The sequence below is a fragment of the Barbus barbus genome (genome assembly GCF_936440315.1).
Source record: "Barbus barbus genome assembly, chromosome: 28".
Lineage (NCBI taxonomy): Eukaryota > Metazoa > Chordata > Actinopteri > Cypriniformes > Cyprinidae > Barbus > Barbus barbus.
In genome coordinates, this window is record NC_136756.1 from 5,606,462 (window position 1) to 5,678,550 (window position 72,089).

At 40.9% G+C, this 72,089-nt stretch overlaps 4 protein-coding genes across 7 annotated transcripts; 1 reads left to right on the plus strand and 3 right to left on the minus strand.

Moving 5' to 3' along the window:
• Positions 1 to 1,790: 1,790 nt before the first annotated feature.
• On the plus strand, positions 1,791 to 25,822 carry LOC306848119 (H(+)/Cl(-) exchange transporter 6-like). The gene is made up of 23 exons (XM_079382481.1): positions 1,791 to 1,875; positions 2,453 to 2,512; positions 2,613 to 2,678; positions 2,764 to 2,829; positions 3,337 to 3,403; positions 3,489 to 3,595; positions 4,126 to 4,252; positions 4,490 to 4,557; positions 4,771 to 4,829; positions 7,599 to 7,731; positions 7,834 to 7,947; positions 8,613 to 8,779; positions 9,465 to 9,579; positions 13,070 to 13,199; positions 13,391 to 13,544; positions 13,685 to 13,841; positions 14,089 to 14,195; positions 14,418 to 14,604; positions 15,484 to 15,641; positions 17,375 to 17,531; positions 22,631 to 22,738; positions 22,965 to 23,090; positions 23,766 to 25,822. The coding sequence occupies exons 1-23, from the start codon at positions 1,801 to 1,803 to the stop codon at positions 23,844 to 23,846; spliced, it is 2,589 nt and encodes an 862-aa protein (XP_079238607.1). The 5' UTR covers positions 1,791 to 1,800; the 3' UTR covers positions 23,847 to 25,822.
• A 1,477-nt stretch (positions 25,823 to 27,299) lies between these two features.
• LOC306847907 (natriuretic peptides A-like) lies at positions 27,300 to 32,248 on the minus strand (the record flags this gene model as incomplete). Of its 3 annotated transcripts, XR_013782192.1 has the most annotated exons (4): positions 27,300 to 27,420; positions 28,410 to 29,291; positions 31,318 to 31,612; positions 32,116 to 32,248. XR_013782192.1 is itself a non-coding variant. In XM_079382142.1 (3 exons), the coding sequence occupies 3 exons, from the start codon at positions 32,227 to 32,229 to the stop codon at positions 29,236 to 29,238; spliced, it is 465 nt and encodes a 154-aa protein (XP_079238268.1). In that variant the 3' UTR covers positions 28,204 to 29,235. The 3 variants fall into 3 exon arrangements, 2 of the variants coding, with proteins under 2 accessions (XP_079238268.1, XP_079238269.1); XM_079382142.1 differs by lacking the exon at positions 27,300 to 27,420 and having other exon boundaries at positions 28,204 to 29,291; XM_079382143.1 differs by lacking the exons at positions 27,300 to 27,420; positions 28,410 to 29,291 and having other exon boundaries at positions 30,246 to 31,612; positions 32,116 to 32,229.
• A 2,263-nt stretch (positions 32,249 to 34,511) lies between these two features.
• Positions 34,512 to 35,817, minus strand: nppb (natriuretic peptide B). 2 transcript variants are annotated; one of them, XM_079383122.1, is made up of 3 exons: positions 35,555 to 35,817; positions 35,052 to 35,310; positions 34,512 to 34,884 (listed from the first exon to the last, which is right to left on the minus strand). In XM_079383122.1, the coding sequence occupies exons 1-3, from the start codon at positions 35,669 to 35,671 to the stop codon at positions 34,868 to 34,870; spliced, it is 393 nt and encodes a 130-aa protein (XP_079239248.1). In that variant the 5' UTR covers positions 35,672 to 35,817; the 3' UTR covers positions 34,512 to 34,867. The 2 variants fall into 2 exon arrangements, with proteins under 2 accessions (XP_079239248.1, XP_079239247.1); XM_079383121.1 differs by having other exon boundaries at positions 34,531 to 34,884; positions 35,034 to 35,310; positions 35,555 to 35,715.
• A 2,154-nt stretch (positions 35,818 to 37,971) lies between these two features.
• On the minus strand, positions 37,972 to 38,723 carry LOC306848187 (C-type natriuretic peptide 3-like; the record flags this gene model as incomplete). The annotated part of the gene is made up of 2 exons (XM_079382576.1): positions 37,972 to 38,540; positions 38,637 to 38,723. 2 exons carry the CDS (start codon positions 38,721 to 38,723, stop codon positions 38,247 to 38,249), a joined length of 381 nt encoding a protein of 126 aa, XP_079238702.1. The 3' UTR covers positions 37,972 to 38,246.
• Positions 38,724 to 72,089: the final 33,366 nt, after the last annotated feature.

The window sequence follows — 72,089 nt, forward strand, 5'->3', positions numbered from 1 at the left end:
GTTTAATCTCACATGATACACACATATCTGGAGACTCTTAGCACCCCCCCCCCCCCTCATTGTAAATACATAATTATAAAATAGTCGAAATTATTACATAAAACGTCGAAATGAGATGTCAACTCATAATTATGAAATAAAAGTCACAGTTATGGCGTAAAAAATTGAAATTATGACAAAATGTAGAAACAATTAGATAAAGTCATAATTATAAAATATTATAATATAGATCAAATAAAATATTAGGCATATAGATAAAAAATTAAATATTAGATAAGTTGGCATACCAACTAATTATGATTAGTCTCATATTGTGTACTTTTCTGTCATATTATGTCATAATTAATAGTTTTGTCTTATACAGTACCTCTGAGTTAAATTTCATCGTACTTTTTAATCTCAGAAGTGTTTACTTAACTGCGGTGGGCCTCTGTACGTCACTGAACGATAAGCCGCCCCGCCCCCTGATCAACATATAATTTGCATACAAGTTGACTGAAAATGAAAATGAAAACTGAAATAAGAGACAATAAAACGAAAACAAACTTTACATTTTAATTTGAATTGTGTCACTATTATTGCGTGAGCAAGATTTGCATTTTCTTTTTCACGTTTGCCTTTTCATTATAAGATTGGCAGCTTTGCCTCGAGATTGCAGTGTAAATGAAATCAAATCACCAACTGCATTTTATTTTTCAATTTGTCATGGAACATGCCTTGTCACAGTGAAAATGAAAATGAAATAATTTCATTTAATTAGCTTTATCACTAATATGCATATCATAGATTAGTGATTAGTCATAGCATACAGGTATGGTACTACATACACAATCTGCGTTAAAGCTGCGCAGCTGGTGCGCGCTTGAATACCTCAGCTGGTCTGTGTGATGTGCTGCGTGCCAATTCGCATACTATCCGTCCTAAATAGTATTCGAAAATAGAAATAGTATGTGCCAAATCATAGTATCCCTGCGTCCCAATGTGCATACTATCCACCCTGTTTTTATGTATTATGTATAAAATATTTTCGTCAGTGAAAGAAATATGATTTAAGACTTTATTGTTAGCAAGTTTAGTTCGAAAAAGTTTAATAGCAAATAAGACACAATTAGACAGTATTTGAATAACATAATAACAGTAAGAAGAAATATTTATTTGCAACAACTTTTGGAGCGCTGTAATTTTGCCCGTTCCAAACGCGTATACGAGACATGCCCTACATCCTACAAAGAACTCACTTCACGGGCTCTGCCCTTCACACATTGCGCTGTGGACGAGGATTCGATTAGAACTACAAACATGCATAAAAATGTTACAAAACTACAAACATGGCGGATAAGCGCGACCGACGGACAAGTAGAGAAAGGGAGTGATAAATAATCAATGTCTAACCTGATTAAAAATATTAATTTAATGTTATCCACATTATATTTCATCTGCAGCAACACTGCGAACCTTTATACTGATACGTTTGGTCATTAACTTTTAAATGTATCATGATGCAAACACACGAGCAGAGTTCTCACCCGCGATGTGCTTCTTTATTTCTCTCCAATACGGTAGGAAATCAAATTAGAGAAATGTGGATGATGTTAACTGTGATAAGATGATAGTACGTAACTAAGCAACAGAGCGTCCGTTAAAGACGCAGCTATGACCAAATAAGCGTGCCTACGATTCTGCTACATACTCATTAGTATGTACTTATTCTTCACAAAAAGAGTACATACTTTTAGGGCATAGTGTGAGTAGGCGAATTGGGACGCAGCAATGGTCACGTGATCAGGCGTGCTGCTGAAGATGGCGTGCTGTGGAGGGTGTTTGTGTTGTCAGTGCTGCTGCAATGAAGGCGAAACAAGAACACCAGAGGAGCTGGTATACAATATTTTATTTGTCTTATCTGTTGAATGAAACGTGAGTTCATTCTGATGCTGTAAACTATGCTTCATCTGTTGGTCTCCACCCAAACTGACTGTAAACAGCCTGATGTGAATCAAGTGTACATTAACAGTGAGTTTAGCTATCAAACCAAGTCTATACTTTTTAATTGAACATGAAAGTGTAACTGTTTCTGAATCTAGTGTGCTCCCTATCTAGACGGCATTGTTGGTCAGCTCTGGACAATATATCATTAGGTTTAGCTGACCAGGTTATGAGAGACACAACCTGTATTTCTCGATATGATGATCAACCTGATGTAATGCTGTCAATGTGTTGTAAAGTAATGCTAATATTGTAGACCAATCTTTTGCATCAGTCATTATTCTTGGTATAATAAAGAGAAATGTGCTCAGAAATAGTCAATCCATTGTTTAGAGTCAATACAGGCCATCTGTTCATTTTAAGGACTGGGGTCCCAGCCTGGGAAAACACCAATAATAAACCATTAGATAAGGGTTTTACTTTTTCTGAACATCTTAACCTGATTTTATTGCTGCCTTTTGCTTGTTAGACAATACTGGGTGAAACCAGAGAAGATGAGGATGAAATACTGCCCAGAAAAGACTATGAGGTTCGTGAATAATGGACAGATTAGACTTCCAATAACAATTATTATAATGGATATGTTTAAAAAGCATGCATGCTGCATGTCTTTATGTCTGGCGTTTTAGAGTTTGGATTATGACCGGTGCATTAATGAGCCATTCCTGGAGGTTTTGGAGGGGTTGGATAATAAGGTAAAATGTGTAATGTCTTCATTTATTATATTCATATGATGCCAAGTCCCTGTTTACCAAGTGTCTTATCTCATTTCTCGTACAGAAAGCCAGAAAGTATGAAGCGATAAAGTGGATTTTGGTTTTTGCAATTGGAGTATCAACAGGACTGGTAAGTTTTGGGGTGGTTTATAGAAAATTATAGATTTCATTACTTGATTTGGCTAAAATCAAATGTCACTGGGATATAATAAAGAATAATATGAGTATGTCTGTGTTTTCAGATCTTAAAGGTAACAATAAATTGATCAGTTTGAAGTCACTTCTATCGATTCTCGATGTCTGATGGAAACATTTTGTGTCCGCAGTATTAACATTAGTATTCTTTGATATTATTTAGTGTTTACATTTAGTACATACAAATGCCTACAGATATATTTAAACTTTATTTTTAAAATGTTTACAATTTAAACACATCTCATCCTCCCCAAAATAATTAATTAAATTATTATTTTTTTTTTATTAAATAAATATTTATATTATATTAAATATTTTTATTTATTTAATTGTTGTGTGTGTGTGGGGGGGGGGGGGGGTAGTTTCACCTCCCTAAAAATTTCTGTGGTCTGATAAAATGGTGATTTTTGAATTTTATTTTACTTCATTTTTTTTATTTCAGACTGGTCTGTTTGTTGATTTCTTCGTGCGGCTCTTCACTCAGCTCAAGTTCAGCTTGGTTGGACAATGTATCCTTTCTTCTCAGTTCCTCTTTGTTGTGGTTTGTGTAATTTTGCACTATTTGCTGAGTGGCGTCCTTGACGTGTGCGTCAGCCGTGGAGGAATGCAGTGCAAATGGCTGTCTAGCTCTCTCATTACTGGAGCTGCTGGCTCTCAATATGATGTTCATATTCATCTCCAGCGTTCTGGTGCTCATTGAGGTAAGAACATCTCAGGCTCATGTTCAAGAATAAAGTCATTACACACAACACCAGAGGGAAGAACCTCTTATACATTACAAATCTTATGCTCACCAATGCAGCATATATTTAATATAAATACAGTAAAATAATATTAAAATGTTTCTTGAGCAGCAAATCAGTATATTAGAATGATTTCTGAAGGATCATGTGACACTGAAGACTGGAGTAATGATGCTGAAAATACAGCTTTGATCACAGGAAGAAATTACATTTTAATATATATATTCAAATAAAAAGCAGTTCATTTTAAATTGTAAATAATGTTTTACAATATTACAGTTTTAATCAAATAGGAAAAGAACATCAATAAATCTTAATTATGCCACACTTTTAACTGCCAGTATATGTAAAATAATATATGTGTATGTATGTCTGAGATAATTTTAACATAAAATCAAAAATGCGGGTTAAACAAAGCCAAATTAATAATTGTACAGTGGTTTGTGGTGTGTGTGTGTAGTATACAATCATTTTTTTCTGTGTTATAGCCTGTTGCAGCTGGGTCTGGTATCCCAGAAATTAAAAGTTACCTGAACGGAGTAAAGATTCCCGGCATTGTGCGACTGCGAACCTTCATATGTAAGGTCACAGGAGTCCTGTTCGCTGTTGCTGGAGGTAACGATGAGGAGAATGGTCTATATCAGCACAGACAAAGATTAGAATACAATCTGTCTCTTTGCTGTATTAGACTAATGGTGGTGATTGCCGCTTTTTGATTCAGATTTTTAAGAATAATCTGTGTAAACTGGCCTTATTCTGGTAATGTCAAGAAACTGCATGGTGTTGATCAGAGCTATGAAGCCAAATGACAGTGGTATGTTCCATGCTGATTCAGTATTGTTTTTGTTTCAGGGTTGTTTGTGGGTAAAGAGGGACCAATGATTCACAGCGGAGCGATAGTAGGAGCAGGTCTTCCTCAGGTACTCCTCCACATGCTCATGTATCCAAATAATAAACTAAGCACTGATTTGACTAATCTTTAACCATTCTCCTATTCAAGATTGTTGAGGTTGAGAATACTTTACTTTAGATGGTTAATGATTATGTGTTCTGATGTAACCGGGTGATTCATTTATGCATTATATTTCTTGTCAGTCATACACTAATGAAAGCATGCTTGTCTCTATGGTTAGTTTCAGAGCATCACCTTCAAGAATATCCACTTTCACTTTCCCTATTTCCGCAGTGACAGGTGAGCACTACAACGCAACAATCACTAAATCATTCATTACTTTGCACAAAATAAATGTAAATCATTAAGTGGCATTCAAACCTATTATAACAGCTCATTTTTATCAGTTCTTTGGGTCGTTATATTTCTCACAGATTACTCATTCTAAATCAGATACAGATGCGTTAGTGTGAGAGCGATTGCGTTTTACAACTAATAGTGAAACTGTGGGATTTAGTTAAGAAATAGATGCTAGAACGTTTCCTATTCTAAGCTATATTATTGAGAAATCATGGAACTGTGTTGACGATACATTTCTGCGAGTCGCTATGTGTGTGCGTTATAATGCATCAGCGCATTAGATTAGAACGGCGATTAACTTACCTGCACAATAAGCTGTTTTAAACATGCATCCTCCCGTTCAGTTTCGAGCGTCCAGATGTTATAATCACACATGTCTTGTGGAGCGCTTTTTGAGTATGCATTTATTTGTCTGGAAATGGAACGCAAATGTTGACCACAAGCTTAAAGCGTCATGGCAGAGCATTAAAGTCGACTAGTCGACACAACCCCTAATATGTGCACACTGTCTGAGAGAAGGTTTGAGCGCATGCACATGAAACACGCGAGTATCCTTGTAAAATCAACCATTTATGTCTTAAGTGAACAGTTGAGAAAGAAAATGCATGTGTATCAGTATTTCATTTGCATGCATGTGTATCCGTTCTTTCAGTCTTAAAGTGACAGCAGCCTAATAAACCTGGTGCTATCTGTGTCATTAAAGGGGTGGTTGACTTTTTTTTTTTTTTTTTTCCTACGCTTGATTGTGTTTATGGGGTGCAGTCAAACATGTTCAAGCATCGTTTTATAAAAAACACATTTTTCACACATTCATCAAACACATTGGGCCTCATTCGTGAAACATTCATAAATATAGGAGTAAATTCGGAGTAATTTGCGCGTAAAACGGACCTTCCCAAAAACTCTCCTCCGGATTGACAAACGCTTCGTAAACGTCCGATTTGATAGTTAAACATGCGGATGTTAATGAATTCCAATCATTCGTAAATAGGGTGCTCGTGCACGCTCATTCATAATTAGCATAACGAATTACAGCTATGCAAATTGCGTGTCCAGGAACGCAGTGGAATATTCTGGTCTACTTTCTCAGGTTTGGCTCCAGTATATTGCATATATGCAACAAAGATTAAGTGAAGTGACATTCAGCCAAGTATGGTGACCCATACTCGGAATTCGTGCTCTGCATTTAACCCATCCAACGTGCACACACACACACACAGCAGTGAACACACACACACCGTGAACACACACCCGGAGCAGTGGGCAGCCATTATGCAACAAAGATTAATAGTCCATATCAATAAATATTCAATAACATGTGTCCACCAAAGCGTTTATGGCCAGCTGAAAAATGCCAGGTGCTCTTCTGAAAACGGCCGGCTGGCGGCGCTTGAACACTTTGGTTTTTTCCAGATGAGATGCATTGGTTGCTGTGATAAGGAATATCCACGGCAGTAACGTATTACTAGTATCTCATTTGGAAGAATAATACTGAATATAAAAATGCAGTAACCAGTAATATTAACTTCTGTTGTTCAGTTGTTGTACAAGTAGGATGATTGGTTGGTGTAGTATTTGTCCCGCCCCTCCTCCCTTGATTGGACAGCTGGGTAAAAATTGACAGTGACGAGCGCTGCGTTCTACCCAAAGCAAAACAGTTTATCAACTCTCAGCTACAAAAAAATAAAGAGCAAACGAACTTGTAAAATATTATAATGGCAGTGCATCAAAATTCAGTGCCATCAGTTTGCCAAAAAGAACACAGAACGTTTTACGCACATTTACACCTGGTAGGGAGCAAGTGTACATTTGTGTTGTGATTGGCTAAACCGCCTCTAGTGTGCGTCTAAACATCGCCCCTCAGCTCAGCATCATGTGCTCCGGGAAGTAGGCATGTGATGTCACAAACCCAGGAAGTAACTCGTTGTAGTCCCTAGAGCCGTTTATGTAGGCATTAAACTGCCAGAATTTTAAAAGACATCTGCGTTTGCATTGAACTTTCAGTGCCGCAACTTTGCAGATATTGTTTATGCTCAAACAGCAACATTACATACTAACTAACGTTAAAAAAGTGAAATTGCAATCAACCACCCCTTTAATGTTTATCAAACAACAAACGAGAGAAAATCTCTTGCTGAATCACTTGTGTTAATAGGAATAAATCTGTAGTTATTTTACGCAGTGAAGACTATGCGGGGTTTCTTTTGTGCATAACATACAATTCCAGAAGCATTTTGAATTTCTAGTTCTTGAAGTTTTTCACGTAGGTCTGATTCATTTGTGTCCGTAGATTTTTGTAGATTTTTGTCCCGTTGCTTGTAATTGTTTTCTTAGTTCTTTTACTTGTCTTCAGTAAGCTTGGGTGTTTTTTTAACACTTGTGTGTGATATTGAAATTGATGAGAATTGTGAAATTTTTGGTATCAAATTGATATCATAAAAACCTTATGCAAAAATAAATATTTTGATTATATATAATTATCGGGAAAAAACAAACAAAAAACCCTCATACTGTGTTAAGATTGTGCTCATATTGCCCATCCCTATTGTATCCTACACTATTTATTGTAAATATTAAATAATTATTTCATAAATAATATTAAAAATATTATTGAAACATGCACAATATGACCAGGAAGTGGTATAAATAAACTAAACGAGGTCAGTTGGGATTTTATCAATTATGTTTTTGTTTACTTTATGTGTTCAGGGACAAGAGGGATTTCGTGTCGGCGGGTGCAGCGGCTGGAGTTGCGGCTGCCTTCGGGGCACCCATAGGGGGCACACTCTTCAGTCTGGAGGAGGGGTCGTCCTTCTGGAACCAGGCCCTCACATGGAAAGTGGTATGTGGATATATTATGTAGGGTTTTGGTCATGTATTTTTGGTATGTGCTGAGAAAGTTCAGTTTATAATTCTCTCTCTCTGTCTCTCTTCTATATTAAAGTTGTTCTGCTCCATGTCTGCCACTTTTACACTCAACTTCTTTCGTTCTGGGATCAACTTCAATAAATGGGGATCATTCCAGCTGCCTGGCCTGCTCAACTTTGGAGAGTTTAAGGTAAAAAAAGCTACAGAAATACATCAAAGCCCTTTATTATATGCATTCACATTGTGCTGATATGTCAATTAGATGATAATATGGAAATAATCCTGTCATGTCCTCTTACATCATTTCATGACCTCTTCATTTTTCATTTAATCATTTACATTTTAGCAGATGCTTTTATTTATTTTTTAAATAGAAAAATAATAGAATAAAGTTAGAACAGAAAGTCCTAGCACTAGTTATTTTCTACACTTAAATATTTAAATGCCATATTTTGTACTCTTATTGTAAATGACTCATTATCAATGTATGCTATTCTAAAAAAAAAAAAAAAAAAAAAAAACTTAATCGTTCATCAAATTGTATGAAATTCTAATTGAAGGATTTTTTTCTTTTATATTATTTAAATATACTTGGGCAGGAAAAAAAAAGTTTACCGATGCCAAAATGCAGTTTATTCATCATTATTTTAGCCTTCTATTATAGGTACATTACAGTGATAATAAAAATTAATGAAAACTATTGGGGTAAATGAACATGATCTTGTTGGTGAACTTCACATTCGGTCACTTGTGAATGGATTTTGTGTGGACTTCTAAGTAATCCAGGAATTATTGGAAAAACAAATCAATCAGATGTGTGGTGTTAACTTATCTATTTTTCTTTGCTTTCTGCAGTGTGTAGACGGAGATAAGACGTGTCATTTGTGGACGGCAGTAGATTTGGCGTTTTTTGTGTTGATGGGGGTGGCAGGAGGTTTGCTCGGCGCTCTCTTCAACTGCTTCAACAAACGTCTTGCAAAATACCGCATGAGAAACGTTCACCCCAAAGCAAGATTCATCAGGTACCCGAGAGAGATCCAGGGGTGCAAACTTGTCACCTTTCGGCGAAATTCACCGTTTTCACCTTGAAATAGGTCATTCACGTGAATCGTGTAGATGTGTAAAAAAAAGAGGGAGGGGATCGGGGTCATAGTTGTCGTCGTCGTATCTGCGAGTCATCTGTGTCACGTCACCTGTAGCGTTTTTTCCCCCTGTTGGCAAAGGAATGGACCCGCCCTACTCTGCCTCTGATTGGCTTATCTTAATGTTGTTTCCCTCATCCAACCAATCTCACTCCTGAAGCCTAACTTTTAGACGCTGCAGGCAACTGTCCATATTTCGGACGGAATGCTTTTGTATCTGCTGCAAATTATGGTGTTCCAGTTTAAATGGTGATTGCCGTGTGAGGCTGCTGCTTTCTTTTGTTTGTTAAAAAATTCGACTTAAGAGTTATTAGATATTTGGACTGGAAACAAGACAGAAAATGTAAGTGAAGCATTTTTTGCAGTGTGTAACATTTTCTCCCTATACGGCAGTTTGACTTGCCATTGAGTGAAATGTGAATTAACTTGACTCCTGATGAGTTTGCACCCCTGGAGATCTCAGTTATGAATTTGTATTGAACAAAACTACTCAAACCAACTGGAGAATTGACTGCTCAGATAACATGAGAGTAGTTGTCTGACGCTGTATTGGTTTGATTGGCAGGGTGCTGGAGAGTCTGCTGGTGTGTATGGTGACCACACTAGTGATCTTCGGGGCATCAGTGACTCTGGGGGAGTGTCGAGATTTAGTTTCCACCAATAACAATATATCAACACAGGTCAGTCTCAAACCAGCTTCCTTTCTCTCTTTTAATTTCAGTCTTTCATTCCTTCTTTTACCGCTATTTTTCTGTGTCTCTCTCTTTTGCTGGGTTTTTCTTATATATGATTTGATGTGATGATAGTCAGGAGTTTGACTGTGAGGCTACAGCAGTACAGTCTGGTCCTCTTCGTAGCTCAATATGGCCTTACCATATTGTGATGCCGTGTCCTGGTGCGACGAGACAAAAACAATAAAACCCATTATAATTTTGTATATTAATTTGTTGCATCCAGTGGGGACATAATTACTGATTATAATGACTTATTTTTATGCGTCACGTTACGTAAACGTTACCATGTCTGCATTTGTGATCGGAGAAACGAGAAACATCAAGCACTACTCTACACTGCTCAAAACTCGCATTTGAATAGTCAGTGGCAAATTCTTTAAATATGAAAACATACTTACAGGCTGAGAGTCAGAAGCGCCAGACTGTCCTTGCAAAGTTTGAATTGCCCCACTTTATAGTGTGCACAGCTACTCTTCCAGGTTCAGGAAACAGTCCTCCGTAAAATGTGCTGCACACACTCTAATATTTGGGTTGAACTGTTCTGGAACAGTGTTGTAAATACAAATTAACCACTGATTTATAGTTGTGCTCTCTTTTGGAAGCCCAAACAAAGTACTTTCACAACGAAACACACAGCGTCTACAGGACATGGTGCCGGCGGCAGCAACAATACTACAGCGAGAATAATAGTTCTGCCGCCTTTCATTGCGTATAAGTTTGCGCGGTGTTTTGCAAATCTTCCCACACCGTGACGTTGACGTGGGGGCGTGTTTGAATGAGCCGTTTTAGGAGGGTGTGGTAGAGTCTTATCTTTTATAAAGAACATCTGTTTGGGTTTGAGACTTTAATCTTTGCAACTTTACAGATGTTATATATGCACACAGCTTGTAACACTCCAAAGACAAAGGAAAACATGAAATTGCATCATATGACCCCTTTAAGGTGGGTAAAACAAATATAAACAATCAGTCAGCTATGATACTGATTTAAGTTTCGCAAACATTTAGTGCTTTAAGTACAGATGAAGGCATTGTAAGTGAGCAGCCATATCACCCTGCAGCCCAAGACTGGTTGCCCACTGAAGCTAAGCAGGGTTGAGCCTGGTCAGTACCTGGATGGGAGACCTCCATGGAAAACCAGGTGCTGCTGGAAGAGGTGTTAGTGAGGCCAGCAGGGGGTGCTCACCCTGTGGTTTGTGTGGGTCCCAGCACCCCAGTATAGTGATGGGGACACTATTCTGTAAAAAAGCACCGTCTTTCAGATGAGACGTTAAACCGAGGTCCTGAGTCTCTGCGGTCATAAAAAAAATACCCGGATGTCCTTCGAAAAAGAGTCTGGGTGTAACCCTGGCATCCTGGCCAAATTTGCCCATTGGCCTCTGAACATCATGGACTCCATACACTGATTGGGTTCATCACTCGGTCTCCTCTCCACCAATAAGCTGATGTGTGTGGTGGGCGTTCTGACACACTATGACTGCCGTCGCATCATCCAGATGGATGCTGCACACTAGTGGTGGATGAGGAGAACCCCCCCCCCCCCTCCTTCTATGTAAAACGCTTTGAGTGCCCAGAAAAGCACAATATAAATGTAAGGAATTATTATTAAGTAAATATAACTTGCTGAGATGAAATAACAGGATCAAGCATTTCAACTGCTGATATATAGGATATACACATGTAAATCATGTCTGATTCTGATTCTGAAATAGGTTGCTATATAGATACATCCTGGTCCACATACATCCTGGTCCACACTGCAGCTTGTTCTTACACTGAACAAAATTATAAACGCAACATTTTTGTTTTTGCCCCCATTTTTCATGAGCTGAACTCAAAGATCTCAGTCTTTGTCTATGTTTAAAAAAGGCCTATTTCTCTCGAATATTGTTCACAAGTCTAAATCTGTGTTAGTGAGCACTTCTCCTTTGCCGAGATAATCCATCCACCTCACAGGTGTGGCATATCAAGATGCTGACTAGACAGCATGATTATTGCACAGGTGTGCCTTAGGCTGGCCACAATAAAAGGCCACTCTAAAATGTGACGTTTTATCACACAGCACAATGCCACAGATGTCGCAAGTTTTGAGGGAGCGTGCAACTGGCATGCTGACTGCAGGAATGTCCACCAGAGCTGTTGCCCGTGAATTGCATGTTCATTTCTCTATCATAAGCCATCTCCAAAGGAGTTTCAGAGAATTTGGCAGTACAAATCCAACCGGCCTCACAACCGCAGACCATGTGTAACCACACCAACCCAGGACCTCCACATCCAGCATCTTCACCTCCAAGATCGTCTGAGACCAGCCACCCGGACAGCTGCTGCAACAATCGGTTTGCATAACCAAAGAATTTCTGCATAAACTGTCAGAAACCGTCTCAAGGAAGCTCATCTGCATGATCGTCGTCCTCTACGGGTCTCGACCTGACTGCAGTTTGTCGTCATCACCGACTTGAGTGGACAAATGCTCACATTGGAGAGGTGTTCTCTTCACGGATGAATCCCGGTTTTCACTGTACAGGGCAGATGGCAGACAGGGTGTATGGCGTTGTGTGGGTGAGCAGTTTGCTGATGTCAACGTTGTGGATCGAGTGGCCCATGGTTGCGGTGGGGATATGGTATGGGCAGGCGTATGTTATGGACAACGAACACAGGTGCATTTTATTCATGGCATTTTGAATGCACAGAGATACCGTGACTAGATCCCGAGGCCCATTGTTGTGCCATTCATCCACGACCATCACCTCATGTTACAGCATGATAATGCTCAGCCCCATGTTGCAAGGATCTGTACACAATTCCTGGAAGCTGAAAACATCCCAGTTCCTTCATGGCCAGCATACTCACCGGACATGTCACCCATTGAGCATGTTTGTGATGCTCTGGATCAGCCTATACGACAGCGTGTTCCAGTTCCTGCCAATATCCAGCAACTTCGCACTGCCATTGAAGAGGAGTGGACAACCTGATCAACTCAATGCGAAGGAGATGTGTTGCACTGCGTGAGGAAAATGATGGTCACACCAGATACTGACTGGTTTTCGGACCCCCCTGGACCCCCCCCAATACAGTAAAACTGCACATTTTAGAGTGGCCTTTTATTGTGGCCAGCCTAAGGCACACCTGTGCAATAATCATGCTGTCCAATCAGCATTTTTATATGCCACACCTGTGAGGTGGATGGATTATCTCGGCAAAGAAGCGCTCACTAACACAGATTTAGACAGATTTGTGAACCATATTTGAGCAAAATAGGCCTTTTGTTTACATAGAAAAAGTTTTAGATCTTTGAGTTCAGCTCATGAAAAATGGGGGCAAAAACAAAAGTGTTGCGTTTATAATTTTGTTCAGTGTATAAAATTAGAACTTGCCATCCCTGAGAAAGTTGTAGTTTTTTGTGCAGTCCGTAAGTGCAGTAATGGTTTGTTGTGTAGGGGTCTGTAAATGAGGAGGTGAACTCAACCATACGACGCTTCTTCTGCTACAACAACACATACAATGACATGGCAACCCTGTTCTTCAACCCTCAAGAGGTGGCAATCCACCAGCTCTTCCACCAGAATGGTAATAAAATGACATGCAGTCATATACTGTTTATGATTAATTCACACATCACAGCATATTTTGCTTTTGTTGATTGTACTGCCCCCTTTTCTCCTGCAACTTAGGTTCTTCAAGTGCATATCACTTGTACCTCTTTATTTTCTAATCTTTTTCTGTCTCTTTCTCCCTACTTTGTCTGGTTGTGTTGACAGCTACTTTCAGTCCCGTCACCCTCTCGCTGTTCTTTGTGCTGTATTTTTTTCTGAGCTGTTGGACATACGGTGTGTCCGTCCCCAGTGGTCTATTTGTCCCATCTCTTCTCTGTGGAGCTTCACTTGGACGCTTAGTGGCCAACGTCCTCAAGATGTAAGATTTATTCCTGTTTACAGTCTCTTAAGAACTACCTTTGGGCATCCGTTGGAACAGGACACACATTTATTGTGTCTTGTGCATCATAATTTCTTAGCCTACACTTATAATATTGTTTTCAATGTGTGTAATTGCAGTAATTTCCACATGCAAATATATTCGGGGACCTTTGCCTTGATTGGAGCAGCTGCCTTTCTAGGAGGTGTGGTCAGAATGACCATCAGCCTGACAGTCATCTTAATTGAATCCACCAATGAGATCACATACGGACTTCCCATTATGATAACACTGATGGTAGGAATACAAAAAATGTTATGACTTGATATCTAAAATCTGCTTTTGTTGTTGTATGGGAAATCATAATCTGGGTTGTTTGCGTGACTAATAAATAAAACTATATAAATTATATCAGATCACACCCTTTATGAATTTCTTCCTAAAGGCTTTTAAACACTGAGCGTGAAAAAGCAAAACGAATTTCGCACGTGATAACGCGCTGGAATAAAACAACACTACTAACTGGCATTGTGTGTTTTGTCAGGTGGCCAAGTGGACAGGAGATTTCTTTAATAAGGGAATATATGATATTCATATTCACCTAAAGGGAGTCCCGCTGCTGGAGTGGGAAACAGAGGTCGAGATGGACAAGTGAGGACACATTATTTCACGTGCCACAGTTTGTGGCTCAGAAGTGTTTAAATATTAAGCTACACTTAAAAATGTCTCTGTTTCATAGCATTATTTGTCATCTAATGCATGTTCTTTGAAAAGAAATTGATATCTAATGCAATGATATCCATACATTAAATGTCCAAATACTGTAGTTCTTTATTTTTTTCTACCTCTAATTTCTCTTAATCTGTCTTTCAGATTAACGGCCAGTGACATCATGGAGCCCAACCTGACATACGTGTATCCTCACACCCGTATCCAGTCTCTGGTCAGCATCCTGAGGACCACAGTCTATCACGCTTTCCCCGTGGTCACCGAGAACAGAGATAACGAGAAGGAGTTTATGAAGGGCAATATCCTCATAAGCAACAATATCAAATTTAAGGTACAACATGACGTCACCAATTGGGGCAGTATTGAACTACAGCATTTTGACCACAAGATGGTGCAAATGGTCTTCTGTTTTTAAATGTTTCACTCAATAGCACAGAATTGATTTCATTAGCTTTATTTGAAACTCGGATCATATACTTTAAGGAGGGGTGTAATATCACTTCTGAGTGATCAAACGTTTTTTTGTATGGTTGATGGATGATAAAAAGGACTACGCTAAAGTAAGGAACTGAGCCATAATTAGAGATCAGATTATCATAGAAAATTGGAGGGTGCATGTTTTTACTTCAACTAGTGCGGTTTTTCACATTCGCTATAAGTTTGTTCTCAAAACAGATTCTTTAAAAAGGTTTTTCATAAATTCATCATTAATACGTAATAACTTTCGCTACCTCTAAAATAATGTTTTCAAAATCCAACCTAATCCAAATGGGTTGATCGAGTCCTACATTATTTTAGTAGGAATCTTCAGTTTGACTTTGGAAATTTTCACATTATACGAAAGGTTCACATTATTGAGGAGAAATACTGTTTCATGTTGTCTTTAAAATGACTAGGAACTCACAGATTAAGTGACAAATAGACTTAGTAAACCCTCCATGTATTAATTGATATTTGTTTGTAATACATGAACTGTTCATTTAACTTTAAAATGTAAAGTTTAATGTACTGTAAAAATAAACTAATGTTAACCTATTGGTATTCAAATTCAGCAATTAACATCAACCGGGATTCATATTTCTGCAAAATGATTGTGCATTGTTAGTTCATGGTACTTGCAATAATGTTAAAAAATTTAACTTCATTGTATGGCTTTTGTTTCCATGTCTAAAAACCCCAGTTCTTCTCTCTGACGTTTCTTCTTCTTCAGAAAAGCAGCGTGTTGACGCGTGCGGGGGAGCAGAGGCGGAGGTGTCAGTCCATGAAATCATACCCGTCAAGTGAGCTGCGCAACGTGTGTGACGAGCAGACTGCTGTGGAGCCGGCGGAGGAAGGGCAGGACATCCTTCAGCAGATGCTGGAGAGGAGGTCAGTCGGCCAACTTTGACCTCCAGAACTATTAGCACCCTGTTCCTGCTGAAAAGCATTGATCGTCTGATATAACACAAGATGGATTTGTATGTAGTGTATATTATCACTCAAATATTTACTCCACATTCTGTACTTTTGAAGCATTTGTAGCTCCTGGAAGTCCACTTATAATTTTATTCAAGGTTTCTTACAACAAAAACAGTGTTTAGTGGCACACTTTGAATTTAACAGGCTTTTTACTCCTTTCCCTTTAAGATTTCCATATGTGACCCAGGACCACAGTCATAAGGGGAAATTTTTTGAAATTGAGATTTTTACATTATCTGAAAGCTGAATAAATAAGCTGTTAGGGTAGGACAATATTTTGGCCGAGATGCAACTGTTTGAAAATCTGGAATTTGAGGGTGCAAAAAAATCAAAATATTGAGAAAATCACCTTTAAAGTTGTCCAAATCAAGTCCTTAGCAATACATATTACTAATCATAAATTAAGTTTTGGGATATTAATGGTAGGAAATTTACAAAATATCTTCATTGAACATGATCTTTACTTAACATCCTAATGATTTTTTGGCATAAAAGAAAAATCGATCATTTTGACCCATACAATGTATTGTTGGCTATTGCTACAAGTGTACCTGTGCTACTTGTGACTGGTTTTGTGGTCCAGGTTCATATATATTAGTGCTGTCAATCGATTTAAAAAATTAATAGCGTTAATAAATCGCAAATTGAAAATACTAGGATTGACCTGTAAATGTGTTGAAATAAAGGAATGCATGAAAACAGAACCTTTCACACCTCCGCCAGGTATGAGACATAATCCTTATTATTCTTTTGTTTTTATTCAGCCGTTATCAGCCTTTATTCAAGCCACATCGCTTCAATCCCAGTACACATTTACCCAACTATTATCAAAAGTATTTCTAAATAAACGCAACAAAACATTTTCTTGCGACCTTACATGAAGTATTATGATAAAATGCACTATGAAGAAGAATTGGACCTGTTCTGCAGGTGCATTAGTGCTAACATTAGCATCATGCTACATAAGACACTTTTACTCAGAACTCACTTTAAACCACCGAGTGCTTGTAATAACTTCCTTTTGAGATCACATGTGTATACTTTGGGCGGCCGCGGTACATTATAAAAGTAGCCCAAAAAAACGCAACCCACGGCTCTGTCATTTTTCCCGCGACTGTATTTTTAAAATAACCCAATTGGGCGGTAAAACCGCAACCCTGGCAACACTGGTTCACTGTACCCTTATCACGGATCTGTGTCTCACTGTTCTCAAGAAGTTGGGTCAAACCTTATCGAACGATTAATTTGTGTTAAAATATTAAAGCGTTAATTTTTAGAGTAATCACATGCGTTAATGCGTTAACGTTGACAAAGACTTTTGAAGATTTATTTTCTTGCAAGAAAAGGTTAGTAGTCTGGCTGCAGAGTGTGACATTGAGAGATACATTGCCTCAGCATTTATAGCCTAATCAAATCCTGTTGCTTCTCTCATCCGATCATACTGTATATTCAACAAATGTGTCCATTTAAGGTATCTAACTATGCAAATTTTGATTTAATTTGTAATGCAAATTATTCTTTAAGAAGCTAGGTCCAGTTAGCCGAATATTAAATATTGTAAATCTAGATCATATGTCATATGTTAACGCGCTGACATTTTTTGCTTTTTTAAATGAGTGTCTGCTATCTGTTGTTGTTGGTAGACACGTGCCGTACCCAAACCTGTACCCGGACCAGTCTCCCAGTGAGGAGTGGACCATGGAGGAGAGGTTCCGGTCGCTCACCTTTCACGGGCTCATCCTGCGCTCACAGCTCGTCAACTTGCTGATCCGCGGTGTCTGCTACGCTGAAAACCAGTCGGTCAGACCCCTCCTCTTTGATTCTTCTCTCTTCCTTTTGTTTGTTCTCTTCCTGTCTCATCACCTTTTCTCTTGCCTTTATTTCCCATCTCGATTTTCCTAATCTTACTCTATTAGTCTTTTCAAAGGCGGTCAGTTCATCCCTGTAATCATCCCTTATGGTTATGCCCTATACTTTCTCACTATTACTTGAAAGTGAATGACATACTGAATCAATTTACTTTATTAAGAACTGTTTCTGGTTTTATGTGTTTCATAGTATTTTATTAAAATGTAATCTCCACCATGTTGCAAATTTAATCAAGAGAGTGTGGGCATGGATTAAGAATATTATTAATGTTCTAACACATTTCGACCAATCAAATCCCATCAAGTAAAATCAAGTCCTGTACACTACATTATTTCTTGCTTGATATTCTGCTTCACTCAGAAATATGTTACATTGCAATATGAACTTAATACAAGAAATGTATTTGATTCCAGAGAGAGTCTTCATAATCGTTCATAAAAAAAATGGAATGGGTTTTTTTTTTTTTTCTATTGAATGTGCATATATAGTGTGCTTTAAATCTTAAAAGTATATGTTCAAAAACTGTACTTGCAGGTAATATAATATTACTAAAATATAAGACAACTTATTAAGTGTACTTAGGGTGTACATTCATGGCTGTTTGTTAACACACTTAAGTACACTGTTATAAATTTGAATTTGACATTACACATTACAACAAAGTGCATTTGTTAAATAAAAAAGTATTTAAATTGTTTTACATTTTTGTCATGCTTTAAAGAACCCTTGATGTGCTGACTGAATACTAAAGCACATGTTAAGTACTTGATTATAATTTTAAATATTTTGCTATTCGGTATTACATTCAGTATATTTTAATTTTGTAATAAATTACAACTTAATCATATTTAAAAATGACATGACATAAGTTTCATTAGAACTTTTATTTATCATAAATGCTTGTCAGTATATTCTGCTGTCAGCTTATTTTAAGACCTACTTAAAATTGGGTCAAAAAAGCAATCAAAAGTTCATCTAATTGCATGTAATATAAATTTAAACTATATTATTTGTTAATTTATACAACAGTTCTTTCTGCTCCTCGAATCTGATTGGCTGAGAGCCTTTTCCAGCAGTGCAATGTTTTAGTGATAACAGAAAACTGTATCACCCCGCTTGCAGTATTTCTCACAGAGAGTGTCATGGTGGATGCCCAAATCTACTACGGTTTTACTGTTTTTGTGTCACGGAATGTGGTTTAAAAGTTTTTTTTTTAGGTGCTCAGTCCATCTCTCTCATAATAATTTACAGCAGGGGTGCCCAATAGGTCGATTGCGAAGGCAAATCTGGTAGATTGCACATTTAAATATGCTTTAGGTCAGTGGTTCTCAACCGGGGGAGCGCAAGATAACTTTCTCTAGCCACACCCAGGCCTGATTACTGCCACACCTGTTCACAATCAAGAAATCACTTAAATAGGACTCGCCTGACAAAGTGAAGTAGACCAAAAGATCCTCAAAAGCTACACATCATGTTGAGATCCAAAGAAATTCAGGAACAAATGAGAAAGAACGTAATTGAGATCTATCAGTCTGGAAAAGGTTATATAGCCATTTCTAAAGCTTTGGGACTCCAGCGAACCACAGTGAGAGCCATTATCCACAAATGGAGAAAACATGGAACAGTGGTGAACCTTTCCAGGAGTGGCCGACCGACCAAAATTACCCCAAGAGCACAGCGACGACTCATCCAAGAGGTCACAAAAGACCCCACAACAACATCTAAAGAACTGCAGGCCTCACTTGCCTCAGTTAAGGTCAGTGTTCATGACTCCACCATAAGAAAGAGACTGGGCAAAAATGGCCTGCATGGCAGAGTTCTAAGACGAAAACCGCTGCAGAGCAAAAAGAACATAAAGGCTTGTCTCAGTTTTGCCAGAAAACATCTTGATGATCCCCAAGACTTTTGGGAAAATACTCTGTGGACTGACGAGACAAAAGTTGAACTTTTTGGAAGGTGTGTGTCCCATTACATCTGGCGTAAAAGTAACACAGCATTTCAGAAAAAGAGCATCATACCAACAGTAAAATATGGTGGTGGTAGTGTGATGGTCTGGGGCTGTTTTGCTGCTTCAGGACCTGGAAGACTTGCTGTGATAAATGAACCATGAATTCAGCTGTCTACCAAAAAATCCTGAAGGACAATGTCCGGCCATCTGTTCGTGACCTCAAGCTGAAGCGAACTTGGGTTCTGCAGCAGGACAATGATCCAAAACACACCAGCAAATCCACCTCTGAATGGCTGAAGAAAAACAAAATGAAGACTTTGGAGTGGCCTAGTCAAAGTCCTGACCTGAATCTGTGGCATGACCTTAAAAAGGCGGTTCATGTTCGAAAACCCTCCAAAGTGGCTGAATTACAACAATTCTGCCAAGATGAGTGGGCCATTCCTCCACAGCGCTGTAACAGACTCGTTGCAAGTTATCACAAACGCTTGATTGCAGTTGTTGCTGCTAAGGGTGGCCCAACCAGTTATTAGGTTTAGGGGGCAAGCACTTTTTCACTCAGGGCCATGTGGGTTTGGATTTTGTTTTCCCTTCATAATAAAAAACTTCAATAAAAACTGCATGTTGTGTTTACTTGTGTTATCTTTGATTAATATTTAAATTAGTTTGATCTGAAACATTAAAGTGTGACAAACAGGCAAAAAAAATTAAAATCAGGAAGGGGGCCAACACTTTTTCACACCACTGTATTCTGTGATATTCTGTTTCGGAGCAGCTCAAGCAGTTTCTCATCGCGCAGTGTGAAAAACAGACTGAATGGTGGCTCAAAACCGCTGCATGAGCATATGATACGCAAACTACAGCTCTCGGTTAGATAAAAGAAGCCATTGTCACACTAGTAGCTTAAAGTTTTAATGGATGACGATTGTAATCAAGGTAAAGATGATTGCAGTGACATACAGGGGTCATGCATTAGGTGTGCATGTGTCCGTTATTATTAGGGATGCACAATATTGGATTTTGCCGATATGCCAATATTTTTCAAATAATTTTGCCCAATACCGATATATTTCCTTTTTGTTTGGAGACAAAACCAAGTATCTCCTGTGCAGAAACAATGAGCAAAATATTTTTAATTTTGGTTAGTTTTTAACAAGAATATTGTTAAAATATTGTTTATTTGTTAGAATTAAATAAGCCATAATGAAGTTTTTTTTGACAGCACATTGAAGCTTTGAAAATAACTATAAATAAACAATATATCTATCGCTACATTTTTTTCCCCCCAGAAAGATGCAGTGTTAATCCTAACATTTTATTTTATTTATAAGATTTAACATTTGTAGATGGTCTAAAGCAAAAGAATTTTAGAGCTTAAGATTTGTTTAAAAAATAAAACATTATACATGAATTAATAAATCAGTATATATAAAATAATTTTATTTACAAGGGTCATGTTTGTTTGTTTGTTTTTTTTCCCATGCAAACTATAGCTTCTGACCTTTTAAATCAAAACATACTCATTATTTTATGACATCGATTACTGCTTTATTTAATCAGAAACAGTCTAAATGTTATTTGTGTAGGCTATTTTACTTTTAATTTAATTAGAAGTAGGCCAACAGCGCCCCCCCACAGATCAAAACTCCTTACCGTACGGGCATTAGGACCTGGGGGAGGCTGCCGCTGCAAGTGCTATTACTGTTTACTCTATCACACACTGAACGGTCATTCTGTACGTGCTTTCACAGATTAAATGCAGAGATCCAAAACATTCAATCTAATCATCATTTAGGCAAAACTTTGCTTCAAGAATGAGCCATACTGCTGTTGTGATCTAATTGCTAGCACACCCTTAGCATATGTGAGTTAACATTCCTCTTATCGGCAAGACATAACTGCTTAATTGTTCATATCGGGCCGATGACGATATTTACATTTTAAAGCCATTATCGGCCAATTTTGATATCAGTCCGATAATACCGTGCATCCCTAATTATTATTGATGCGCAAACAAACTGGGTACACTCTCAGCGCACTGATCACATATTTCAGCTTGAACACAGTTCAGTATATTCACGTAGCTGTATACAACGACCTTCAGATCGCTGAGTTTCTACACATTCAGAATGGTTTAATTTTTGTGTTTAGTGATTATGCATGGATCCATAGCATTATATGCAGTCCTTTGGCATCTCCCTGTGGTCTTGTTTGGTATTGCATTTGGTATTGACTTGGTGCTTATTTGTTAAAATTACTGTATTGAGCTTTAATATGTTTGCAAAAAAGAACACGGAATGTTTGAATTTCTCTTTATATTTGTTTTGTTTAAAAATAATTACATGTAATTGAAACGTAATAACACTAGAGGTTTTTTAGTGAATAGAAAAGGCTGGGCTTGCTGATTTGGAGAGGAGGGGGTCTTGGAGTAAAGAGAGAACCACTGCTTTATGTAAATACAGGCACAGTTCTTGTACAGAAAATTAAACATTATCTTTTAAATTATTATTTAAAATAATAATAATAATTAAATTAAAGCAATATAAAGATGCATCGTTTTTTGTTTGTTTTTTATGTATTTATTTTTCACTTGGTAGATCTCTGAGAGTTTCTCATCTGAAAAGTAGATCCCCAGACAAAAAAGTGTGGACCCCCCTGCTCTACAGTAAGCTTTTAATACAGGAAGCTTTCAATGAAGCAACTCAAAAAAAAAGACATACTTGTGCCGTCGAACTGTTGTATAAATGCAATATCACACAAGTAGCCGTAAGATGATATGGTTGTATATCAGCACGCTGTGATTACCTACTGCTGAATCACAGCCGTGCCGATATACAGCCATAGCTACTCGTGATATTTCTCTTTTAATTCCAAATAAAATGCAATTAAGACTCTGCTTGTTTGCATGCAAGAATATTCTTTTATTATTTCTATAAGTACTTTTTAAAGAATGTTAAAGTGTAGTATTTTTTCACAAGGGTCTGTTTAGTGGTTATCGGAGTAAGACACATTGATCTGTTTGAACTGTAGATGCAACCAAATACATTTGAGAGCAGCCTCTCTCTCTTTCCTCTGCCCTTTGTAGAGCGCCTCACAGCCACGGCTCTCTCATTCAGAGATGACTGAGGATTACCCACGATTCCCTGACATCCACGATCTCGACCTGGCCCTTCTCAATCCACGCATGATTGTGGTAAAGTCTCTTCAGGGGAATGTCGTGACGCTCACAGCAGCTCATAAACTAGTGCTCTATATCCAGTTATCTAGGATGTGTGTGTAATGGCTGTTAATTGGTGTTAATTGAAAGTGTGTAAGTGCTCTTGTTGTAAAGTGAGCCTTGCAGTGATGACAGTTTGTTCAGCGGTCTCTCTCAGACATAATTATACTCATTTGTCTTTGTGTTTTTTTTTCTTAAACAGGATGTGACTCCTTACATGAACCCCTGTCCATATACAGTCTCTCCAAATACACGCATCTCCCAAGTATTCAATCTGTTCAGGACCATGGGACTTCGACACTTACCTGTAGTCAATGCGGTGGGAGAGGTACGTCTGAGACACAAACATCTAAACACGTTGTTAGAAACACAGTGACAAAGAAATATAGAAGCAACTTTCTCTCTTCAATTTTTTTGTCTTCATTTATAAATTCATTAAACAAAATTACTAAAACTTGAAATAAAATTAAAAAATAATAAAGATAAAATCATTCAACATTTTTATAAAAACTTGAATTGTATCTAAGTGATGCTAAAGTAGCCCTGCTTTGTGTGTGCAAGCAATTTAATGTTAAAATATTCAATTAGATTTGACACGATTGCAAATAATTTTTTTAGCATTGTACATTCTTAACTGAAACAAACAATTCACGATTCAATATTGAGGCATATGCATTGGCAGAATTTGTAATTGACGCATCTAAGTTTATTTGTATAGCGTTTTCATGATGCAAATCGTTGCAAAGCAGCTTTACAGAAAAGTTTCTACATTATATTTAGTAATAGCTTATCAGTGGTGATCTCAAGTTGATGTCCATATGGCAGAAATGTACAGTAAAAATCAAGCAGTTAATGGCATGTAATCAAACAGAAGGTGAGCATTATTAACAGCAATGATTATATGTTGCGGTCAAACTTATAGCAAAATCTGTCTGTCGCAGCTTCGCACGTTGTGCAAGAATTTTCATAAAGTGGTGTTTTGTCATCTGTGTGTCTCTTTCAGATCGTGGGAATAATCACCAGACATAATCTTACCCATGAGTTTTTAGTTGCTAAACTCCGACAGCATTACATCACAATCTAAGACTCCGTCTGCGATCAAGCAGCCAAGCTTGAGTGATGGCGTCCTCGAGGGGAGAAGAGCCTGAACCCCGCTTCAGGTCGCACCCTAAAGCCATTCCTAATATCTGCGTGGACCGCTAGAGTTTGGTACCTGACCCGTCCTGACACACACACACACACACACACACACACACACACACACACACACGCGCCTTATGCTAGCACTGATGCAGGCGAGATCCCATTTATCAGCGCCGCCTGTGCTTTACCAATCTCACTCTAGCACTTTTCATTTTGTCTCCGAGTTCTGAATGTTTTAATAGTGCTCACCATTTCTGTGTAATTCTGAACGTTTGCTTTTGCACAAAGGCTGATATAAACCTCAGTCCCTGGTTGAAAGGGTAAATGTCATGAAAACTGTCAAGAACTGTCCATCACCCTAAAATCAAAAGGAAGAAATATTTTTGCTTAGTTTTAGGACCTTTAAGATTTTATGCATGTCATTTTTTTTCATTGCAGTTAAACATTTTCTCCAAATTACTGTACTGCCAAAATAAATTAAAATTGTATTGCCATAATTAATGCTGATTTAAATCAAATCGGCGCATTATTGTAATTCAAATATTTTATTTTAAAAAATGACCATTTATAGAGTAATCAATGAAAAGAAAGTCACCAATATATATATCATTTAAATTATGGGGCATAACTGTAAAAGGCAATAAAATGTTTTGTTAAATTAGGCTTCATTTACTAAACACAAATAAACAGAATAGTTTTCTTTTCTTTGATTTTGGGTGAAATATATGGAATTTCGACTATTTATCTGACAATTGTTTTTTTTTTTTCTCGCAATTCTGCCTTTTTTCTCAGATTACAAGTTTATATCTTGCGATTCTGATTTTATAACATGCAATTGTGAGTTTATATCACACGATTCTGAGAAAAGAAGGCAGAAATTAGATGTTAACTCTCAATTGCAAGAGAAAAAAAGTCTGAATTGCGAGATAAAGTCATAATTATCTTTATTTTTTATTCCGTGGTGGAAATGGGCTTCCATAGAAGTGACCTATTTTCATAAGATCTTCAATGCAAAGAAAAACCATTGAGCATGTGGCATTAAAGAAATATTGGTAGACCCTTTCTAAGACTCAAAAATCAGATGTATATCTCATATAGTCGTGCCATTATTTCAATAATGCCTTTTTCTAGTGACACATTTACTCTGTTTCTGTAAAGTTATTCAGTTCCAGTGTTTTGGCATTTATTCCAAGTGAACAATGTTTTAGTTGTAATCGTGGCATTAATATTTTAATATTAATTATTTTTCCCATTCCATCATGATGTTGTTTTGTCAGGGAAGAAAGATCTCAGGGTGTGTTTGTAATAATGAACTAATCAAACCACCATAAAATCACTGAATTACAGGGATTTTTGTAATGCATATGCTTGTTTTCATAACATACAGTCATGATATTAGTATATCGTAATTTGACTGTGGTTTGATTTCAAGGGACTTACAAGAACAGACTAAATAGTATTAGAAGAAATGATGGCATATTTGTATACTACACATTCCTGACATTTTTGTTTACTGTAATTTTCTTTTTTGATTTAAGATGAAAGACATTTTGTCTCATATGCTGCAAAAAGTTTTAATTTATGCTTTAAAATGTTGTTTATCTATTGCAGTTTTTTTTATTGTGATGTTGAGCTATCAGAGTTTTATTTGATGTGTCTTTTTAATGTATGTATTATAACATACCGTTTAATTTCTTTGACTAAAAATGTGCTGCAGGTTTGGAGAGCCGACTAAACACCATATAAATCTAAACACTATAAATCTGTTATAAAAGCTTCATAAACGATATGCAAATGTTGCGTGGAAATCATTTGTGATCTCAATATTTCATTGTGATATCGTACACTATCATTATGTTTTTTTCAGGTGATTAATTTAATGCAGTAGTCAAAATAAAATGTACACCCTTGCCTTGTAAGACTTGTGTTCAGTGGTTTTGGTCAGAATTCATACAGCAGGCCTTACAGCATTTATAAAACTGCTTTTTGGAAATTAATTTTAATAGTACTTTGTTGAACTGCATTCTTCCACTAGCAGATATATTTTCATTCATGCTCAGATGCTGCTTATGATCATAAAATAAACTCTTGTATCACGCTGAAAGGTGGACCTTACATAAAGTCACTGTAGAAAACGTATTATTCACGCAAAATATAGAGCTTTCAAAAATATGCTCTGGTCAAACTCAAGTATTTCAGCTTTATTATCTGTAACTGATTGGCAGTCAGTTTAGTGTTCACACTGACAATTCATTTTCAATGGAAGTTGGCAATTTCCAGAGACGGGGCCATTTGTGATGCAACAATTTGAGCAGAGTACAGCTTAGTTTTATGCAAATGAGCATCAACACAATGTGACAACAACCAATGTGAGCGCAGACCAATAACAGGCTGCTCTCTTCCACGCAATAGACTGAAGTTGTAACTCTTAAAGGAGCGAAGATATTTTACTCTGTCACACATGACAATGCAATGGTCATGTAGAATTTGTGCTAATAAACAGCCAGTATGCTAATAATATGCATTGTAGTTAAGAGTGAGAAGTGCCCCCTTAAATAAAGTGTTATGGATTGACATGTATATGCACTGTTTTATATTGTTTTCCCCAGCGTTAAGAGATATCAGTAGGAACGAGTCGTGTGTGATGAATAAAGAGCGTGTGCACCTGCTGCTCAGTCAGTCATATTCACAGCAGAGCTCTGAGTCGGATTCATTAAGCTCTTCACTAAACTCACTCTGACACATGCATACAGACCTCCTAATGTAGGCTGATGTGTCGGACATGGACCGTTTCAGCACAGATCTGATTTCCACAAGGAAACAGGGCTCATAATAGAGCTAATCGTGGCATTCCTCAATGGCAAATTAGGACGCTGTCATTTTTTCCTTTCCAGTTCATCTGTGGTTTTGTGCAAAGGATGCATGTCGTAGTGAATGAGAGAGGCAACACGTTCATGGACTATTGCTGGTCTCCCATCAGATTCATCGACTGTCACTCACAGACACAGGCCTTTCTTGACAAGAAGCGCTGTGATGTAATACTAGTTCAGATTTCAGCAGCTGCTTTGTCTAGATTACAAATTCAAATACATATTTATTTTGATACTTTACACTTCAATTATTAAAAAATATGTTTAAACCATGATGAGCTAAGCAAAACATATCCTTTCAATATTAATTATATGAAACAATGCAAAAAAAGATCTAATATTAGTTTAGTTTTTATATAATGTAATAGTATAATGTTTAGTTTTTATATAGTTTTTAATAATTTAAAAATATAAATATATATCCTTGCAAATATTATTTATTAGTAAAACAATATATATTAATATTACATTTTCAGTTGTGGTATCATTTCCATCACAATGAATAATACTGCCACAACAATTTTCAAAAGTTAGTGTATTTCTTTATTACGGGGACAACAGTGTCTGTGAAATTATAAATCAGATGTGATTTGTGAAGTAGAGAGACAAAAATCATCACTTGAGTTAATCACGGAGAATATACCTCTTGAGAATAACTTCTGTGTGGGGTTTTCACTAAAGCTTCTCAAATGATATAAAAAGTGTGAAAATGTCTAATAATGTAATGTGTAAGGAATGTGGGATACGTAAAATTCTAGCTATATTTTTTGGTTCCAGATATTTTAAAATTGTCATTTCCGTCACTGCTATTAACATAATCGAAGAATATAATGCAATATATAATTTTGTATATATTGTATATATAATTCTGACTTTCAGGCAGAATTCTCCCATGATGCATGCGGTGTCTGCTGGGTGTGGGGGGAAAAAGTGTTTTATTTTATAAAAGTCAACAGAACAAAACGTGTCTATATTGACTACAGTATGTGGTGATATTCACTCAAATTATTTATAATTTCGGCAGGGATTGTAGGTGGGGGAGTGAGTAAGCAATGCTCTCTCCACTCTCAATACCACGACTGAGGTGAGACCCTTGAGCAAGGCACCGGACCCCCAACTGCTCCCCGGGCGCCGCAGCATTGGCTGCCCACTGCTCCGGGTGTGTGTTCACTACTGTGTGTGCACTTGGATGGGTTGCACAAATTCTGAGTATGGGTCACCATACTTGGCCACACACCACTTCCCTTCCCCTTCCCCCTTCAAATTGAGTCACTTTCTGAGAGCCGTCTCAATTTACCCGAATTGACCATATACGTTTTTTCACATTTTGTTATATTGCGTTCTTATGTTAAACTGCTTTAAAGTACTTTGTTTCCCACATAAATCTACACCCCAATCACCATAATGATAAAGCAAAAACCGGATTTATCATAACTTTGCAAATTTATTAAAAAGGAAACACTGAAAAAATGACATTGCACAAGTCTTCATGCCCTTTTATTTGACACTTGAAATTTAGATCAGGAGCATTTCAGTTTTACTGGATCGTCTTTGAGATGTTTCTATACTCCGACTGGAGTTATCCTGTGGCAAATTCAGTTGATTGGACATGATTTAGAAAGGCACACGGACACCTGTCTATACAAAGTTTAACAGCTGAAATGGATGTCAGAGCAAAAACTAAGCCGTGAGGTCAAAGGAATGGCCTGCAGAGCTGAGAGACAAGATTGTGTTGAGACAGATCTGGGGAAGTCTACACACACAAAAAAAATCAACTGTGTTGAAGGTTCACAGGAGCATTTGGCCTCCATAATCTTTAATGGATGAAGTTTGAAACAATCAGGACTTGTCCTAGATCTAGCGTCCTGGCCAAACTGAGCCATCGAAGGAGAAGGGTCTTGGTTAGAGAGGTGATCAAGACATTGATGTTCACTCTGGTTGAGCTCCATGATCTTCTATGGAGATGGGAGAAACTTACAGAAGGAAAAACATCACTGTGACACTCCACCAATGTGGGCTTGATGGCAAAGTGACTAAACTCAAGCTTCTCCTCAGTAAAGATACATGAAACCCTGAATGGAATTTACAAAAATACACCCAAATAACTCTCAGAGTATGAAAAAAAAAGATTCTCTGGTCTGATGAACCTCAATTCCTTTGTCTGAGGGAAACCAAGCACCGCTTATCACCTGCATAATACCATCCCAACGGTGAAGCATGGTGGTGGCAGCATCATGCAGCGGGGGTGTTTGTCAGTGGACGGACTGGGGAAGTGATCGGAGAAGACTGAAAGCTGAATGCAGCTAAATACAAAGATATCCATAATGAAAACCTGGTCTCAGACTGGGCTGAAAGTTCATGACAATCACCCTCCGCACACAGCCAAGACAATGCTTAGGGACCACTCTATGAACGTCCCAGAGCTGGGACTTGGAGCCAATCGGACATCTTTGGAGAAACCTATAAATGGCTGTCCACCAATGGTCCCCAGCCAACCTGACAGAGCTTGAGATGATCTAAAGAGAAGAAAGGCAAACAAACAAAACAAATGCAGATGTGCAAAGCTTGTTGCATGAGGCTGTAATTGTTACCCAAGTGCTTTAACTAAGTTTTGAGTTAAGGGTATGAAGACTTGTGCAATGTCATTTTTTCAGTGTTTCCTTTTTAATATATTTGCAAAGTTTTTGCTTTGTAGTTATGGTGAGTGGGGTGTAGATTTATGTGGGGAAAAAAAGTAATTTAAAGCAGTTTAACATAACAAAATGTGAAAATATGAAGGGGTATGAAGACTTTCTATAGGCACTGTACATACTCTGTTATTTCTGTCAGTCCTTTCAAGATTCAGATTAATGGATGAAAAACCCTGTCCTTACAGAGATGTACCCGACTGTCTGCCACCTGGAGGGCGTTTTGCCTATGGTCATACATCAAATCTGCCACTTTATCTCTCAGTGCAGTGAATGAACCCTCAGACTAACACCAGTCCTCTCCCTCACCTCTGACACGCTCGCAGGCTGCTCGTCTAATTGGAGGAGATGTAGTCCCCGCTCGTTCTCCTGTCACTGCCATCTCACTGGATTCACACCAGACCCAAGCCATCAGTCTCTAACAGTCTGTTGGTGTGTGACACGAAGTTTCTAATAAGAGCAGCGGTCTGAGCGGAGGCATTATTCATGCAATCAGGAGCGAGCCCGCTGAGCTTGTGTAATAGGATTAAGCCTGACATGGCTGGAGTTTTTTAAGGTTAGGGCAGGTGTTGATAAGCTCCTGCAGCTGTTGGACTCATTATAGTGCAGTGCTGATGTGTGCTGTAATGAGTCTGATAATGGCCATTAGAAGAGATGGCGTGGGTGGTAAACGAGTAGATTCCTCATGAATGGGAGAACGGGGCTCAATAGTGAGCTTATGCATTTCTGTGTTAGTTGAGTTTCGTTTTTTGAAAATCTAAAAATGATTCAAAAACCAGGATTTTGTTATCATTTTATTATCACTTTCTGCAACGAATCCCCCTTAACATCTGTCCATACTGTTCTTGAAACAAAATGGTGTTTTACATTTTATTTCTAAGAACAGAAATGTAACAAAAAAGAAATAGCACAAACAAATAGCAATTCATGTTTATCTGGGTCTGTTATTCTTCATTAAAAGCAGAATTGCACACCAATATCATAAATAAATGCAGAATAAGTAAAACATTATTAATGCACATCATTATCGTGATTTTTGCCATATATTGTAACATACTTATTAGCACTCAACTACTTGTACATAATAAATATATCAAACAAATATCAGATAATATAAAGCACAACAGGCATGGCAAAATATAGACACATTTCTAACAGTCTTGTTGGTTTAATTTCCATGTTACATTCGTTTCCAAGACTTGAACAGGTGAACAGATTATTTTGCACAGGTGTTTTTTCCCCCACATATTTTAAATTACAGATTGCATTGTGTTTTATAGGCAACACTTTAAAATAAGGTTCCATTAACATGATATTAATGTTAATTTTTACAATATTAAAATCAAAAGTTGTATCTGTTAATATAATCTAATGGACCTGAGCCAACAAGAACTAACAATGAACATTTGTATTTTTATTAACTTAACTAAACTAAAAAAAAACATGAATAAATGCTGCAATAAATGCATTGCTCATTGTTAGTTAAGGTTAGTTCATGCATTACAAAAGGTCTCATTAGCTAACATTAGTTAGAGTTAACAGACAGAAAATTACCAGTATCTTTTGTTTTTCTACATTTTTAGTTATCATGAGAGACTTTTAAGTTCATTTGACACACAGGACCATGTAAAATTACTTATTAAAGATAAAGGTAATTAAAAATTGGGGGGAAAATGATGAAAGTTACAGGACCTGACCTCAGATTTACTTTTATTTAGATTTACTAAGATTTTTTTCCCTCTCTTAAATACATGCAAATTTTAACCTAAAAAGTTCATGGACAACCGCCCACATGTAAAATTATTTATATATCATAAATATATATTGTAATCTATATGTCATCATCATAGCTAACCTTTTTTAGAGTTGCACCCAAGGGTGCTGGAGGACCCTATGCGATCCAGCCGTCCCCCGAAACAGCCAGACAGGCTTTTGCTCCGGGTTGACATGAGGAGATCTATGAGGCGGTTTCTCTGCGTATCAAACCCATCCGAGGGCTTGGTGTCCTCCGCCGGAGCTGCTTCTTCCTCTCTGTCCCAGGACGTGGAGGCCAGGCTCTGCTCCAGCGCCGTGTTGCTGTCCTCATAATCGACGGCTCTCTCAGGAGCCTCTTCTGCGGCCAGGGCCTCTTCAAGCTGCTGCAGCAAGCTCTGGAGAGCAGAAAAGAGTCAACCTAGCCATTCTGTGGAAATGGTTTCTTTAATTGAACTCAATATTCTTTGCATGATCAAGATGCTATCCTGTTTGGATCACATTAAATCTCATGTAAATCTCATTCTGTTGAAAATAAAAATAGAATTTGAAAACAGTTTCTGGTCCCCATTGACTTAAAAAATACTATGGAAGTCAATGGGTGCCGTCAAGTGTTTGGCTCCCCACATTCTTCGAAATATCTCTTTTTGTGTTCAGCAGAAGAAAGAAACTCATATAGGTTTGTAACAACTAAGTTTTAATTTTTGGGTAGACCATCCCTTTAAAGTTCAGTCAACCAACATACATCCATTTATACCAAAAAAAAACATACTTTTCTGCATTAAGTGCTTGCAAAATACTACTTTTTATCATAGTTACTAGAGTAAATAGATCCAAACATTCTAATGTCACTGCAAGTCCATATTTATTTATTTATTTGAAGGTTTGAAAGCAGAAATACCTTCAGCTTGGCCATGTTGCTGGCGGGACTGTGTCTGCTCAACATGTGCGCTTGTACATCCATCTGATGCCAAAGCAGGACCAGTAGTCCTGTGAGAATAAGTCCTCTGATCATCTCTGGGTGCTGGCTCTTTGTCTCTGAACTGGCCGTCTGCCTGCTTGGCTCTTATATAGGGACAGTTGACTGTCAGGAGCTCATCCTCTGCAAACTGTGTGAAGTGCATTCCGACACCTCGTCTGTGATAACGCTCCTGGAGCAGATTTCCTTTTAAGTGGCTGTTTGGGGCAGTGAGAGGTGGCTCGCTGGAGAACTCCTGATGTGTGGTGCTGGGACACAAACAGTGACCTCAGGCATCATGGGGAATGCATCCGCTGCACGAGTGGCTCACATGGTTCCGGCATCACCTCACAACTGATACAAACTACAACTAACTATACCATAAGGGGTTAAAACAGATCATGGTCTATATATAGGCCAGTGATAATGACCGAAATTATGACTTTATGGAAAAACAGTAAAAGTAACAAACCAGAACCTTTACCCATGTGCATGTTAACGATAACTGAACTCATTTCTGTAAACAGGTTAATAGATTTTAATACCATTGGCGATCTAAAATCTTGAGTGAAAATACGTTTCTTTGGCAAAGAAAATTTGTGAAGTGTAGATATTTGTCCGTCAAATGGCTGAATCTACAATAATGCGGTTACTGTTTTGTTGCAGAATAAATGATGTAGCTGATAGGGGAGAATGAAACTTGGGTTAGGGTTAGTTTTACTCCAGTGCATATTATATACTGTATGTAAAATACCATCAAAAGTAAAACAAGCCATCTTCCATATCAGTATTGATAATTTATTAAACAGTAAACAACTATGAAACAGGGTTGTTACTATAAATATAGTTACTATAGTAACATAATTATATATATTTCATTTCTGCTTAAAAACATAATGTGCTCATTTTATTCTAGTTTAACGTAATGTGCTAAAATATTTAAAACTGTAGTAAAATAACTAAAAAACTGAAAATGTAATACAAACTATATAGAAAATAACATTTAGAAATGAAAAAAAGACAAATACAGACCAAAAATCACCAAAACTTTAACTAAACTTTATTATTATTATTATTATTGTACATCATATTTGCTTAGCGCAAGCTTTTGAAAATACATATTCCATATTCATTTGCAGAGTACAGAAGTTTAATTTTTTTAAGTTTATCAGTTTTAAAGTTTAAATCTGTTTTAATCATTTATTTTGCTATCATTAAGTCCAATTTTACATTTTTGACTTCATTACATGGTTATTATTATTGTAGCTACCAGAAATCTGACATTTTTGTAATACATTTGTTTAAATAGTATATCATTTCTTTGTTATATAGTTGTATTTAACATTCCACACGTTAACATATATCAAAATGTAGGCCTACTAAATGAATTAACCCCACAACGTTAGGCACATTTAACCAGGAGTGTTAAATCAAGTTTGCTTTGTAGAAATCTACACCCAAATTTCTAACCCAAAACACAGTGTCCCATATTTGAGCACGAGCTGTCCCACATTAGAAAATCCACAAATTCTTAAACAATTTGGGAGCACTGATATATGTGAAATTTCACCTTCAAGTACAATATATGAAAAATGTCTTCTGATTTAATAAGGGAACACATTGGGGATTTTATAACGATAAAAGATTTTGATTTATCGTTTTGGCTTCATATATGAGACACAATTCAAAATTGCAAAAAGTGTCCCTTATCCATTACCCAAATCCACCCTATTATTATTATTATTACTACTACTACTACTAAGAATTAATCCCCCAAAATATTAAACTGTTTTAGCCAACACCAATTTTAAATAATAATTTGATATATACAAAACATGTGCCAAATATCTGACAACTTGCCAATTTTAGTTTGGAGCTAATTAACTACCCCTGGCTTCCCCTATTTATTAACAACTTAAAAGCATTTTGTTCTAAATGTCACCACCAAACCTTGTGAAACAGAGGCCTGAATTATACTGAATGTCACTGAAATGTCGTATCTAACTCGGGATAGTGACCTTGAGTTCCCTTGAGTAATGTGAAGCACTGCTGCTCTCCATGGTGCTGAAACAGGTTCAGCTGATAATGATGCCCTGAGGAGGGACCGAGGAATTTCTACGTCTCCAAGGGACAGTTTGATCAATGCAACCATGTTGTTGTTGTCGGGCAAACAGTGCATGAACTTTATTCTTCGTCCTAAACTATACTTCAATATTCCAGAGCTCAATATAACCTTATCACATCATGATTTAAAACAGCTTATTATGTATTCAGTGAAAACTCATGGTGCATGTGTTCAGGTAAATTTTGCAGAAAAAAACCCCAAACAAACGAGAAATAAAGATTTCTGAAACAATGGCACGTGTAAACATTTATTACAACTGATCTGAATGACAATTAAATTAAATATGCATATAAATATATAACTGGACTATTTAAACAATTTAATAAATATCTAAATAAATATGCATGTTTAAGAACAATTTCTGCAGTCATAAATAATAACAGTAAAATAATAATAATAAAAAAATGTCAGGTAACCTAAAAATGTGCTTTGATGGTTTGTTGATGTCACAAATATACACCAAGAAAAGTCATTGTAAGGTCAGATCAAGTAGAAATAACTCTTTAAAGTAATACCAGCACTAAAAGTTGAACTTTTTTTGCAGTGTAGAAGCTCCTAATCATTAAGACTTCACCACTTCTTCGAACCTGAAAAACAGGAATAAAGAGAATGTGTAAGTTAGTGAACCCTAAACCTGTGTCTGTAAATTAAGGGGTGGAGAAAGCAAACCATTATAAATTGTTGTCCAGTAACAGTTCTTTATTTTTTATTAAAAGTATGTTATGTCCATATTAACCATAAATGAAGTGGTTACCGGAGCGTCCGGAGGTGTTACAGCCCAGGGACGACATGGAGCCGATTCTGTCCAGTTTGCTCCCGAAACACCCGGAATATCTCTTGGAGTCGTGCCTGACTGTCCTCAAGTCCCGAGAAGACAGATAGTCCCTCGTGTCAGTCTTGGGTTGAGGTTCAGCGCGGGTTTCTTCAGGATTATCCTCCTCTTCTTCCACTTTCGTCAGTGTTTGCTCTTGAGAAGAAGCAGGAATGGACTCCTCCAGTCGCTGTAGAAGAAGCTGAAAGGGCCGCACATGGCTCATTAGTTTGCCCTATAGGTTGAGCATTATTAAGCAAGTTTTCCAGTCTCATTCCAACCCGATCTCATGAAAGTGCGTATCAATAGAACGAGTTTGCGTACTGTTTATATGCAGAAATTGACTTTGGCGTGCATATGCAATTTTTTTTTTTTGCGTATAAATACCACAATTTTCTGTTTTTATTTGGCATACTATACGTATTTTCATGAGATGTTCGTCTTACCTTTAAGATATCCCTGTCCTCGGTGGTTAAGGCTGTGTTTTGTAGCGGGAAGCCACGCATGAGCTGAACGCTGAAGAGTAAGAGAAGGCCGACGAGAGGAATGTCAATCGATTTCATGTTTCCTGATGTTTTTGCTGCTCTTCTGTCTCGTTTGTCGTTGTCTGTATACTCTCTCAGCGGAGCCTCGAGCTCTTTTATACTTTAAAGTCTGACACGCCAGTAATGTGAAGAATGGCCGCTGCATTCCGACACCTCAGTCTGATAAAGGCTGCTGTCGGAAATCAGTCCTTTTAAAGCTTATAGACGAGTCCAAATGGGCCACAGTGACGGGAACACCTTAATGCGTTCATTATACTCCTCTTCCCTCAAATCATTCACATCAAGTGTCTTACATGGCACTTTAAAGCAAGTTACAGTAAAGATTCTACGCTTTATCTAACTGAATAATAACTAACAAACACTGTATAATGTTAGAGTGGGCAGTTAATAGGCCGTAAATATATTATTATGCATTAACTGTGAACATTAATCAACGGTCTGAAGATTCAGTCACACTTTAAGGTCCAATTCTCGCTATTAACAATTAACTATGACTTTTGCCTCAATAAACTCCTAATTCTCTGCTTATTAATAGTTAGTAAGGTAGTTGTTAAGTTTAGGTAAGACTGTAGAATATCATGCAGAATGCGCTTCATATAAGCACTAATAAACAGCCAATAGCTATGCTAGTGATAACTTATGCATGCTAATAAGCAACTATGAGAATTGGTCCCTGTACTTAAGTCGATTTTACTCAGGTTTACAGACGGAGCTGCATGCATATTTATACAAATCTTACGATTGTACACCAGTTTGCAGTTAACTTTTATATATGTAATAGAGACGCGACATGCACATTTGGACCAGCTGTTGCACTATTTCTGTCAACTAGAAAGATTTAATTGAGACATTGGTAAAGCATATGGAAGTAGGAAAGAGCAATAAATGCTCATTAAGATACTATGCCATGTGTGTTCCAAATATATTTGTAATGATTTAGTTATAGAAAATGATTAGATGCAGGCCTCACTCTTAAAAAATAAAGTTTATTTATTGGCATCAATGGTTTCATGAACAAACTTTAACATCCTTGTAACATTTCCATTGCACAAAAAGTTCTTTATAATGGAAAAAGTTTCTTGAGATGATTAAAATATTCTTCACACTAAAACAGTTCTTTTAAGATTCTCTGGGGAATCCAAAATGGTCCCGTTTGACTCTTATTTTTAGGAGTAGCATAGCCTATCCGTAGATATGGATACATGTGTATCACGGTGCTGATTTAACCTAATTTCCAGTTCATAACAAATTTGGGAAAAAACAGGTCAGCAGAGTTATGGTTAGGATTTATTACTTAAATCATTCATGCATAGACCTATATACTGTACAGATGGCTTGCATTGTTAGTAGGAATTACCTAACTGTCCCAGTTACAGAGTATTTAGTGATTGCTTTTATATCAATCAAACCCCTTAAGAACACAATGCCTGAGTTCTCTTCATGCCTCGTTCTCAAAATCATTTCAGTGGCTTTTGTGCTCAAATCATTGCTTTTCAGGTTGTTCTGTAGTCTCTGAATCCAACACGTTCTCACTCCAAACTCGTGAAATACTTTTCAATAATTTCTACTTTTACAAAGAATTACATACGTTTGGACATGACGCAAAGAGCAAACAACTGAGAGCAGCGGGGTTCCCTACATGTTGAGAAGTGACGCTAAAGGGCACCCAGTGCGTAAAAACTGACGCCAAGGGGTCCTGAAAGAGTCCGTAAGTGGATTATATAACACCTAAAATTGAATAACAATAAAGAAAAGTTTCATTGTGTTTCTGGGTCATGCCTAAATTCAATAGATCTCACCAACAGATATTTATTTATGTCAATAAATGATCCATGTGATCACAATAAATTGCACTATAGTTCCAGCATACGCTGTAAAAAGCTTATCATTAAAGCCTTTTTTTTGCATGGAAATCTGAATAAAAGTTTCATTCGGTAAAAACTGACTTATTACATTATGTCAGCTCTGGTAGAAATAGACCCTTATGGCCATCTTGGCACTTTTGAATCATTGATTCATGGTCAAATTTAATACTATGTTTAATACTATTGTACATTTGATTTCTGCCTGAATGTATTTCTTTATGTCTCATATAATTTGTATGCGTTATGTTAGCATATATGCGTTAATTTATCTTCTAAGTTCATTGTTAAATTTACTCACGTTAGTTTTAGACCACACTGACACACACGTTATGCAAAATATTTATTTTGCAGCAATATACATTATCTATAACACCATTGGATTTATAGAGGACATAAATAAATACATACATAAATAAATAAATAGAAGCAACAGTACAAAGCAGCAGTCATGGAATCTTCAAATACAAACTATTTACATGTCTAAATCTTTTAAAAAAAAAAGACCAACACATACAGCATCACCTGAACACAAACACTTCTTTTTTTTTTCTTTTTTTTTAATCGAAGGTGTGCCTGCCAAAGTGTCAAGTATTTCAAAGTCCCAACCTGCAAGAAGTGACATGACATGAAGTAATAAGACATGACTTGTTTTATTTCTAATACGCGTTTGAACAATTTTCCATGTTTATATCTGGCCAAGATGACCTAACATCCTAACATACCCCCGCTTAACACCCGAGTCCGCTAAAAGACCCGATTCTTTCGAGTCTGACCCCAAAGCAGCTCCTCAGCCCGCCTTTCTTGAATCGACTCCAGGAGCGCTTGGAAGTGGACAGTAAGTCGCCTAGAAGACGCTCGATGGCGCTATCTTTTCCAGCCAGCGCTGAGTTGCGCGCATCTGAATCCCACATCTGTTCATCCAGCGCGCTCTTCTCAGATCTCGCATCTTTCTGCTCCATCACCGACTCCTCCGACTCCACAAACGGCGTGTTCACTTCTTCATCTAACAACTGCTTTAGACTCTGCAATAAAATATGCATATATATATATATATATATATATGATTAGTCAGAGTCTAATAAACGTTTAAGAGTGAGCTATAAGGCTGAAAAACTCACCTGTAAACTGGTGACTGGTTTGGCACCAACCAAGTTTAAAAGTAGAAGTGAAGACAAGCAGAAAATAGTGATGTTGTTGGCGATCATGGTTGCTGAAGTGGTCTGGAGGTGGTGGCTGTGCGCGGCTGCCTTGACTCTTCGCTCGTACCCAAGCACCGTGTCCAGGTGCGCGCTTTTATTTCGCCGGGAAAATCCATCAAACCCTACGGGGAGGGCTTTTCATTTTCATCAGGATCCCAACATTACAATGGTGACGTGCAGGAGGCTCCTTCCAATTGTCAAAGCATTAGATGTCAAGTGCGCAGACCATCATCTCGTGTTTTGTCATGGAGGTACAGTCAATAGCCTCAGTGCGCACTTACACTCGTCTCATCCCAGTGTTTTTTACAGAAAGCTCTATCCAAATCAGTGTACAGCATTTTAACACTTTGTGCATTTAATTCAAGGCTTACACACATTGCCAAAGCAAGTTACCTTAAGATTAAGAGATAGAATGTTATACCTGGACAGAAGCTGCCAAGTGTTTGGATATTTTCATTCACAATATTCATGTTCTTAAAATGCTCTTAAATTGTTAGCTCAGCATTGAAAAAGTCAACATGTGTTGCCATTTTTTTTTTTCCCCAGTAAACTTTTATCTTTGATTTTTTGGTGCAGTGTGCAGACTTTTTTTCCCCAAAGTATTTTATTTTTTGGGAAACTTTTTTTGGTCTACGCACCTCAGTTGGATTGTTTTGAAGGCATGCAAGTTTCTGGCTGTTTTCCTGTTCTTAAAATGAGGCATGAAGCAACACATCCCACTGGCTAGCTAAACCTCATTTTGACTTAAGAAGAGACTGTTTCCTCAGATAGCACACGACGTCTGCAAGATGTCTGTTAAAGATCTCTTGATCTGGAAAGCATCTGCTGTCTACATTTCAGATGTCAGTTTTACATACATTCTAAATCCTAAACATGTTAAAGACATCTAATGAACGTCTATTTGACATTGGTATTGCAGATGAGCAAACACTAAGAAATACATCTTGCAGATGTGAATGCAGATGTCAGATAGACGTCTCTGAGATGTACGTGTGCTATCAGGGTCATAAACTCTGAACTCTGAAAAACACTGCTTTCGCAGACAGTATATGAAGGTTTTGAGGGTAGCATAGATGTATCCCTCATTTATATATGATATCCCACAGTTCACAGTACCCCCCCCCCCCCCCACCCTTCCCAGATGGTGTCATTTCTACAGAGAAATAATCATTGAAGTTGAATTTGTTCTAGATCATTAGAGGTGGCATCATGATGTCTTGGAAGCCTGCCTAAGTTTCCTTAGGAGGTAAAGCTCTTGTCTTTCAGTTCAATTTGCCGGATTTCATGCAGGCAGTGTGTGGTTAACTCTCAGTCTGGGAAAGTCTTCTCAAAAGAGATCCCTCGCTTGTTCTCAGGGCGATGTGAATGCACAGCAGTGGGATTTTTTTGTAGTGATGCAAAAGTTTCTTCACACACAAAGATGACCCAACAAAACAGAAGAAATGTCTCTTCAGAAAGCTTCAAAGAATAGAAAGAACCCCAGAATCCAAGATTTACGCTGATTTTCCCAAATGACAGGCTTTGTGGCCACCTGTATTTGGTAAATGTTTGAAACACATTGAAACTCCAACCACAAAAATTTACAACACAAATCAGACTATAATGGACTTCGTGGCTCTATCAGAACATCGTCTTGGGACTGGCATAGCAACATCAGCCAATAGCGAGAGTTTGTGGTGAGACCATGCGACCAATGGCAGACAGCAGAAGTGTTTGGGAAACCTGTTTGAAAACAAGCATTGCTTTCACATTTGCTTCGGTGACGCCAGTGGCTCAGAAATGACACACTTCAGCTTTAACCCATCGTTGTCCCTCATTACCTTCACATTGTCTGCTGGCTGCGTTTATTATATTCTCTCATATTTCATTCGGGCAGCTCTTAACTTCGAGCACAGTTCACTGAGCACTGCTCTTTCCCTGATGAGAAGCCAATGGGGCTAATTAAGATTTTAATGACATGCTGCACTGCAGTCTGTTCCAAATGTCATTTATTTGCTAAAGAGATCATATTCATAACGTATAACAAAATGTGTTACAAAGAAAATGATCAGCAAACTGCAAATAATTCAGTATTTAGAATTACTATATTTTGTTGACCTTTTAAAAATGTCTAATTCCAACATAAGCCATTTCAACATCACAATTAGTCTTTAAAAATGTTATAGCCACATGTCATTATGCTTGCAGAGGGAACGATATCTTCCAGATGGCCTCCTGTTTTACTAATAGCTGCGCTAGATGCCAATGGTTGCTAAAATGCTAATCAGTGCCTGTTTGCCTTCATACTGTGCTCCAGTGGAAAGCTAGCAAGAGATCATCAGTCAAGCCCTGGCCACCTGTCCTCCTCATGCTGGGTGGAAACTAGCCTCGGGCCTTTATTGGTTTGAGCCAGGCCTCTCGTGATGTTCAACCCAAACCTGAGTATAGCCAGCGGCCATGTTAGAAGGATGAGACACATTTATCTTAAACTTTCTACCTCTCCCTCCCTTGATCTTGCCATGAGACTCAAATGGAAATAAATGTTTACAGGCTTTAGCTGCTCACAGGCTGCATGTTTAAAATCACTCTTCACAAAAGCAGTTTAGCTAAAGGATCAATACAAGCTGAAGACGAGTTGATTTTTATTTTTTGAGACAAAGATTGTAGTTGTTTCTCCTGTGAAGTATTATTAGTGGTATTTGCTGCGAGCATTACTTATTTTTCATAGGGTTATTGAACTCCTAACATTAAATCTAGCTATTATTAACTTGCAACATGCTAAGAACATGAATGATGTGACTGACTTGATGTGTTAAGGACAGATAGTACTTGTCATAGTGATCTGACCTTTGAACCCTGGGGGTAATAAAACAGAAAAAGAAATAAAATCCACAATATTTTCTGTAGGCAATAAATGTGTCAAATTATTAACCTTTGGGAATTTCTTTAGTAATCAATATTTAATATTCGTAGTTAGGTTTTAAACAATCTCTTATCCAAGCAATATGACCATGTGAAGGATAATAGAGTTAAGACCTCTGACACTCTTTGTAGTCACACATATGCGTGTCCACTGAAGGAATCTCACAGATGATAAAACACAGGACGGTCTGTTGGACATTCAGCCTGTCAGCAGCATCCTCAATCTCACTGGAACGGCACTCTTGAGTTTTATCATGGGACCTAGTGGCAACAAAGCAAGTATATTACCGTAAATGAACACTCAGCAATCATGCCATTTCGATAAATAACGGATAACTATCTATCTATGTGATGACTACATATTCTTCTTCACCATATTTTTGTGGTCACTAATGGTCAATAAACATTGAAATGTATGGGAATGTATTTCAAAGGTGAAATAAAGTTCTGTGAGTCTACTCCGAGTCATATTTATGTATGGAAGGAACTTGGATTTCCAGATAATTTAATTTATCATTCACTTTCAAGTTCATTAACACCTAACAATCTTCTGTTTTACCTGGATTGTTGCCTCCTTCCCAGCATCCCTCCCACGTCCCCTAAATTACATCACAGTTGGCCCGTGGTCCTGTGGTTGTCCAGCCCAGCGCATTCCAGACGACTGACAGCACTCCACACTACACCTACATCAGCTACAGTGCTATTTTAGTAAAGATAAGACCTAGTTTGATAAATTTAGCCTTGCCCTCTGCTATATTTAACTTACCATGCAAATAGGACCAACGTTTTGCTTGACAACGTTATCAAGTCAAAACAAGAAGGAAATATCTTGTCACCCTTCCCATTATCTGTTCCGACGGTATTCAGTGTTTTGAGTGTTGCTTTGCAGTATGGTTGTTGGGACATAGGGTATTCTTGCGGTTGCTAGGTTTTTGCTTACTATGCCAAATCAAAAGAGTTCACCACGTTTCTATGACGTTTTATGGTCACACACTCTTAAAAAAATAAAGGTGTTTTCTTGGCATCTGTGGTTCTATGAAGAATCTTTAACATACATGGATTCTTTCCATTCCAAAAAAGGGCCTTTGTAAAGTGGAAAAAGGTTCTTTTAAGAACTGTATACCAAAATGTTCTTTTTTGGAACTCCAAATGGTTCTTCAATGGAAATATTCCTTTGGAAGCTTTATTTATCACTCAGGTCTTTCATTCAGTATAAGTGATAACACACGTCTCGTCAAGTCACATGCTTTGAAGCAGAATCCACAAATGGTGCCGGAACAGGTTAAGTGCTGAAGTTCAAGTGCTTAGGTTTAAGTTGAGCAATAATAATAGTGAAGTTTGCTTTAGCAAACACAACAAATGAATGGGTAAGGCATACATCCTATATATCTCTGTAACCTTGCTTTAGCTTACTATAATGAATTCTAATGGGAATCAACTGTTTCCATTTTCACACAGACTATGTTAGGTCAACACTTAAGTTGCACTCCAAAGTTGCAACACTCCAAAGTCCTAAAGCAAAACCAGAACAACAGCTGTAATGATCTTTATTTAAATATGGGATACATTATAAGATAAAATAAGGTCTTCAGTTAAAGAGGTGAAAAAATGATAGAAGTGAGTAATTTCTCCCACAGTCTTGCACATGACGTAATAATACAGCTTCAGCTCCTTTTTTTTTAATTAATATATCAAGTCACCTTTATTTATACAGCGCTTTTAACAATACAGATTGTGTCAAAGCATTTAACAGTATCAAATTGGAGGATAGAGTGTCAGTAATGTATAAAAATACGAAGACTCAATTTCAGTTAAAGTATTTCATTATTGAATTCAGTGATGTCATTGTCTAGCTCAGTTTAGTTTAAATAGCATCTTTGAAATCAAATTGACGATAATCACTAGAAATTAAGTGTCTGAGCAAGCCAGAGGCGACGGCGGCAAGGAACCATAACTCCCTCTGTGACAGAATGGAGAAAAAACCTTGGGAGAACCCAGGCTCAGTCGGGGGGCCAGTTCTCCTCTGGCCACATATCGTGTCAATATGTGTCACATTAGCCCTTCCAGACACAGATTCTATCCCAACATGCATCCATTAGCCGTTCTTTCAGCTTCATTAAACTGTCTTTGCTACTTTGCTAACTTACTGACAGATATCAATGACTGTCCGTAGGGCTCGGGTTCCCTGCGGAGGCTACTGTTGGCCAAACAACAAGAGAAAAAGGAAAAATGAAGCAGTTCTAGCCGGGGTAAAAGATACATTGACATTTTACAAGGTTGTTTTTCAGATGATTATATCTCAGGGACAGTAGGGGGAAATTTAGGTGGTCTGAGGCTGTTTCACTCGTTACTCTTTTGTCAAGTCGATAAACAGCAGCTACATTATAGGCTTGCTTAATTAGTCTTATAATTCATTCTTTTTTTAATGAACAGATTTGAAGGATTTTATAAAGCAACATGCTGGTGAAACCCTAATCAATCACAGCTCTATTGTTATTCAGTGAATGTATGAGGTATGACTACCTTTGAAATCCAACCAAATACCCCAAAGCACTGGCTGTGCCATTCAGACCTGGAAAGCCACCGAATCGCATTAACACGAGCCAGAGTTGTAAGGAGTGATCTGCATATTTGGTTGTTGTGTTGTCAACTCACGCTGGAGCTGCTGGCTCTATCTGCCCCACGGCACTGCCTTTTTTGGGGTGGAATGTGTCAGGCCCCTCGGTAGCCACGACCCCCCAGATACCTGTGAAAGCCATGGATATAAAGCAGAAAATCATGTATTATGGGTCTCTCTCTGTTCAGATTGTTTTTCTCTGATCTGAGATTGTTCTCCTGACAGATCTACATTTCTCTGTCTGGTTCTGAATATCAGATATGATGGAATCATAATATTGGAAATGATCCCTCCTTTGATCCTTTACATTTTTATCAGATCTAAATTAAATGTATTATATTGGCCATATTTGACCCCATTAAAATCAGATTTAATTGGCTTTATCCAATTTTAATTAGCTTGACATTGGACTACATTAGTTTAGAGCATTGAACATAATTAAGGGTTCGGGGCAGGTATGAATAGCATTTATATAACATTTATTATTTTATTTCAAATTCTTTTCTTTTACAGTATATTCACACACTATGAATAATAACATGGTAAGTAAATTATGGCAACTTATTGTTTTTACTTTAACTGAAGTTGAGCAATTTCATTTTTTTTTTTAAAGGTATATGAAATTCAACTTCAGGCAGGTAGGAACGGCATTTATACAGCATTATTTTATTTCAAAGGATGGTTGGTAAAAATACTTTTTATTTTATTATTTATTTATAATGGTATATTGCTACACTATAACAAGTCGTGACAAGTTTTGATGTAATAAAAGTTTAAATGATTTATAAAACCAACTAAACTTAAGTTTCTAGGTTGAAATTAGTGGATGCTTTACTTATGTTCTTAAAAAGTAAAGCGGTGCTAATCATTTTTCTGTAAGCACAATAATTAAACGGTTATGAGGTTATGGCTTATTGACCAACCAAAGATAAATGCCTGAAGTATAATTTGAAATAATTTCCCCAGTGGATCGAAGGCACACTCGGACGGATGAACTGATATTTACTAAACGTTCTTTTGCCTCCAAAGCATTATTTGGACAGAGGTACTAAACAGCACCGTCTCTGAGCGGTTTCCATGGTGACGCTGCTTCATGTTCCTAGAAAAAGGTTGCCTGGTTTATTGCACTGGTCTGAGCAAGGCTTAACTTTTTGTGCTCAGGCTGGTAACCAAACAGCACTGCAATGCCTGACTGTAGTACATACAAATGGTTTGTTCAGAGCTGACAAATTAAATTAAAACTAGATTTGATAAATATAAGCAATAGTACTAGTGTTGCTTGTATCAGTAAACACCAATGTGAAGTTCTCCAAATAGGATTTACATTGAATTGCCAAACTATACATGCAAGCCGAAGCTAAAGATTCCACGCAGCATCCTGCAATTTTTCGCCAGCGCTCGCACTTCTTTAGCTCATAACAGGCCATGCAGCTGCTCGGTGTGGGCTGTGGATCATACGTGAGCATGCAGGGGGAGAGAAGAGGCTCTCTCTGCGATCTGAGAGGTGGCAGGTCTGCCCCCGTGACCGGCACATTATCTGCTGGAATGTGAGCACAGTCATTTCCAATAATGATTCTGCCAGCTTCCACACCTCCAGACAAGTGAGTGTGGGTGACATGAGGCTGCCGAGGGAGGGAGCTTGAGATGCTTGTCAGCTTGAATTCCAAGCCCCTCATTCACTGTAATGTGATGCAGAGGTTAATTGTGGAGCTGTGTAATAAGTGTTAATGTTGTTGCCTCTGACGTCAGTTAATAAGAGCGGGATCATCCGATGAATCCCTTTCTGAACTGCTGAAATAATCCTTTATTTTATCTTTAGACAACAAATATGTTCACAACATTGGTGAGAAGTGTGCTTAATTCTACTGAATGTACACTTGTAGTGTACTTCAGATTTAAAGAACTGTACTTGCAGATAATATTGTAATAATGAAATAATAAAAATTTACTCTCATGACTTCATTTATGGCCCTTACATGTTTCTTAACACTTAAGTAGGCTTTTAAAAAGTGCACTTTGTAATAATGTCAAAATAAAAGTTTTACTTTAAAGTACAGTTTACTGTACAACATTATGTTTTAATAACCCTTTATCGTGCTTTAAATATGTACACATATTTTGATGTGTTTTGTCTAACATACTAAAGCACAAGTACTCGATTATAATTTTAACTGTAGGGTGTCATTTCATATTACATTTAAAGTTAATATATATTTTAAATGTGGTAAATTGCAACTTTATCACAAGTTTCAATAAAAATTACGTTACAGTATAGATTAGTTTACCATAAATGCTTGTCCGTGCATTCATACATGCATCATATTTTAAAGATAGATGTAAATTAAATATAAAGATGTACTGAAGTCCTACTTAAGTGGATCAAAAAACTCTCTTAAGTTCAACTAATTTCGTTTAATATAAATTTAAACTATAATACACTATTATACCTAAAGCCTATAATGCATTGTACAGGGTTATTAAAGGGTGTAATGCATTATAATTATTCATAATGTGTGTTTTAATAGATTATATCTTGTCATAAACAATTATAACCGAATTTAAAATGCATAGTGTAACAATGAATTGGTTAAGTGTTATAAAATATTAACTGTGGTTGCAATTATTCTTGAGATCATCCAATGCCTTATAAGGTGCATTACAGCATAAAATTACTTTTATAATGTATTATACATAAAGGCTTTACCATACATTTTTAATTAATTTCATTACATTCAGTTCAAACCTTACTATATGCTTTTAAATTATAAATGTAATAAGAGCTCTTTTTCTCAAGGGAAGTTAACACATTTTACACAAAGCTGACTTAAAAATGTGAAATAGACATTATTTTCATCTAAGATGATAAATGTAAGGCACTCATGAGTGATGGGGTTATGTGATTTATTATTGTATTATTGAAAATTTTATCACAAAGTAATGTCTACTTTTAAGAAAGCAGTATGTACTGCATACTATTTCATATATTTGAACACTAATCAGTATATGTGACCCTGGAGCACAAAACCAGTCTGAAGTCTCTGGGGTATATTTGTAGCAATAGCCAAAAATACATTGTATGGGTCACAATTATCCATTTTTCTTTTATGCCAAACATCATTAGGATATTAAGTAAAGATCATGATCCATAAATATATTTTGTAAATTTCTTATTGTAAATATATTAAAACTTATTCTTTGATTAGTAATATGCATTGCTAAGAACTTAATATTTATATCTTAATATTTAGATTTTTTTTTTGCACCCTCAGATTCCAGATTTTCGAAAAGTTGTATCTTGGTCAAATATTGTCCGAAACATTCTGACATAACACCATAACCGAAAGCAACACATGCAGCAATACAATACCATACAGTAAAATAAATGTCATATTTTCTTCCCTTGCTATCCTATTTGTAACATATTTGTGTTCTTGTGCTATATAAAGTTACAGACATACTTCTTTCTCCAAAATGCATTTCACTCTCAATTTCAAGGTCTTGCCCTCAATATTGATTCAGTCCAAACTCATTATCTGTATAGTGCTTGATATACTTGACAAACACCACTGCAACTAGCTTCCACTTTTGCGTGAAGAGTCAAGTGCAATAAAGAAGCAGGTTCAACTGGCTGCTTCATCTGCTGAAGTTTCCATGTGGGGCTATTCAATTAATCACCAAACTTTTGTATTATTACAATTGCAAAAAAAAAAAAAAAAAAAAGCCAGCTAATCTAGCAACATGTTTGCCCATTCAAAAGCATAACAAATGTTTACGGCTGTTAAGATGCAGCAGATCCAGATTGGCATTACGTAACACTGTGCCACTAGAGAACAGAAATAGAGGCCGAATGATTGCTTGAGGAACGCACCTGTTGGCACATTTGCATTTTTTTCCGAGGTCTGGTGTTGACTGGATTGATCTGGTTGAGGATGAGAACATCAGTTACAGCCTGAACTTAGCTCTCAGCATCTGAGGCCATTTTCTTCATTTTCCACTTGTTTATTTTATTGATTTTCATGACAATTTCAACTTTTTTAAGTTGTACTAAATTCAACTAGGCAAAGTATAAATTTGACTTGTAATTAAACATACTTAACAATGACAAACTACAGTTGAATTATCAGCTTGTTTTCTTTCAAGCGTAGATTAAAGAAAAAAGTTCAAATTAAAGTTAAAGCATTTAAAATCACTTTTAAATTGTAGTCAAATTTACAGTACGCTGCAGTCTATATATCTGCAATGTCTAGTTCTAGTTTATTTTACATAGGCTATTTTTTTTTTACATGTTTATGAGGTACATTTTTGAGGTACATTTTTTTACCTCAAAATTTAAATTTATATTTGAGGCTTTTTTTAAACTTAAACTTTCAGTCAGATCAGCTTAAAACATTATTTGAAATTACTTGTATTAGAATTTGTGTTCATTTTTTTTTAGAAGTGTTGGTCTGTGTTCAGAACAGAATACTTACAGCATATTGCTATATAATGTAATCTGCAGTAATAATAATGTTATGTATGATATAGCATTCCTACATGACCTTATAACATTGCCAGATACTTCAGACAGACAGACAGATAGACAGACAGACAGACAGACAGACAGACAGACAGATAGATAGACAGATAGATAGAGACAGACAGACAGACAGACAGACAGATAGATAGATAGAGACAGACAGATAGATAGATAGATAGATAGATAGATAGATAGATAGATAGATAGATAGATAGATAGATAGATAGATAGATAGATAGATAGATAGATAGATAGATAGAGACAGACAGACAGACAGACAGACAGACAGACAGACCGATCGATCATAGATAGATAGATAGATAGAGACAGACAGACAGACAGACAGATAGATAGATAGAGACAGACAGACAGACAGACAGACAGACAGACAGACAGACAGACAGACCGATCGATAGATAGATAGATAGAGACAGACAGACAGACAGACCGATCGATCATAGATAGATAGATAGATAGATAGATAGATAGATAGATAGATAGATAGATAGATAGATAGATAGAGACAGACAGACAGACAGACAGACAGACAGACAGACCGATCGATCATAGATAGATAGATAGATAGAGACAGACAGACAGACAGACAGACAGATAGACAGACAGACAGACAGACAGACAGATAGAGACAGATAGATAGATAGAGACAGACAGACAGACAGACAGACAGACAGACAGACAGACAGACAGACAGACAGACAGACAGACAGACAGACAGATAGATAGATAGATAGATAGATAGATAGATAGATAGATAGATAGATAGATAGATAGATAGATAGATAGATAGATAGATAGATAGATAGATAGATAGATAGATAGATAGATACTGTAAATAAATAAATAAATTAGAGAGATGGATGTGGATGGTCAAAACTGCATTGGATTGTGGGATATAGTATTTATTTGCAGTATATTCTGCTCGTTTTGAAAAGTGTGAATGATATGTTCCATTCCATACTGTACTATTCACAGTGTGTGTGTGTGTGTGTGTGTGTGTGTGTGTGTGTGTGAAATATGGTATAATGTCTCCTCCCAGTGGTCAGGCTCTTAAATGTGAAACTGAGTCTGATGTTGGTTGCATTTGACTGACTAAAAACTGGAAACGGTCAAAGTCTAAAAGTGGGATAAATAGTTTTCTTCATTTGTTTTTTTTATATTAAGCTGATAGACATACAGTCATTCATTGTAATTTTAATAAAATTGACCTCACAGTAAATTTAAGTAGACCAATTTGGGGGTTTCAGGGGCCCGCTACTGTAGATGGTGTATGGTGATGGCCACTATAATGCTGATAAAAATAAATTAAATTTAATGATAATTTAATTCAAATTTTAATTTAAATTTTTATTTCTGAAATGAAGTTATTTCAACCAGTATTTATTCTAAATTCATAAAATAATATTTGTAAAATATCTTAATTTTTAAAATTGAGAATTTCTTATTAGAATGTTTATTAAAATATTTATCATAACACCTTATTTCTATATATTTTCCTAATATATAAAATGTAGAATTTCTTCAAATGCACAAATAAACCGACACCTGTTCATTTGTAGTATTTAAAACCAGTGTAACTCACTTTAAATTGATTGTCAAAAACAAACAAATAAAAAATAAAAAACACGTTCAACAAAAGATATACAAATAAAAAAAAATTATCAAGAACACCATACAGTATCCATGAAAACACAACAAAACATTTTTATTCTATGAAATGAAAACAACAAAACAACAAAGAAAACAAGAAAGTTCTGAAAAACTGAAAAGTGGCAAAATTAAATAAATAACATCAACAACTGAAATATAACAGAAACATTAATAACACTGGGTTGAGACAGGTAACTCTGAACATACTTGATAACTATTCTCACCTTACAAATAAAATATTGAAAGAAAAGCTAACAGCTGCCTCTCACCTAAACATTTAATCATGTTTTTTAAATTATGTGAGGTTTCATAGTAAGCAGCATTATTTTGATAGTAGAAGAAGAAACCAAATTGAAACCTCCCAGTTTCAAAATGTAAAAAAAAAACATCTTCTTCAGGAGCAAGAGTTTTGTGGTTTGAAAACAAGTAGCTAAAAAATATTGCTACTAGTAAATGCCTAAAATATCTTAACAATACATTTATATAAACGTATATTAAAATATATATGACCAATATAATTTCCTTATTGATTTAGATATATTAAAACACTGAAAAAATACAGTTCCCTTCCAGGAACTTCGAGCTACGTCCGAAGACGCTATGGGAACGCCATCAGCGTAACCGGCACTCTGAATATTGTATACAACCAGTCTAATGAATGGGCGAGGCGTCACGGGCGGGGTGACGTCACGACCAGGTATATAAGCACGTGCGGCGGAGCCGGCATCAGCTTTTTGTCATTCAGCAAGCGCTCTGTGTATTGTCAGTCTGATTTGTGTCTTGTGAGTCTTATTTGGTGTTGTCTGTCTTAGAAACCCAAGAGATTATGCCTAAAGCCAAGGCAAAGACTAGGGGCGATCCCAGATCGCGTTTCAGGTTGTGTGTTAGTCCCTGCCCTCGTTACATAACGAGTGGACACACACACAACCTGTGCGTGGTCTGTTTGGGTGCGGAGCATGCGGCATCAGCTCTCGAGGGAGCCGATTGCCTGCACTGTGAGCGGCTCTCGCTGCGCACACTCCGCACCCGGAAGGCTCTCTTCGAGAAGGGAGCCTTCGCGAGCCTCCCACGCGGTGCTGGCCCCGCTGCTGCCGAGGCAGAGCGGCGGCTGCACGCGTGGGGCTCGCAGGCTGATCTGGCTGGCGCGAGTCAGACGGGCATCTCCTCCCGTATCCGCCAGATCTGGCGCCCCGTCTCTCGGTGCGGAAGCGGTTCTCTTTCCCCAGAGACGAGGGCTCGACGCTTCATCTCTCTTCCTCCGAGGAGGTTGATGAGACGAGCGTTGACGAGGTTTCGCCGCCTCCGTCGCTCCAATGTAATAGCGAGCTCTCCAAGCGCGCTGTCGGTCCCGCTTTGCAAATCAGAGCGGCGGCTGGGCTCGCGCGGCTCGCATATGGATCATCAGATCCAGCGCGCGCTCTCTGTGCTTGGAAGCGGTTCTCTTCCCCCAGAGAGAGGGCGCGACGCCCCGCCTATCTTCCTCCGAGGAGGTGGATGAGGAAGGCATCGATGAGCTTTGTAAACTCCAGTGTTTTGTACAGACACAAATAAAGCCGGTCCCGCTCTGCTGAGGCAGAGCGGCAGCTGCGCTCGTGGGGCTCGTAGAGAAAAAAGGCTGATCTGGCTGGCGGGCATATAGAAGAGAAGAGAAAGAATTATCTTCTCCCGTATCCACCAGATCTGGCGCCCCGTCTCGCGGTTCGGAAGCGGTACTCTTCCCCCCGAGACGAGTGCTTGACGCTGCGTCCTCCGAGGAAGTTGATGTGACGAGCGTTGACGAGGTTTCGCCGCCTCTCTCGCCCCAGTGTGAGGAGCCACAAGAGCCTTCAGTTTCCCCCGATCTCCACCGAGGTGTTGAGATCGCGGGTGGAATCTTTGAGGGCAGATGGTATGCGCGAAATTCAGGTGGCTGCTGGGCGGGCGCAGCCTCCTCCGCATACCAGCTCCTCGCGCAACAGGTCCTGACGGGCGAGCCCCAGGACCGCGGAGGGCGACCCCTACTGGGGTGGAGCGGCTTACACCGCGGCACACGGTGACCGTTTCCCCTCAGGTGCTCTCCGGGGATTTGTCTGTCAACCCTGCAGTTCCAGGGCACAGCAGGTCCCAGCGAGTGTTGCTCTCAGGTTCTTCCGCCTGTGATTTCAGCGGGCCTGAGAAACTCGCCTCAGCCGCCAGATTACGCGTCTCCTGTCGGTGCGCCGCAGCGAGACAGCGGTCTGGCCGCTTCTCTGACACCAGAGGTCAGTCTCGAGAGACTGATTCCCTTAGTAGCTCGTTGGACAGCGAGCTGCCGAATGTGTCTCTCTGGTTCGTTCAGATGTCCTGACGGGCGAGCCCCAGGACCGCGGAGGGCGACCCCTACTGGGGTGGAGCGACTCACACCGCAGCTCACGGTGACCGTCTCCCCTCGGTGCCCTCCGGGGATCTGTCTGCCAACCCTGCAGTTCCAGGGCACAGCAGGTCCCAGCGAGTACTATCCTCAGGTTCTACCGCCTGTGATCTCAGCGGGCCTGAGAGACTCGCCCCAGCCGCCAGACTACGCGTCCCCTGCCGGTACGCTCCAGCAAGACAGCGGTCTGGCCGCTTCTCTAACACCAGAGGTCAGTCTCGAGAGACTGATTCCCTTAGTAGATCGTTTGGCGGCCTGGCAACGGCTGCCGAACGTGTCTCTCTGGGTCCTGCGCACGGTAGAGGCTGGCTATTCCATCCAGTTCGATGGGCCGCCCCCGCGGTTCAACGGGGTCTGCGTGACTACGGTCCGCCCCGAGCAGGCTCTGGTCCTGGAACAGGAAGTCAACACTTTGCTGAAAAAGGAAGCCATAGAGTTGGTTCCACTTCACGAAGTGCACACCGGCTTCTACAGCCGGTACTTCATTGTTCCGAAGAGGGATGGAGGGCTCAGGCCCATACTGGACTTGCGTCTCTTGAACCTCTCAGTCAGACCGCTGAAGTTCAAGATGTTGACGGTCAAGCAGATCGTGTCCCAAATCAGGTCCGAGGACTGGTTTGTCACGATAGAACTCAAAGACGCCTATTTCCATGTGTCCATCATTCCCTCTCACAGGAAGTTCCTGAGGTTCGCTTTTGGGGGCAAAGCGTACCAGTATCGGGTTCTTCCCTTCGGCCTAGCACTCTCACCCCGCACTTTCACCAAGTGTGTGGATGCGGCACTGGTCCCGTTGCGACTGCAAGGCATCCGCATACTAAATTATATCGACGATTGGTTGATTCTTGCTCAGACAGAGCAGTTGGCGGTTCGGCATCGAGATGTCGTTCTCGCCCACATGAAAGATCTGGGGTTAAGACTAAATGCCAAGGAGAGTGTGCTTTCTCCAGTTCAGAGAACCACTTATCTAGGCGTGGTGTGGGATTCGACCACGACGCAGGCGCGGTTATCCCCTGCTCGGATCGAGTCGATCCTCGCGGCAGTCGAGAGAGTGCGAGAAGGCCAGCCATTCACTGTTAAGCAGAGACAGCTTGGGTTCATGGCAGCTGCGTCCAGTGTGATTCCCTCTGGCCTGCTGTACATGAGGCCCCTACAGTGGTGGCTCAAGACCCAAGGGGGTCTCCCTGAGGGGAGACTCGCTTCGCATTGTCAAGGATCACGCCATTGTATGGAGAAACCGTGCCTTAGACTCGTGGAGGAAACCTTGGTTCTTGTCCTAGGGCCTGGTGCCGGGAGCTCCTGGTCGCCGTGTTTCCTTAGCGACGGACGTCTCCCTCACCAGTTGGGGTGCGGTCATGAGTGGCCACCCTGCCCGCGGTCTGTGGAGTGGTCGCCACTTGACGTGGCATATCAACCAGCTAGAGATCCTAGCTGTGTTCCGTGCGTTCAAGCACTTCCTCCCGGACCTGAGAGATCACCACGTGCTGGTCCGCACCGACAGCACGGCAGTGGTCTCTTACATCTCAATGTAGGAGCAGACGTTCTGTCGAGACAGGGGCTGAGGCCCGGGGAATGGATGCTTCACCTCGAGGGGTGAAGCAGATTTCGAAGGTTGGACCAGGCACGGGTAGACCTGTTCGCGACTCCAGAGTCAGCGTAATGTCCCCTCTGGTTTTCTTTAGTTCCTCCAGCTCCTCTGGGACTGGATACTATGGTACAGACGCGGCCCATGCCCCGTCTGTACGCCTTCCCTCCCCGATCGCTCTGCTCCCGGGAGTTCTGGCGAGAGTGCACCAGGACGCGGTCAGTCTACTGTTAGTAGCACCGTTCTGGCCGGGCCGAGTTTGGTTCTCGGACCCGATTTCTCTCCTTGACGGCACTCCGCGGCCGGTACTGATCAGGAGAGATCTCCTCTCACAGGCCGGGGGCACCTATGTGCACCCTCGCCCGGAGCTATGGAAGCTGTGGGTTTGGCCTCTGAGCAGGCGCAACTTATAGCTTCCGGTCTATCGACTAGGTTGTCGAGACCCTCCTTTAATCCAGAGCTTCCTCCACGAGGGAACTGTACGTTGAAGTGCGGAGACCGCCACCTTGACCCAGTCAACTGCCCAGTTTGTGCAGTTCTGGAGTTCCTGCAGGCCTGATTCTCCGCAGGGTTAACCCACTCCACTACTAAGGTCTACGTGGCAGTTATTCGTCATACCACGCCCTTATCGGTGGCCTGTCAGTGGGCAGACACCCCCTGGTTACACGTTTCCTCCGCGGTGCGCTGAGGCTGAGGCCGCCTGTACGACCCCGTGTCCCCACGTGGGACCTGGCTGTGGTACTAGAGGCTCTGTGCAGAGCACCCTTTGAGCCTCTCGGGGAGATAACTGATAGACTCCTCACCATCAAGACCGTCTTCTGCTGGCTATCACCTCTCTGAGGAGGGTGAGTGACTTCCAGGCCCTATCTGTGGCCCCTTCGCATATTGACTTTGCGCCCGGTTCGGCGAAAGTCTTCCTCTACCCCCGTGTGGGGTACATACCGAAGGTTCTGACGGTCGTACCACAGCCGGTCGTACTCCAGGCCTTCTGTTCTCCTCCCTTCAGGGAGCCCGACCAGGAAAGGCACAACTGTGTGTGTCCAGTGCGAGCACTGGACGCATATATCCACAGAATGGCTGTGGAGAAAGACGGACCAGCTGCTCGAGTGCTTTGGTCCGCCTAAGAGGGGTCTTCCTGTTACGAAGCCCACTCTTACTAGGTGGATAGTGGATGCCATCAATCTGGCGTACGAGACCTCTGACCTTCCCCCGCCGCTGGGAGTCAGAGCGCACTCGACCCGAGGTGTGGCGGCCTCCAAGGCCTTCTGGGCAGGTGTCTCCATGCAAGACATCTGCAACGCTGCTGGGTGGTCCACGCCCCTGACATTCGCCAGGTTTTACAACCTCGACATCAGAGCCACTCCAGGCTCATCCATCCTTTCAGCCTGACACCAGGCAGGGACTTGTCAGTCTGGCGGCGTTGGTATTGCGTTCCCATAGCGTCTTCGGACGTAGCTCGAAGTTCCTGGAAGGGAACGTACCAGGTTACGTATGTAACCCAGGTTCCCTGAAGGGAACGAGAGCTACGTCCCGAGCCACACTTCCGGCATCCCTGCCAGCGCTTGCTTCATGACTTGAAGCTGATGCCGGCTCCGCCGCACGTGCTTATATACCTGGTCGTGACGTCACCCCGCCCGTGACGCCTCGCCCATTCATTAGACTGGTTGTATACAATATTCAGAGTGCCGGTTACGCTGATGGCGTTCCCATAGCGTCTTCGGACGTAGCTCTCGTTCCCTTCAGGGAACCTGGGTTACATACGTAACCTGGTACGTTTTTAAAGGGGAAATAGAAAATAAAGTATATTTGAAATATACAATAAAGGGCCACATAGCACGCTGCACACTCATACTCCTTCATACAAAATCACTAAAAATATATTGTGTGCATTATTTTGTTCACTTGGACAGTGCAGATCAGCTGTGTGACACTGCGCCAGGAAGCAGAGAAGTTTTATCGTTGTGTTGGTAACGTGGACGTTCCTCTGTCTCCTGCTCCCCCTGCAGCGCCCCCACCGTCGATCCCAGTGTCCCAAAGCTGCTTGCACAGTTCTCCACCTGTGCAGAAACACACAGTGTGACCTCTGACCCCTCCAGTTTGGGCAGGACTTCAGGCTGAGAGGCTGGTGTGATACTATCACCTATACTCTGGACAGTGATGCTGAACTGAAAAATGTGGTGCAGATGTTGTATTAATGTAAAGCCTAATCACAATGCAGTAACAGCTTCTGCAGTAACGTAGAGATAAATGTAAGTATGTTTTATGGAAAAAAGAAAAGTTGCATTGTGCAACCAGGCAATGTAACAAATCTTTGACAAGCTACGCTCTTAAAAGTAAAGGTTCTTTATTCACATCTATGATTCAATGAAGATCATCTCGGTTACGTTATGTAACCCTTGTTTGAAGGAGAGAACTGAGATGTTACATCAACACTGATATTAGGGGACTCACTTGGCAGCCCCAAACACCTCTGAGCATTACAAGAAAATGGCCAATGAATATTGGCGACTGGAATATAAGATGGCGGCATGCATCCACTCATTCAGGTTTGAGCTGAGAAGCCAAGGAAGCATCCCGGCATTCAGCGCAGTTCAGGGTTGTGGCATGAGAGATGTAACCTTCATAGAATTAAGTTTACATAACATAACCGATACATTCCCTTTCAGTCAGTCACATTCAACATTATGTTGACACTGACGTAAGGGGTCCCTATGGAAAGAGCCACAACCAGAACTGTTACGAGAATTGATGGCTCAAGTGCTGGCAAGCTGGTTGCGGAAACACATCTATTCAGGAATGTGAAGATCACAAAATATAGTCTAAGATCACTGTCCTGACCCCAGTTCGAGGGAAAATAACAGGTGAGACAGCGGAAAGACACGTGTTTATCAAGGGAAACCGTACCATGGAAAGACCTCACCACACCAGCTACAGCCAATTAAATGAATGGGGATTATTAAGAGGCCATGCTTGACATGGGCCAGAGGAGAGAATTTGGCCAGGGCACCGGGGTTACACCCCTACTCTTTACGAGAAGCGCCATGGGTTTTTAAATAACCAGAGAAAGTCAGGACCTGGATTTAACTTCTCATCCGAAGGACAGTGCTTTTTACAGTATAGTGTCCCCATCACTATACTGGGGCGCTAGCACCCACACAAACCACAGGATGAGCACCCCCTGCTGACCTCACTAACACCTCTTCCAACAGCAACCTAGTTTTCCCAGGAGGTCTCCCTGCTTAGTTTCAGTGGGTAACCAGTCTTGGGCTGCAGGGTGATATGGTGAAACAAGCAGGACCCGCTCATCGTCCTCCTTGATCTTGCATAAGTGTGAGTGCAAGAAGGCTCACTGGGGGACAGGTGTACACCAGATGTACACCAGTAGAACAGCCGGCAGTGGGAGGATTCCTGGGAAGAAACCGGTTTACCTGGGCTTCCCCGAATCGACTGCAAAATAGCTGGACTGCCTGGAGATGGAGTCTCTATTCTCCCAGAAGGGTAAGCTGTCATGAGAGCTGCACGATTGAGCTCCACTGGAACACGAATGCCATGCAGCGATTTGAGCCACGTCTGACTCCAAAGGAGGAGTGCGTTGTGACAAGCAACAAGAGCGTCTCCCCCCTTGATGTATGCAACCATCGCAGTGCTGTCCAACTGAACAAGCACATGCTTGCCTTGCAGCAGTGGATGGAACCAGCAAAGAGCAAGCAGTACTGCCAGCAACTCAAGTCAATTGATATGCCATTGCAGTTGAGGTCCCATCCCATCCCATCCCATCCCATCCCATCCAGCCCGAAGCTGTGTGCCTGTTGCAGAGCTTATTCTTTTCCCAGTTGACCCAAAACCCCAACTGGCTGAGATGCTGAAGCACAAAGTCCCTATGCTCACACAATTGATCTCGCAAGTGATCTAATATAAGCCAGTCTATAAGCCAGTCGTCGAGATAGGTTATTATTGAGATATCGAGATAGAATATATTAATTATGCCGCCTATAGTGTTTATTTCCGTCGTCATCTTCAGTCCATTTCTGAGTGCAAGATCCAGTGCAAGTGCAAGACTACTGTGATCTAACACGCCACAACTAAAGTCCAGAAAATTATGAGGCTCCTCTCCATTTGTTGATCATAATTTGACAAAAATCTTGTTAAAAACATTTAGGTACAGCACTATTTTTTGATGTTTTATTTGCTTGGTGTTCAAAAGTCTGTGTTCCGTAAGTATTTTTTTTATTTTGGTTTTTATTTTTTTGCTCAAGTTGGCTTTATTTATTTGAAAACAGAAATGTAGTGGACTTTTATTACAGTTTGTTTTGTATTTGAATATATTTAAAAATGTAATTTATTCCTGTGATCAAAGCTGAATTTCCAGCATCATTACTCCAGTCTTCAGTGTCACATGATCCTTCAGAAATCATTCTATTATGCTGATTTGCTGCTCAAGAAAGGTTTCGGATTATTATCACAACTTAAAATTGTTTTAATATTCTGTGGAAGACATCTTTTTTTCAGTATTCTTTGATGTATAGAACGTTCAAAAGAAAATCATTGAATATATATACAGTGCCCTCCAAAAGTATTGGACCAGTAAAGACAAAATTGCTCTGTTGACTGTGGAGTCAAGACATTTACAAATATGATTAAAAGATGAATATGAGACAAAACTACAGAATGTCACATTTTATTATTGGGTGATTCAACACATAGATGTTTTACCAGCTAAGAAGTTCAGCACTTTTAGAGTTCATCCACTCATTGATGTGAGCATAAGTATTGGAGCAGTTGCCTCACAGGTCTTTCTAAGTGATCAGCTGTGTCCTGTTGCATTCATTCTTCAGATATTAAAAGCAGGGAATGTGTCGTATCAGTTATATCCATTACTTCTGTATTCTGAATCTTGCATTCGATGATGACACAAACAAACCAGGATGAAGATGAGGGAGCTGACTTTGAGAGAAAAGCAAGCAATTTGGATGCTAAAAGAAAAGAGGAAGTCAATTAGAGCTCTAGCAAAAACAAAGGGCATGGAGAAATCAAGAGTTTGGAAACCACCAGGAACCAACAACTACCTGATCGGCTGAGAAAACAACAGTAGTTGATGACAGACAAATCATAAAAGCTGTGAAAATGAACCCTAAAAGACATGTCTGTAAAATCACCAAAAACCTCCAGAAAGCTGGGGTGATGCTCTGACAATCTACTGTCCTCAGGAGACTTTGACACAGAATTACAGATGCTACACAGCAAGATGACCTCTGACCAGCACCACAAATAGAAAGGCAAGATTAGAGTTTGCAAAAAAGCACAAAGGTGAGTCAGAAGAGTTTTGGGACTGTGTTTATGGACCGATGAGACAAAGATGAACCTTTATCTAAGTGATGGGAAAGCAAAAATGTGGAGAAAAAAGGGAACTGCAATGATCCCAAGCATACAGCCTCATCTGTAAAGCATGGTGGAGGTGGTGTCATGGCATGGGCATGCATGGCTGTCTCTGGAACAGGCCCTCTCAACTTTACTGATGACTTAATGTATGATGGCAGTAGCAGAATGAATTTGGAAGAGTACAAAACCATCTTTCCTACCAATAATTCAAGAAAATGCCACCAGATTCATTGGGAAGTGCTTCATATTGCATCAGGACAGTGACCCAAAACACCCTGCCAGTTCAGTCAAGGAGTTTATAAGAGCAAAGAAATGGAAAGTCTTAGATTGCCCAAGTCAATCTCCAGATTTAAATATGTTTGAGCATGAATTTCACCAGCTGAAGAGGAGAGTAAAGGCAGAAACTCCCCAAAACAAGCAACAATTGGAATTGGCTGCATTAAAGGCTGGGAAAAGCATTTCAAAGGATGAGACCAAGAGTCTGGTGATGTCTATGGGTCACAGACTCACTGCTGTGATTGTGTGCAAGGGATCTGCAACTAAATAATAGCTTTTAATCTTTTATATCTGCCTTATGTTCAACTGTCCCAATACTTATGCTCACATCAATGAGTGGGATGAACTCTAAAAGTGCTGTCCTTTTTATTTGGTAAAACATGTATGTGTTGAAACGGCTAATAATAAAATGTGACATTCTGTAGTTTTGTCTCATATTCATCTTTTAATCATATTTGCAAATGTCTTGACTCCACAGCCAACAGAGCAATTTTGTCTTTACTGTTCCAATACTTATGGAGGGGACTGTATATATATATACACACACACACACACACACACACACACACACAGTATAGTAACAATACAAGTCTTTACCACCAGTTGATGCTTCCTTGCTTACTAAAACTATTAAAGTATTTTTAGAAAATCTCACTGACCCCTTTGAACAGTAGTATATGTTTCAAAAACAAGTAGTAGAAGCTGAACACTTACATTCTCTATGGACACGTTGCTCCCTACAGGGGCCTTTTTCTTTCTTGAGATATTGGGGTTCCAGTGACACACCAAACTGTCATTCTGAACACTGTAGTTTTTGTGACCAATCAACCAGTAAGTGTTCATTTTTCCTTTTCCCTGAAAACCACAGTAATGTCACATTAAGTTGTTGCATTTTGAGGAAATATTATGAAGACAAACCTTTTATTAATCTTCTGTGATATCATAACCTCAACTCCTGATATAAGAACATACAGATACTCCAACAAGAACATGGATGTGGTTTCAACTGATTAGCATATAGCACTTTCATAGATCTGATTCTCACCTTTACTTCAATCTCACCACGTAACTGCAGTTCATATGCATTGTCCTTCATGAGTGCCAGGTATGTAGCAGAGCTTGCATGAATCTTCTGTGCTAAAGACCAGATCATAGAAACATTAATGTTCCCCTGTTATGCAAAATGCCCAATGAGCAGAAGCTACATTGGTGTGAAACTCAGGTTCCCTATCTGTCGGTCACTACGAGTTATGTCGTGACGACATTAGGGGATTTACTTGAGAGCCCCGACTGCCTCTGATAAGAGAAAACGCCAATGAAATTTGGCTAGTGGATTTTGCATACCTGAGCCACTCCCCGTGCATACGGGTATAAAAGGGCGACAGGTGCATCCACTCATCAGATTTTTGCTTCGGAGCCGAGTGGATGAGAAATCTTCAAAACAGATCAGATCTCCACAAAGCCGTCTGCCTCGAAGTTTGTTCCTGGGTGGCGTTACGGTGCAGACAGCGGTGTCCCTGCAGCAGCGATTCCCCTGGGCACTTCACCTGAAAGAGCAAATTTCTAAAACACTGGGCGGTTCGCGTCTTTTTAAAGATGCCGTTCCGTCCGTGTTCTCTTGGTTGCGGTCGCTTCCTGTCCTCGGATGACGGTCACGAGCATTGTCTTCAGTGTCTGGGCATCCAGCACGCTGAAGATGCGTTTGTGGATGAGTCATGCGCCTGTTGTGGGCGTATGAACATGGCAACGCTGCGTTCTCGCCTTTCCTTTCTGAAAGGATTGGCACCCTCTGCCGCCACCCGTCCCGGTCTCTCTGGCTCGAGCAGAGGACCGCCGGCTGGCGCTCTGGGAGATCTGAGGGTGACGGTAAGAGCTTCTCCGCCGGGCACGTCCCCGCGGACCTCTTACTCCTCCCGCAGCGCTTGTTCCGTCCGGTTCCCGAGTGATTTCGCTGGTTCGCCTCACGGGGCCGCCAGCATTTCATTCGGTGCGCCGCCCGAGGATCAGATGTCGATCGCGGCATCGGGGGATGGGCTTTCGTCCTCTGAGGATGAACGATCGCGGGGCTGCCCCCCTCGGGTGTTGTCGCCACTGCCGATCCGGACCCAGAGCTGACGGCCATGCTTGCCCGGGCAGCCGTGAGTATCGGGCTGGAGGTCAACAGACCGCCCAGTCCCGAGCCCTCGCGGCTGGATGATTGGTTCATCGGCGCAAAACGCGACCAGCGGCCGCACTTTGCCCCGGTGCCTTTCTTCCCGGAGGTGCATGAGGAGCTGACGAAGTCGTGGACGGCCCCTTTCTCGGCCAGAAGCCGCTCGTCTCCCTCCTCCGTCCTCACTACCCTCGATGGCGGGGCGGCCAGGGGGTACGTGGATATTCCCCAGGTGGAGAGAGCGGTTGCGGTGCACCTGTGCCCGCAAAACGCCGCCACCTGGAGGAATCGTCCGTGTCTCCCGTCCAAAGCCTGTAAGCTGACGGCCGCACTCGCCGCCAAGGCCTACAGCGCTGCGGGCCAGGCCGCCTCTGCCCTGCATGCCATGGCCATCCTGCAAGTTCACCAGGCCAAGGCACTAAAACAAATGCACGAGGGTAGTCCCGACCCGGGGTTGATGCAGGAGCTGCGCACGGCGACTGACTTCGCTCTCCGGGCGACGAAAGTCACGGCGCGGTCCCTCGGGAAGGCGATGTCCACGTTAGTGGTCCAAGAGCGCCATCTCTGGCTCAATCTGGCCGAGATGAAGGACGTCGACAAAGTACGCTTTCTCGACGCCTCCATCTCCCAGACGGGGCTATTTGGCGACACTGTCGAGGGTTTTGCCCAGCAATTCTCGGCAGTACAAAAGCAGACGGAGGCAATTCAGCACATCCTCCCTAAACGGCGGGATGCTCCAGCTGCCACCGCTGGCCCAAGGGCCAGGCCCCAGTCTGCTGGTCGCCGTGGGCGCCCTCCTGCGTCCTCCAGAGCTGCTCCGCCCCGTGCTGAGTCGTCACCTAGGCCGGTGCGTCGAGCCTCTCGCAGGAGTGCGGCGCCCCCTGCGCCTCAGCCGGCCGCCAAGTCCTCCAGGAAGACGACAAAGCGGCCCTGACGCGCACAACCCAGAGATGGAGGAATTTGCTCTTTCCCAGGAGACGACGAGGCTAGCGTCGCTCCTTCCCCCGGAGGAGGGCCGGGTGGAGAATCCTGTGTTTTCTTTTCTTTCTGTTCCGCCACTGGCTCAAGGGCCAGTGGTACCCACATTGTCAAAGAAAGAGCAATTTCCCTTCCCTCCGGGTTCCCAGGTCTGCGGGCTGACAGTGTGCGACGCAATGCCTCCTCACTCTCACCCGAGACCCATATTGCCAGTGGCCAAGAGAGTGCGGTCTGGGGACGCGATGCCTCCCCGCGCACCTCTAGCCAGTCCCCCCGGGGACTTAGGGAGTTTTGTGGGGATGAGTCAGAACGCACTGCCTTCTGTTCCATCCAACCTTACTCCCCCTCGCTGCACCACTGCGGGCACGTCGATTGGGCCTTTGGTGCCGCTTGCACGGTATCTGGGGGCGTGGCTTGCGCTACCCAGCCCGTCTCGCTGGCTCATTCGCACAGTTCGACTCGGCTATGCGATTCAGTTCGCCAGGCGGCCGCCCAGGTTCAGCGGCATCCTCGAGACTTCGGTGGCAGTCCGAGATGCACCTGTCCTGCGCGAGGAGATTGCTGTCCTTCTGGCAAAGGGTGCAATCGAGCCGGTCCCTCCAGCCGAGATGAGGCAGGGGTTTTACAGCCCCTACTTCATCGTGCCCAAGAAAGGCGGTGGCCTTCGGCCAATCCTGGACCTGCGAGTCTTGAATCGGGCCCTACACAAGCTCCCGTTCAAGATGTTGACGCAGATGAGTTCACTCCGTGGATTGGTTTGCAGCGATCGACCTGAAGGACGCTTACTCTCATGTCTCGATTCGCCCTCGACACAGGCCGTTCCTACGGTTTGCGTTCGAGGGGCGGGCATGGCAGTACAGGGTCCTCCCCTTCGGGCTCTCCCTGTCTCCCCGTGCCTTCACGAAGGTGGCGGAGGGCGCCCTTGCCCCGTTACGGGAAGTGGGCGTCAGGATCCTCAACTATCTCGATGATTGGCTCATCCTGGCCCGATCGCGAGAACAGTTGGGTGGTCACAGGGACCTGGTGCTCCGGCACCTCAGCCAGTTGGGGCTTCGGGTCAACTGGGAAAAGAGCAAGCTCTCCCCCGTGCAGAGAATCTCTTTTCTCGGTGTGGAGTTAGACTCTGTGAGTATGATGGCACGTCTCTCGGACGAGCGTGCCCAATCAGTGCTGAACTGCCTGAGTTCCTTCAGAGGCAGGACAGTGGTTCCGCTGAAACAGTTTCAGCAGCTCCTGGGGCATATGGCATCCGTAGCCGCAGTCACGCCGCTCGGGTTGCTTCATATGAGACCACTTCAGCACTGGTTACACTCACGGGTCCCGAGATGGGCATGGCGCCGCGGGACACGTCGTGTCACCATCACGCTATCGTGTCGCCGCTCTTTCAGCCCCTGGTCGGACCTTGCCTTCCTACGGGCCGGGGTGCCCTTAGGACAAGTGTCCCGGCATGTTGTTGTCACAACAGATGCCTCCAGCATGGGCTGGGGCGCTATATGCAACGGGCAGGCAGCCTCGGGGCTCTGGATGGGGCCTCGACTGCTTTGGCACTTCAACTGCCTAGAGCTGTTGGCAGTGCATCTGGCCTTAAAGCAGTTCCGGCCACTGCTCCTAGGCCAGCACGTGTTGGTCCGCACGGACAACACTGCGGCTGTTTCGTACATCAACCGGCAGGGAGGTCTACGATCACGCCGCATGTCACAGCTCGCCCGCCATCTCCTCCTCTGGAGTCAGTCACAGCTCAAATCGCTGCGCGCCGTCCACATTCCGGGGGAGCTCAATCGTGCAGCCGACGCGCTCTCACGACAGCTCACTTCCCCGGAGAATGGCGACTCCATCCCGAGACGATCCGGCTGATTTGGAGTCGATTCGGGGAAGCTCAGGTAGACCTGTTTGCTTCCCGCAAGTCCTCCCACTGCCAGCTGTATTCCCCCTGGCCGAGGCCCCCCCCCCGGCACGGACGCACTGGCACACAGCTGGCCTCGGGCTCTGCGCAAGTATGCGTTTCCCCCAGTGAGCCTGATCGCACAGACACTGTGCAAGGTCAGGGAGGACGAGGAGCAGGTCTTGTTGGTTGCGCCATATTGGCCCACCCGGACCTGATTTCCGGAACTCACCCTCCTCGCGACAGCCCCTCCCTGGCGCATCCCTCTGAGGAAGGACCTTCTTTCTCAGGGGCTCGGCACCATACGGCACCCGCGTCCGGCTCTGTGGAACCGCCATGTGCGGCTCCTGGATGGGACGCGGCAGACTTGAGTGGCCTGCCACAGGCTGAAGTGGAGTCTGTTCGCGGACTGGTGTTCTTCTCGGCGGGAGGACCCCCGAAGATGCACGATTGGAGTGGTGCTTTCTTTCCTGCAAGAGAGGTTGGAGCGCGGGCTGTCGCCCTCCACCTTGAAAGTGTACGTGGCTGCTATTGCGGCCCATCACGATGCAGTGGACGGCCGGTCCCTGGGGAAGCACGATCTCATCGTGAGGTTCCTGAGGGGTGCCAGAAGGTTAAATCCTCCTAGGCCACCCCTGATGCCCTCCCGGGATCTCTCTATTGTCCTGGCTGGACTTCAGAGAGGTCCCTTTGAGCCGCTGGACTCAGTCGAGCTGAAATTCCTGTCGGCCAAGACAGCGCTCCTGACCGCGCTCACTTCCATCAAGAGGGTCGGGGACCTTCAAGCATTTTCGGTAAGCGAAGAGTGCCTTGTGTTTGGGCCGGCCTACTCTCACGTTGTCCTGAGACCCCGGCCTGGATACGTGCCTAAGGTTCCCACCACGCCTTTCCGCGATCAGGTGGTGAACCTGCAAGCACTGCCCTCGGAGGAGGCAGACCCAGCCTTGGCGTTGCTGTGTCCCGTAAGAGCGCTGCGCATATACGTGGACCGCACCCGGAGCTTCAGAAGCTCTGAGCAGCTCTTTGTCTGCCACGGAGGTCAGCAGAAAGGGAAGGCTGTCTCCAAGCAGAGGTTGGCCCACTGGATAGTGGATGCCATCGCCTTGGCGTACCAATCCCAAGGCGAGCCGTGCCCCCTCGGGGTGAGGGCTCACTCCACACGGAGTGTTGCCTCCTCCTATGCGCTGGCGCACGGCGCCTCTTTGGCAGACATCTGTAGAGCTGCGGGCTGGGCGACACCGAACACCTTCGCGAGATTTTACAGTCTCCGCGTTGAGCCAGTCTCTTCCCGTGTGTTGGGTAACAGGTAAGTGGCGGGAAGAGTTGGCCGGTGTCACGCTTGCTGCGCCATTCCCCCTTACCCGGGGATACGAGCGCCTATTCTCTCCTCCAGTTAGTTCCCCGAACGGCGAACCCTGGCGGAGTTCCTCCAGCACCCCCGGCAGTCAGGCTGGGCGGAGCAGTCTGACGCCAGGCCCAGTACCGGTGTTAGCTTGCCCGGGTCTCCGGTCAGCCCCTGTACTCGGCTAGGTGCCCGTGCGGCCTGATTCCCTTCGGGTGATCCCACACGTGTATTCATCCACGGTACGGTTTCCCTCATGGTAAACCCGTGTCTTCCCTTTGACAGAGCTCTGTCAGGCCCTGCTGGCAGCCTTCCTCCCTTCTCCTAGGTAGGATCTGCCCCAGGGTCCAGGCGTATGTAGCACTGCCCCAGGCTTGGGCCAGTCCATACCAGTGTCTCCACACGTTACCTCCCTTCGGGCAGGGTGTGGCCTCCGTAGCGCCCTTCTCCGGAAGGCTCGCTTCCCCATCGTTACTGCCGGGCTGTAACAACAAACAGGAAAGACTTGAAGCAATCTTTCATAGAAGGTCGAAATCCCTTCCGATTTCTGGGGAAAGGAACAGCGGCTTGGCTATCTCCAGCAGCAATGTACTCAGTGGTCCCTGCGGGCACCAAGGTTAGCGAATTTGCGCTGGGGCGACGGGAAGGTTGCGACCTTCGCATCGCATTTGTCTGTCACGCGCTAGCTTGTCAACATCTGCATGCCACAAGGTCGTGACGGGGTTCAGGTTGTGGCGCTTTCCATAGACCCCTAATGTCGTCACGACATAACTCGTAGTGACCGACAGATAGGGAACGTCTCGGTTACGTACGTAACCCTCGTTCCCTGATGGAGGGAACGGAGACGTTATGTCCCCATGCCACAATCTTGAACCATCGCTGGTTGCCAGGGACACGTTCTCGGCTCCTCAGCGGAAAACCTGATGAGTGGATGCACCTGTCGCCCTTTTATACCCGTATGCACGGGGAGTGGCTCAGGTATGCAAAATCCACTAGCCAAATTTCATTGGCGTTTTCTCTTATCAGAGGCAGTCGGGGCTCTCAAGTAAATCCCCTAATGTCGTCACGACATAACGTCTCCGTTCCCTCCATCAGGGAACCAGGGTTACGTACGTAACCGAGACGCTGTGTTGTTAGCTTAGCCGCATACTAATGTCATGCCTGAAATGGAGGCTCTCATGAGCTCAGTTTATAAAATATGAAGGAATATGATGAGGTCTCTATGGTGATGTTGTGAGTGAAAATATTCATGACCTCTGCATTGGAGGAACAAAAGAGATCAAGATTAAAGACAAGATTAAAATGCTGCACATATTAACTAGACAGATGAACGTACGCAGGCTAGTGGACTCCATCCGAGAGGCCGTATTGACCGTGTCTCCAAACAAACAGTACCGCGGCATCTTGTACCCAACAATGCCAGTTACACAAGGACCTTAAGTGGTATGAGAGACATGAAAGACAACACTGTGAATTACTATAAACATACTTATACACTGCCCTCCGAAAGTTTGGAAACACCCCTGGCAAAGTGTGGTTTTGGACGATATCAGCATAAATCCTTATCAATGGCCCCAAGCACACTTCCAAGCTGTGCAAATCCTATTTGGAGAGGAAATAGTCAGCTGGCATCATGTCTGTCATGCAGGGACGGATTATGACGCAGCGGTGCCCTGGGCACTGACTGATTAAATGTCTTGAAATAAGTTATCTGAACAATGTCTTGATGCGTGGTTGTGACACCAGGCCTTTCAAATTATTACAGAAATAATTCACTCCTGAAGTGGTAATATGGCCACGACGCTGGAGTTTATTAATGGAACGGTCTTTCTCCATTCTCAAACAAATTAAGACGTTCGATTTTTATTGACTGAACACAAGTGCTTATTTCCATAGAAAACACAGTAACGGTTTCCACTAATTACAAAATATTTTTGTTTGCTTGGGGTGGTAATTATATAGGCCTATTAATAAGGAAGGGGGCCCAAAATATAATTTTGTCTATGTCAGGGAAATCCGGCCCTGATATTGTGAAAGAGAGCAAAATAGCATTTACATGATCAAAGAACATTATCATTGACTTAAGTCTAGCCAGAATTCAAGTCACGAATTAATCACTGAAGTTGCTTACATTGTGAAATGAACATCTTGCTTACATCTTACGCACATTTGCACTTTGTTGTTTCTGATGAGAGAAATCGGCAGAGAGCATAATTCATTCGGGGAGCGCTCACACTGAATAAAATACAGCTGTTTTAGCGATGACTCCTCTGGACGCCTCTTATTGGCCATTGTACTCATAAGCTCAACAGAATCATGTGTGATTGGTTAAAATGCACAGTGCTGTAGCTAAAACGCGGCTGCCTCTGGCTCCGTGCCAGCCAGCGAAGTCGAGCGAATGCAGATTTGAATTTAGCATATGATATATATATATATATATAAATGTATTAGTCTATCTTTGTCTTTTGGAAGCTGCATTCAAAATCCACTTGCCTCAAAAATCTGAGGGGGCAGGTTTGCATTCAATCGCGTTCTAGGAGTAGCGGTATTTAGGCTGGGCCCCCGTCTGGTCCAGTGCCCTGGGCTCATGCGTTAATCCGTCCCTGCTGTCATGGAATGGCCTCCCCAATCACTCGACCTCAACCCAATTGAGCTACCATGGGAGGAACTGGACCGTGATGTCCGTAAGAAGTGTCCAACTAGTGTGAATCCTCTTTGGGCAATCCTTCAGGAGGCTTGGAGTAATATATCAAGTCAATGTTTGAATAAACTGACAGCTCGGATGCCCAGATAATGCAGAGCTGTAATAACTGCTAATGATGTATATTTTGATGAATCGAAAAAATTTTTCTATGTATAAACTGTTTATGTAATAAAATATGTTTCCGTAGTTTGCCTTGTCCATTATCAGTGCAAAATTATCACAAATTAAAAAGGATTAATGCCAATATTGTCCAAAACCCCACTTTTCTAGGGCGTTTCCAAACTTTTGGAGGGCAGTGTATGTCATATATCAAATCTATTGTCATTTCTTAATATTGTCGTAGTCTTTATTACATTAATGCTAGCTGTCATTAATAAAATATTGGCAAGATTTGAGAAAAGTTGCATTATAACTATAGCTGATGAACTAACAAATAAGATCATGGACTTTAATTAGGAAAGCAAACATGGTCAATTTTAATTTCATGTTGACAAATTACAATTTTTTTCTTTAGAATTTTTGTAATACAACATTGCACCAATCAGTATACGATGTATTATTATTTTTTTAAGGGTAATGTGAATTTGGAGTCACAATGAAATAATACTACTAATAAAGAAGTTCCTAAAAAATGAATGTAAAAATGTCTGGGGAAAATGTTCCTGCTTGATTTGCTGATAATTCATAGAATTTATGTGTGATTCATTATGAGTTTCAGAGAATGTTGATACCTTGTAGACATCATAGGAGTCAATGCGAGTGTCGAAGCACATATAGAGGTTATTTAGCATCTCAACAACTTGTAGTGGAGTGCAGGAGGCTGATATCACAGTAAAACCCACAATGTCTGAGAAAAAAATGGTCACCTGGAAAAGAAAAATGTGTGTTAGTTACTTCCTAGACAAAATTCATGGCATAGCTAATCAAGAAAACCACAATATGCTTCACAGATTCCTACATTTTCTTAGCATGCTGCTATGTAGTTTCATTGGCATTGCTAGGAGATCTACCACTCCCTATATGATCTTCATACACAGGTGAAAATCTGCTCAACTTCATAACAAACTGCAGAATTTGCAGCAGCATTTATTCTTGGAGCATGAGCGGCGCAGGACGCGTTAGGTGCAAGTTTAATGCTGAGCACTAGAGATTTGTTCAGATCACTAACCATTAAGTGCGAGAAATAAAATTAATAAATGTAATAAACTGCTAATAAATGTAATCTGCTATAATCTGATGTGAGTTACGTTTATTTGCCTTACACATACTTAGCACACTGTAAAACATGGTAACCTTCAATTATTAACTTAAAGAGCTATTTATGCATACAAATGAGTTTGCTGTTATAAATTAATACATTCAGGGATTTGACTCAAATAAAACCAGTTATTTTAGATGTTACCATTTTTAGATTATCATATGTAGATATCGTGTTGCTATTACGAAATGTATACTCGTTCTGCTACATATGTCTATTTCTTTAAAATATCTAGCTTCAAGTGCTCTAAATCTAAGGGGACAGGCTTCAGGTGCACAAATTGCTCTTACAGACATGTGTCATTTACCCCACTCTCTCGTGAGCTGTTTTATCTCCTGATGAATATGGAATACCATAATTACAGGCAATTACTACAAAAAAAGAACAAACAGAACGGCAGCATGTGTGCTTTCCTGACACTGCCATCTTGCCAACATCCCTAATGAATATGCTTGTGTTTTCAGACTTGAGTTTGATTTGTTAAAAGGGAATGTTGGAAGACAACACGATTTCTTCTGTTTAGGATATCATATGCATAAATAGAAAGCTTATAACCATGTACCTTCTCATAACTCTCAGCCTCTACGTGTTTGTGTTGGCGTAGCTGCTTGGCCACAGATTTGGGCAGCATCTGATGAAGGAGATCTTCTGCAAGACGTCGTTCTCTCTTCAGGTCTTCTGTCTTCTCCCTGAGGCTCTGAGCGTAGTCCTGGATCCATTCTGTCATTTGTTTGAAGGAGAGCAGCACTATGGGGTAAATGAGACAGGCGAAGGCAGATCTTCTGGATTTCAGTCTCAGAGCCCATCCAGCTCTGGCATGAAAGCATCTCAACATGTTCTCCAAGGCCTCCATCAACTCTGTAGATCCACTGGAAGTTGTGGCAGTAGAGAAGATTAAATCTTTTATATTACTCCGGTTTAGCTCTAAATTTTCCATCCAACAGTTATGGAGGTTTTCAGACATGTCTTTTATGACTGACATGAGTGTTGTTGCATGCCATATTTCATCTACTTTCTTTTCCCCTGTTATCCACAGATAGTTCAACTCCTGGACAGTTAAAAGCAGTTTCAGAGCAAGGACATCTGTCCAGTCTGTGTTGTGTTTCAGGAAACCAATGTCAACATCTCTGACGCCCTATGTGTTTAATATCTTCTCAATTGCTAGAGTAAAAACTGTGGTTTCATTAGCATCCATTAATTCACCTCTCCATGTAGCATTGAGAAACTGTGAAAGGTTGGATTGAAGACGCTCACAAAACTCAAGTAACTCAGCACCACAGGGCTGACACAAACTGTCCATATCAGTGCTAGAACAACAACGGTTAACTGTGAGCATTACCAAGGAGCTGAGAAATCTTTCTTGCTTGACATTATAAACTGTAATCTCTCTTGTTGAACTGAAGTTTCTTAATGTTTGGAGCTCCATAACGTGTCTGAGCGTAACATTTGTCCTACAGGATGTAAGCTCTTTAAGTGAAGCTTCAGTGGCTTGCCATTGAGCCAAAGATGAGTTGAAGTCCATGATCACAGCAGAGAGAAGAGCCAGGAAAGAGATTACACAAGCGATCAGGATTCTGCGAACAGTACGGCTGCGACTGCCACAACTGAGTGAAGACAGCCTGTGAAAAGAGTACAAACAAAACTCAGTCATGTATGGTGAGTATTTAAGTGGAACAAGTTTATATATTGATGAAGTACACCAGTGTTTACTCTGCTACTACATCCACT

What these genes read in the sequence shown, in the direction of transcription:
- LOC306848119 (XM_079382481.1), top strand. Translation starts at nt 1,801, where the DNA reads ATGGCGTGCTGTGGAGGGTGTTTGTGTTGTCAGTGCTGCTGCAATGAA. An exon ending in CCCAAAGCAAGATTCATCAG is followed by an intron (nt 8,780 to 9,464) that starts GTACCCGAGAGA and finishes TTTGATTGGCAG; the next exon opens with GGTGCTGGAGAGTCTGCTGG. An exon ending in TAGTCAATGCGGTGGGAGAG is followed by an intron (nt 23,091 to 23,765) that starts GTACGTCTGAGA and finishes TGTCTCTTTCAG; the next exon opens with ATCGTGGGAATAATCACCAG.
- nppb (XM_079383121.1), bottom strand. Translation starts at nt 35,671, where the DNA reads ATGAAATCGATTGACATTCCTCTCGTCGGCCTTCTCTTACTCTTCAGC. An exon ending in AGGACAGGGATATCTTAAAG is followed by an intron (nt 35,311 to 35,554) that starts GTAAGACGAACA and finishes CGGCCCTTTCAG; the next exon opens with CTTCTTCTACAGCGACTGGA.